At 35.5% G+C, this 71,926-nt stretch overlaps 5 protein-coding genes and 1 long non-coding RNA gene across 9 annotated transcripts; 4 read left to right on the top strand and 2 right to left on the bottom strand.

Moving 5' to 3' along the window:
- Positions 1-10,376: 10,376 nt before the first annotated feature.
- On the top strand, positions 10,377-11,013 carry LOC130467663 (uncharacterized). The gene is made up of 3 exons (XM_056836242.1): positions 10,377-10,502; positions 10,660-10,777; positions 10,871-11,013. Exons 1-3 carry the CDS (start codon positions 10,377-10,379, stop codon positions 11,011-11,013), a joined length of 387 nt encoding a protein of 128 aa, XP_056692220.1.
- A 7,551-nt stretch (positions 11,014-18,564) lies between these two features.
- On the top strand, positions 18,565-28,840 carry LOC110803660 (BEL1-like homeodomain protein 9). Its single transcript, XM_022009190.2, has 5 exons — positions 18,565-18,915; positions 19,519-20,554; positions 25,690-26,087; positions 26,177-26,237; positions 27,864-28,840. The coding sequence occupies exons 2-5, from the start codon at positions 19,529-19,531 to the stop codon at positions 28,386-28,388; spliced, it is 2,010 nt and encodes a 669-aa protein (XP_021864882.2). The 5' UTR covers positions 18,565-18,915; positions 19,519-19,528; the 3' UTR covers positions 28,389-28,840.
- A 4,695-nt stretch (positions 28,841-33,535) lies between these two features.
- LOC110803657 (P-loop NTPase domain-containing protein LPA1 homolog 2) lies at positions 33,536-40,759 on the top strand. The gene is made up of 8 exons (XM_022009185.2): positions 33,536-33,959; positions 34,224-34,385; positions 35,712-36,040; positions 37,690-37,771; positions 38,262-38,684; positions 38,772-39,518; positions 39,653-39,760; positions 40,048-40,759. Exons 2-8 carry the CDS (start codon positions 34,227-34,229, stop codon positions 40,420-40,422), a joined length of 2,223 nt encoding a protein of 740 aa, XP_021864877.1. The 5' UTR covers positions 33,536-33,959; positions 34,224-34,226; the 3' UTR covers positions 40,423-40,759.
- A 364-nt stretch (positions 40,760-41,123) lies between these two features.
- Positions 41,124-43,894, bottom strand: LOC110803665 (pentatricopeptide repeat-containing protein At2g28050). 4 transcript variants are annotated; one of them, XR_008928339.1, is made up of 3 exons: positions 43,296-43,894; positions 41,733-43,208; positions 41,124-41,533 (listed from the first exon to the last, which is right to left on the bottom strand). XR_008928339.1 is itself a non-coding variant. In XM_022009195.2 (2 exons), exons 1-2 carry the CDS (start codon positions 43,697-43,699, stop codon positions 42,254-42,256), a joined length of 1,359 nt encoding a protein of 452 aa, XP_021864887.1. In that variant the 5' UTR covers positions 43,700-43,894; the 3' UTR covers positions 41,124-42,253. The 4 variants fall into 4 exon arrangements, 1 of the variants encoding a protein (XP_021864887.1); XR_002537526.2 differs by having other exon boundaries at positions 41,801-43,208; XR_008928340.1 differs by having other exon boundaries at positions 41,871-43,208.
- Positions 43,895-48,064: 4,170 nt separating this feature from the next.
- Positions 48,065-55,502, bottom strand: LOC110803658 (SNF1-related protein kinase regulatory subunit beta-3). The gene is made up of 5 exons (XM_022009186.2): positions 55,494-55,502; positions 55,215-55,240; positions 54,927-54,993; positions 48,921-49,010; positions 48,065-48,836 (listed from the first exon to the last, which is right to left on the bottom strand). The coding sequence occupies exons 1-5, from the start codon at positions 55,500-55,502 to the stop codon at positions 48,513-48,515; spliced, it is 516 nt and encodes a 171-aa protein (XP_021864878.2). The 3' UTR covers positions 48,065-48,512.
- Positions 55,503-59,441: 3,939 nt separating this feature from the next.
- On the top strand, positions 59,442-62,008 carry LOC130467124 (uncharacterized). Its single transcript, XR_008927285.1, has 4 exons — positions 59,442-59,771; positions 59,867-59,993; positions 60,650-60,714; positions 61,726-62,008. It is a non-coding gene; the product is annotated as an uncharacterized lncRNA (long non-coding RNA).
- The last annotated feature ends 9,918 nt before the right edge of the window (positions 62,009-71,926 follow it).

Below are 71,926 nucleotides of genomic sequence, written 5' to 3'. Positions count from 1 at the left end.
CTAGCATTTGTACTCATTGGTCCACATACATCTGTATGGATTAAACCCAATAGTTCATTTGCTCTTTCTCCAACTTTAGAGAAAGGTTGCTTTGTCATTTTGCCAAGTAAACATGATTCGCATTTACCATAATCCTCTAAGTCAAATGGTTCTAGAATTCCTTCCTTTTGAAGTCTTTCTAAGCGTTTCAAGTTTATATGGCCTAATCGACAATGCCACAGATAGGTTAGATCTGAATCATCCTTTTTGGCTTTTTTGGTATTTATGTTATATACTTGTTTGTCGTGATCTAATAAATAAAGTCCATTGACTAATCTAGCAGATCCATAAAACATCTCTTTAAAATAAAACGAACAACTATTGTCTTTTATTAAAAAGGAAAATCCCTTAGCATCTAAGCAAGAAACTGAAATGATGTTTTTAGTAAGACTTGGAACATGGAAACACTCTTCCAGTTCCAAAACTAGCCCGGAGGGCAACGACAAATAATAAGTTCCTACAGCTAATGCAGCAATCCGTGCTCCATTTCCCACTCGTAGGTCGACTTCACCCTTGCTTATCTTTCTACTTCTTCTTAGTCCCTGTGGATTGGAACATAAGTGTGAGCCACAACCTGTATCTAATACCCAAGAAGTTGAATTAGCAAGTATACAGTCTATAACGAAAATACCTGAAGATGGAACGACTGTTCCATTCTTCTGATCTTCCTTTAGCTTCAAGCAATCTCTCTTCCAATGCCCCTTCTTCTTGCAGTAGAAGCATTCGGATTCAGAAGTGGGTTGACTGACCTTCCTCTTTACAGATTTGGCACCAGTTTGCTTAGTTGGGCTGGCCTTGTTGCCACCTTTCTTAGCATTCCTCTTCTTTCCAGATTTCTTGAACTTGCCCCCACGCACCATAAGCACATCCTGCTTATCACTTTTGAGCGTCTTTTCAGCGGTCTTCAGCATACCGTGAAGCTCAGTGAGCGTTTTGTCCAGACTATTCATACTGTAGTTCAGTTTGAACTGATCATACCCGCTATGAAGAGAATGGAGGATGGTGTCTATAGCCATTTCCTGAGAAAATTGCTGATCCAGCCGACTCATATTCTCAATGAGTCCAATCATTTTGAGAACATGTGGACTTACGGGCTCGCCTTTCTTAAGCTTGGTCTCAAGAATTTGCCTATGAGTCTCGAATCTTTCGACTCGAGCCAGATCTTGGAACATGTTCTTCAACTCACTGATGATTGTGAAAGCATCTGAGTTGATGAACGTTTTCTGCAGATCTGCACTCATGGTGGCGAGCATTAGACATTTCACATCCTTGTTGGCATCAATCCAACGATTGAGGGCTGCCTGAGTGACCCCGTCGCCTGCGGCTTCGGGCATCGCCTCTTCTAGGACATACTCCTTTTCTTCCTGCATAAGAACTATTTGCAAGTTCCTTTGCCAGTCAAGGAAGTTTTTCCCGTTCAACTTCTCCTTTTCGAGAATTGATCGAATGTTGAATGAATTGTTGTTTGCCATATTTAAAACTACAATTGAAAAGAATAAACAAATAAATAACCATTCACAGTTTCTCTTAATAAACTTAAATTCTAGCATACATGCATAATTCAATGTTTATTAAGCATTTTATTCAAGTTATGTGTTCCGGCAGGTGTGAATAAAATGATTCCAAGATCCTAAAATCATTGAAGAACTAAGCACAGTTTGTCGACTTAATCCTAAAACATCTTAGGTAAGCAAAAGCCTTTTGCTAATAGTCTAGAAACTATTCTTGGTTGATAGGTACGTCTAGGAACTTATTAGGTAAACCTATCGATTTTGCCACGACATAAAAGGACTCCTTACTTATATCGTTGAGTTTCACCAAAACTAACATGTACTCACAATTATTTGTGTACCTTGCCCCTTTAGGACCAATAAGTAACACCTCGCTGAGCGAAAACTATTACTAGATTGATGTAAAGGATATCCAAGCAAGTGTATATTTTGGCATGACACCTTTTAACTCAATTTTTAAGTTTGGAACTTAAGGCTCTTACTATGTTGGTTAGATTTTAAGTGAACTAAAATCCTTAATCATGCAACATAATCAAGCTTTTGATCTCATGCATTTTAAGACATATTTAAAAGCAATAAATAACTTAAAACATGCACAAGATAAATGTGATCTAGTATGGCCCGACTTCATCTTGAAGCTTTAACTTCAAAGTCCGTCTTGAAAATCTCCGTGGGAGGCACCATTTTCTTCAAATAGGATAAGCTATAATTAAAACTAATTACAACTATTTGATGGTACGCAGACCATATTTGAATTGAAAAACAACTTTGGTACTTTAGACCAATTACATTCAAATTAATGGTACGCAGACCATATTTTCTATCTTATTTTGGGCCATACTAGTCACTTCATAACCTGCAAAACAGTACATATACAATATATACCATTCACCCATTCATTATCATGAATGGCCCACATAGCTGGTTAGTAAAACACATTATGCATCACGTAAACATTTGCAGCAATTAATCAAGGGCACCAATAATCTACCAATTATTCAGTCCTTATTAATTCTAATCAAGTTGTTTTAACCTTAAGGATTTGTAGACCTAATCAAGAGTTTATGACTAAAAGGGCTCCCACTTAAACCAATAAATTCATATGCTTTACTAATTTTAAACATAAAAATGTATTTCTAGTCTAACCGGAAACATACAAATTTAATTAAAATTTAAAGCTCATATAAATTTATAATTGAATCCAAAAAGTTTAATTTAATTTCAGTCGTATTTAAATTAATTCATGATTTTAATTTTAGTAAAATAATTAGAATAAATAAAATTTATTATAATTACAATATTCAAAATTAAAATCCAAGAAAATAATTTAAATTAGGAAAATTTGGTAATATTAATCCAACCTTTGGCCGGTTTTCTTTTATTAATCCCACCTACGACATATTTTTTAATAATCCCACCTTTACTACCCAACGACTTTTATTGGGCTTAAGTGACCGATAACTGGTGAAAAAATCATCGAGATGGTGATGAATTGATGATGATGACTGAATACATCTAGAGAGAGTACTTCCACGTAGGGATATATTACCGGCGACAATAGGTTTATGACGTGTTGGGCCCAATAAAAGACGTTGGGTGGTAAAGGTGGGATTATTAAAAAATATGTCGTAGGTGGGCTTAATAAAAGAAAATCGGCAAAAGGTTGGATTAATATTACCAAATTTTCCTTTAAATTATTAATTTTAAAATTAATTAAAATTACGTAAACTGAAAATTTCAAATTAAAATTTCAAAACGATCCAATCGCAATGCAACAACCCCACGCAACGCACGCCCATGGGCCACACGCACACAGCCATCGCTGGCCATGTGCGCGCAGCCCATGCGCTGCGTCGCATCGCTGCTGCTGCTCTCCTTCGCAAGGCATCACGCGAGCTGGTGCTCGCTGCGCGCGCCAGCACTCGATGCACGCGAGCCATCGCTCGCTTCATGCGAGCCAGCGCTCGCTTTATGCGGGCCATTGCTCGCTGCGCGCGCTTGCCAGCGCTCGATCCTGCGAGCCTCGCTCGCTGCGCGAGGCATCGACGCTGGGCGTAGCACTCGTGGCACGCGAGCTTGCGCTCGCTGCGCGCGAGGCTCTGCACGCTTGCGCGAGGCAGTGCGCGCTGTGGCGCAGCTCGCTTGCTGCCCACAGGCGACTGCTGTGCCTTGCTTTCGCCCTCGCCCATTCGTCCATTGCTCACAGCCCACGACACAAGGCAGGGCTGCTGCCTTGCGCTCGTGCACCATGGCCTTGCTCATTGCATTCGTGCCGCATGGGCGACGAGATCCCTTGCTCGTCGTCACATGCCCGCACTATACAACACCCCTTAAGGGTAACACGTAGCGTCCATTGCTTTGTGCGTGCAAGTTATATGAGCGAATCGCATAAAATTTAAAAAATTTATATTTAAAATTAATGACAAATTAATAAATAATATTAATTTCATAATTTTAGGGCGAAAAATCGAAAATTTATTATTCAATTGATTTCCGATTAACATGGATTCAAGTCTAGGTCATAAAAATTTAAAATTTAACATAAATTTACAATTTTTATGGTGGTTTTTAATCATAGGTATCTAATTAAATTATAATTAATTATGAAAATCAAATTAATTCTAAATTATTCTAATTTTCAACAAATTAATCATAATTACAAATTAGATTGCATAATTAACAAGGCTAGGCATTCAAACTTGTTAAACATATACAGTAGATCAATCAAAAATTCAAGATTTATCAACAAAAATCGCAAATATTTAATTTAACATCTTAAATTTACGAAATTTTGCATTCGAAAAACTAAAACCTCCGAAAAGTCATAGTTAGGCTTCGAATTTGAGAATTATGGGTTCGGCAGAAAAATACTTTTTTTGTCAAAATTTTAGAATGCCTTTTACATGCGGAATTGACACAAAAATCACTCGATTTGGATGAGTAACGAAGAAACTGCCGAAAAATTGCGTACGTATAATTAAATAAACGCAATTTGCAATTAATTAACAATTACGAAAATTAATCACCCCTTTTAATTCTTGCAAATTTGTAATATTTAACCATGTTCATGCAATTTTAGATTATGAAAATAATAAGAGGCTCGTGATCCCACTGTTAGGGTATGATACATATGACAATTCATAAATCATGCGGAAAAACCATAAAGCCAGGAAAACATATTATTTACACATAATCATTTAGCATAGTTTAGATGCATACTCTTTGTTGCGTGCCCTCCCTAGCTGCGCCCGAACCGAACAAGAACAAGTCTTTAGGACTCCAAGTGTCGTCCCTCCGTAGATAGTCCACAGCACGTCCGGATCCGCCTTAAGATTGACCAACTAGAATCGCCCTTAAGGTACTTAGAATTTTCGGCATTTTATAGGCAATTGTATGACTAAATTTTGCTCTCAAAAACTCACTTTGAATACTTGAATGCTCGATGTAAATATGTGACCCTAGGCACCTATTTATAGAGTTATGGAAAAGGATTTGGAATCCTATTAGGATACTAATTTATTTAATTATAATCCTACTAGGACTCTAATTAAATAAACTAAATCTTTTAGGATTAGATTTAATCATATGACAAATCCCGGTAGCTTTAGGATTCGAGTAGCACACAAACACACACGCACGCACAGCAGCCCACGAGGGGCGCCATGCGCGCGCGCGCAGCCCGCGAGCTCGCAGCCCACTGCCGCAAGCCCACACGCTGCCGTAGCCTTGGCGCGCGCTGGGCCTGCCTTGCGGTGGGCCTGGCGGAGCCTTGGCTGGTGCGTTTGTGGCGCGCTGGCTTGCTGGGCGATGGCCCGGCTTCGTGATGGGCCTTCGTCTGGCAGGCCTCGTCCGATGCTAATTCGTACGATACGCTTCCGATTAATTTCCCGATTCCGGAATTCATTTCCGATACGAACAATATTCAATATTTCCGATTCCGGAATCAATTTCCGTTTCGAACAAATATTTAATATTTCCGTTTCCGGAATTATTTTCCGATTCCGATAATATTTCCGATTCTGACAATATTTCCGTTTCCGGCAATATTTCCGATTCCGGCAATATTTCCATTTCCGATAATATTTTTCGATACGTACCATGTTTCCGTTTCCGGCAACATCTACGACTTGGATAATATTTATATTTTCGATACGATCCATATTTCCGTTTCCGGCAATATCATCGTTTCCGGAGTATTCATTTCTTGCCTGTGACGATCTCAGCTCCCACTGAAACCAAGATCCGTCGATTCCGAATATCCATAGATGGAGTATTTAATGCCATTAAATACTTGATCCGTTTACGTACTATTTGTGTGACCCTACGGGTTCAGTCAAGAGTAAGCTGTGGATTAATATCATTAATTCCACTTGAACTGAAGCGGCCTCTAGCTAGGCATTCAGCTCACTTGATCTCACTGAATTATTAACTTGTTAATTAATACTGAACCGCATTTATTAGACTTAATATTGAATGCATACTTGGACCAAGGGCATTATTTCCTTCATATACAGTTACAAATTATTATTATTATTATTATTATTATTATTATTATTATTATTATTATTATTATTATTATTATTATTATTATTATTATTATTATTATTATTATTATTATTATTATTATTATTATTATTATTATTATTATTATTATTATTATTATTATTATTATTATTATTGCTATTATTATTGTAAATCAAATGCTAACAAAGTCAAATATTTTACAAATAGTTAGTGGGAAGCCGAGATACAATCAAATGCTGTTATTATTATTTATTAAATTAATACTACGTGAAGTGTCCTCGCTAGTTATTTTCACTAATAGGGGACATTCCTGGCTCACTCGCCATTGCTCGACTAGCTTGTTTCGTGTTCGTGGCACATGTATTGTGTAGCTAACTTTTTTTGGCATGTTCACAATTGAGAGATTAAGGGTCGTTCTTTTCACTTTAGAAGATAAGATTTAGGTACAATAATTCATTCTAATCAGCTAGACAGTTAGTCCCAATCGGATTTAATAAATTTACTCTTACAATTTTACTTTCTTGTAATCAAGTCTATTGAGGTCCAATAAATTTTATTTAGGTCAATCGGATTTATTTAGGTCCAATGAATTCAGATATCTATTAAGAAAAATTCAGATTCCATTAGACGAAAGGAAAGGAAGGAGAAGGAAAGGAGGGAGATCGGCGTGTTCGTAGGTGTCATGGTGTGGAAGATAGCACCAAAATGAAAAAGAACGTTGTGGAAAAGAACCCAACGTTACTCAAAACAATTATGTTCTGAAGTCGACTTTAGGGAAAAAAAAAACAAATCTTGCAGGGTTGCGTTTCTGGTTTTCAAATCGAAAACGACATGAGACCTTTTTGGATCTCACTTCATCTATATATGGTGTGATTTCCAGTGGAAGAACTTTACATTACTATTGTTCTTCCCATAAGAATTTGATTAGAATCCGAGTTCTCGATCCCTCAGAGGAGATGGATCGTAGTGAAACTCGAGAGTTTAATACACCGATGGAGATTAGTCACCCCCCTATTGAAGGGCAAGATAGGTGTGAAACAACTCCACAGATGGCGCAAGAAGACAGAGCCACAAGTATAGCAGCTCTAGCACCATCATATGAAGCTAAGCCGAAGATCCTTCTAAATGCGTCAGTCCTTTCCCCGTTCAAGTCTATTGTTCGTCCGGCCGCGTATTCCTCCAAAGAAATGACTTCTCGTCGCTTCATGTTTAGAAGAGCAGATGATACTCGTAAAAGTCGAAATCCCTCGGTTTTCACTAACTCTTGGTTTTGCAGGATGAATTTGGCTCCAAAAGAAGTGCATCTGACCTTGCGGGAGATACGTGGTATCCTTCCCATAAGCCTTTGTATGGGCCCTCTCCCCGTGTGTTAATGTGTGATTTATTTCCTGATTAATATATGTTATAATTTGCCAGTGTCAAAAAAAAAAAAAAAAAAAAAAAAAAAAAAAAAAAAAAAAAACCCACCATAAGAGCAAAAATATTTTAAGATTTTCCTTATGTGCAAGCAAGTCCATATGTTCTGAACAATATTTGTGTAGCTATTGCAAAATTTACTCCTCCGTCGCGATTCATCTGTCTTAATTCTCTCAGCGTTTACCCTATTCAATATCGTTAAGGTGCGTTTTTTTCACCTGCAATTTTCTAAACTTATCTAAATATATGGAGATTATTGTAACTTATTTCATATGACCGGACTTTATTAGATGTTATTTATAAGATCTGGTTGAACCTTGTTAATCAGAACTTACTAGACATGATAAAAGTACGACTTTTAAGTACTTTGGTTAAAAAGGGTCAACTTTTTGTTTATGAATAACATAACATTTTGGACCTGTCTTTTAATGAGCTCCCCTCTACAATGAGTTGCTACAATGAGTAATAAATTACAATATTTTTTAATCTTGTTAATTTTATAAAGAAAGGGTGTTTAATTTTTCCGGTGGGCTTTCATATTACCTATTGTAGCAAGTCTTGTTGGGGAGCCTTTTAAAAAACAAAAACAGGTCTAAAAGTTTGTATTATTCTTAGTTAAACGAAAAAGCAGCCCTTTATAAGCAGACCCTTAAAAATTATATTTTTAAAATAATTTTTCTTTGCACTTAAATTTTTTAAACATTAGAATTTGTACAAGTGAGAAATATTAAAACCATTTTACTCTGTATATTTTACACAAGTAATCAATAATAATACGATCAAAATTATCAGATTAATAATACGGTATAACAATGAAATTGAGGTGATAGAGTAGTAGTGGTATCACTTTCCACCTCATATAGATATCAAATCTCATGAGACTCATTTAACTCATATTCCTGTAATCCATGCTAGTGTATGTACGTATTTTGAAACAAAGTAAGCTTATTCGGATAAAATTTGAATTTAGTTTGGATCTAAAAGTCTACGACATCTTCCCAATAGAGACAATGGATTAGAGATTTTGGAGTAGCAAACTGAAGCTAGTGATGTTGAATGGCAAAGTTGAATTACTATTAAGATAACTATTTGGAATTTTGGAGGAAGAGCCTATTCTAATGTGACAGAGAATCAGAGAGTAGGCTATTATCAAGTTAATTCAAGTGACGTTATTTCATGACGTCCTTACTTCTCACTTCTGCGGCTATGGTTATTCTATAACGAATCATTCTTACATTTAGGCATTGTTCAACTTACACCTTATTTTCAGATTTTATAAATTCAAATAACTTAAATAAGGTCTTACTTCATATAAGTTTAAATAAGTTTTAATAAGGTTTTATAAGTTTCAACAGCCCGTTTCTTGTGTGACCGGTCACACCATCAACTTGATGGTGTGACACATTCACATTAAAGATTTGCTAATTACATATCAGTAGGTGTAAGTTTCTTCTCCAGGATCAACTTGGCATCACTCACATCTTTAAACTCCATATTATTGGTGTTGATGTGTTGACGCAATAATTCCAACACTTGATCATCTGAATGATGACGATCTTGTTCTGTTTTTAATTTCTTGAGGATGGAACGTCTGATGTACGGATTATAAAAAGAAGTAATTGAAATTATAAAAAGAAGTAATCACTTAGTAACTCTACTAATATTTCTAAAGCTATTAAAGTAATTACTACTAATATCACTATAAAAAAGTAACAGATCTAAACTATAGAAATAACATACCTAAATTAAAAAAGTAACATGTCTAAACTATAGAATTAACATACCTAAACTAAAAAAGTACCTCTTCTAAAATTATAAAAAAAGTAACATGTCTAAACTATAGAAATAACATACCTAAACTAAAAAGTACCTTCCCTAAACTAAAATTACTCCGTATAAAAAAAAGTAACATGTCTAAACTATAGAAGTAACATACCTAAACTAAAAAAAAGTAACATGTCTAAACTATAGAATTAACATACCTAAACTAAAAAAGTACCTCTTCTAAAATTATATAAAAAAAAAGTAACATGTCTAAACTATAGAAATAACAGACCTAAACTTAAAAGTACCTTCCCTAAAAAAGTACCGCAAGGTGGATGCTTGCGGTGGTGGCTGATCGGGAGTTAGGAGGGGTAAAACGAAGGGAAGAACGAAGACCATAGAGGAAGAAAAGGAGGAGAGGAAGGGGAGGAGTTACCGGCTGCGTGGCTAACCGTCACTGCGTGGCTGGAGGTACGGCGGCGACGAACGTGGTGGTGTTGGCTGCGTGCGAAACCGAAACAAAAGGGATTAACGGTTAGGGCAAGACGAAAAGAGAAGAGGGACGAAAGAGAAAGAGGACGACGGAGAAGGGGACAAAACTTATTGGCGGCGAGGAGGTGGTTGACCGACGGCTGGGCGGCAGGAAGGACAGCAGCATCGAAGAGAAGGAGAGATGAGTTTTGAGGGTTTGAGTTCACGTGAGTTGCAAGGGAGCAAGAGGAGGGTTTTGCTTTTACGTGAAATAGAATAAGGGAGGGTGTGAGTTTTGGGTTTTTATTGATTGGGCTTTGCCATGTGGGTTAATTTTAGGATTTAGTTTTAGGATTTAAATCCAAAACCGAATAAGATCGTTTTCTAAATTCAATCAGTTTTCGTAATTTGATTTCTTTTCAACTTAAAGTTCTAAAATTATTTTGATTTCATAAATCGTTAAAAATATTCAAAATATAATAAAATAAATATACGTTAATTATATATTTATTTCTAAAATTCGTAAATTCTAATTTAAATATAATTAACTATACGTTAAAATATATAAATAATGTTTCTAAATTTACGGGGGATTACAATTAGCCCGGATTTTCGTATGGATTGGATACATCTAGACGAGAGTCAAAAACCATGCATTCAACCCAACGCCGTTTGAACCCCATTATGCAAGATGTTGTTAAAGCTGAAGTTGTGAAATTTCTTGATGCGGGTATTGTCTATGCTATAGCGGACTCTAAGAGGGTGAGTCCAGTTCAGGTAGTTCCAAAGAAGGGAGGGGACAACTGTTGTGAGGAATGAAAAAAATGAGTTGATCCCAACTCGGGTAGTTACAGAATGGCGTATATGCATTTATTATAGGCGTCTGAATGTTTCTACTAAGAAAGATCACTTCCCCATCCCCTACAATAATCAGATGTTAGAGGGATTGGCCTGTCATAAGTACTTTTGCTATTTGGATGGTTATTCTGGGTTTTTTCAAATTTCCATACATCCAGATGATCAGGAAAAGACCACATTTATATGTCCATATGGTACTTTTGCATATCGTAGGATGCCCTTTGGTTTATGTAATGCACCTGCTATTTTTCAATGTTGCATGATGATCATTTTTTCTGAATTAATAGAGTCAATCATGGAAGTTTTCGTGGATGATTTGAGTGTGTATGGTACTTCTTTTGATACACGCTTAATCAATTTGACTAAAGTTCTAAAGAGTTGTGAAGAATGTAACTTGGTGTTGCATTGGGAAAGTGTCATTTCATGGTAACTGAAGGGGTGTTTATGGGATACTTAATTTCTGAACGGACTAAGGTCCAAGTGATTGAAAAATTACCCCCTCAAGTTAATGCTAAAGGTGTTAGGAGTTTCCTTGGTCATGCGGGGTTTTATCGCCGCTTTATCAAGGATGTGCTTCATTAAACATAAGACAAACTTGTTTAATTTGTTTGGGATAGCAATTGAAATTGGACTAGGCTAGAACGTTTTAAAATTCGTTTTACTTTTCTAAAACCCAACTTAAATTCCCCAATTAAAATAAAATCATTTTAATCTCCAATTAAAAATAATAAATATTTTTAATTAATAAAATACATTTAAATAAATATTTAAATGCAAGTTTAATTTATAAAATCTATAAATGTTTTATAAATATAATTAAATATATTTATAATTACTTAAAAAAAATGTGGGGTATTAGAGTGCCACGTAGGAAATCTAATGGTTTCAGTCAATGAAAAAACAAGATTTTAAATTTATTTTTTAATTAAAAAACCCAAGTTCCACATAGATCAATAATTAGGTGCCACATAGATGTTTTAATTAATTAATTATTGTATATACAAATCTAATATTATATAATTAAAGCGGACACATTTGATGAGCTATTAGAGCATCACGTAGGAAATCTAATGGTTTCGGCAAATGAAAATAATATTTCTAATTTTTTTTTGAATTAAAAAGTCGAGTGCCATGTAGATAAATAATTAGGTGTCATATATATTTTTTAATTAATTAATTAATAATAAATATACAACTTCATCCAAAATCAAATACTCTTATATTATATCAATCTAACTATCTATATAGGAGATGAACTTTTGAATTGCATTAAGAGCGCCACCTAGGAAATTTCTTTTCTTATTTTATTTTAAATAATAAGATAAATATACGATATTAAGGAAGGAAACGCTACTACAATTCTTATTTAATAGAAAATAATAATATATAGATTCATATTACTATATGACCCTTTTTTACTTCCTTTATAAATCATGTCGTCATAAACTCACCAGTCTCCAAAGTCTAAATAATGAGATTTTTTTTAGCGTGGAGTGCAAAAATAAGTTCTGGAAACCTTTAACAGAGTTTTATTTCTTCCTTTTTCAAATAGTATATGAATATTTAGTTTTAATTCCTTCATCATCACTTCCATTAGTGATTCGTGCCCACAACACCATCATTTAATGCTTCAAACAATGAGATTAATGTTTTGTTATTGTGAATTTATTAGAGTAGTTTTTATTGTTTTCTTACTTAATAAGTTTTGTGTGTTATTACTTAATAAGAATAACTCGTGTTATTGGTTCCCGTAGTATTATTTATATCACATGTTATTTTTACTGTCATGTCTTCCAAGCAATTTGATTGTTATGTCATATGAGTTATTTTAACTTAACAATTTAGAGCATGTTTATCAAACACCTTGATTTTGGTCTTCAACCTAATAAAATATAATATTTTATCTTTTCTCTATCCCCAATACCAAACCCAACACCAACAACATTTAACAAAATTTATCAAACTCCAAAAATATAATCTACCTCCTACATTATCCATACCCCCATCTACATTTATATCTTATGATATTATTATGGGATAAGTATATAATCAAAGTATTAGTGGCATAATTAATCGTTATTAATTAAGTTAGAAAATGAATTGAGGATTATTATTTCTCATAGAAAATGAATTATCCATTGTTTAAATTTTTGTTAACAAACAAAAATTAAACAGGAGAGGAAAATAATTATTTTTTCGTTTGATATAAAGTGGATCAATATTGGTGTCCATTTATAGAGCATTAAAAAAATAAAGACATTTATATTTTAATTTTTTGAGTTATAATATTAATTTTATAAGCATTGTAAATTTGCAATGTTTACGTATATTTAATACAAACAAATCTGGGTCATTAAAATCACATTGCAATTTTTTTTAAATAATCAATAATTTTCGTCCTCATATGACACATGTCAAGCTCTCCACACAAGAGTTTGATATTCCATTTGGTGTTCATGAACACCAATTTTTCTTAGGTCACATTCTCTGTCTCTTTCTTTCTCACTCATCTCTCTATCTCTTTTATTATTATTTTTATTCACTTATCTCTCTTGAACACCAAACCAAGATGTTTGATAAACATACTTTTTAATAGCATTTGTGCATCGACGGACTAAAATCTAGTTTTAATAAAGTACTCCCTCCGTTTCGAAATAATGAGACAATTTGTCTTTTCACGCTTGTCAATGTAAATATTTGGACATTAATATCTCTAATTTGTATTCGTAAAAAATTGATATTCCAAAAAATGCATATCGAGACTAATCAAACAAGATCTCACACGACTATGTTTTTTTACCCATAAATCATAAATGATAGTCAAATTGAAACTTGTAAATAGTATCAAAACTCAAAATGTACCTATTTTTACGAAACAGAGGTAGTAATTTTTTTTTTTTTTGAAAGGATAGTACTCCTTAATCTAATATATATATATAAAGGAGGCATATTTGCTGAAATATTAGAGCGCCACCTAGGATTACTAATGGTTTCGACCAATGAAAAATAAGATTTCTAATTTATTTTTGAATTAAAAAAATCGATTGCCACGTAGATAATTAATTAGGTGCCACGTAGATATTTTAATTAAATAATTATTAATATATACAACTCCATCTAAAATCAAACACTAATCTAAAATAAAATAAATAAAATTCAATTTAAAAATAAAAAATTAATCCAATATTAGAGCGCCAAATTTATTTTTGAATTAAAAAAAATTGATTGCCACGTAGATAATTAATTAGGTGCCACATAGATATTTTAATTAATTAATTATTAACAATTAAAAAATACATCTAAAAATAAAATTCATCCAAAATCAAACACTAATCTAAAATAAAATAAATAAAATTCAATTTAAAATAAAAAATTAATCCAATATTAGAACGCCATGTAGGAAATCTAATGGTTTCTGTCAATGAAAAATAAGATTTCAAAATTAATTTTGAATTAAAAAAAGTGGAGTGCCATGCAGATAAATAATTAAATTCCACATAGATATTTTTATTAATTAATTATTAATATTTCGCATATACAATTTCATCAAAAAACAAACACGCTCATACTTAAAAAAACTAATCTAACATAATTTAATAGAATTCGTGCATCGCACGGGCTAAAATCTAGTATTTATTTATAGGGCAGTTTTTAAGATATGGAGGAAGTATAATCTGGGACAATTTGTTTAAAATGAAGTGGCATACAAACTGGACGTAGTTATTCTACAAAAAAAATGACCCCCCACGGCCCACCCATGTTAAAAATAAAAACAGTAGTACTCGAGAGGGTATAGTAACAGATACAGTAGATTTGCTGCAAAATCTGCAAAAATATCGTAAATTGCTAAAATAGTTACTGCAACTTACCAAAAGATACGATCCCAATCTGAATATTTTTACTTAATGCTTAGATTTATGGGCAAAGTGGCAGTCGTAATTTTAAGTGACGTTAACTTCCTGCTGTTTTTATTACTGAAACTCCTATCCCCTACTGTTACCTACACGCACTCTGCCTCTGCCCAACTTCCCATTTAATTCTTCCCTTATCCTTTTATTTATTTATTTATTTACTACTCCATATTTAATTATTTACTGCCTGTCCACTGTCTTCCTGATGTTTTTGGGTAATGGTGAAAGGGTTTTTGGGTAATACTACTGTACTCGTATTTTTGTTTAACTTAGGCTCCGTTTGATTAGGAGCGGTTAGCTGTTAGCGGATAGCTGGTTTGACTATCTGTTAGTTGATAGCTGGTTTGACTAGCTGGTTTGACTAACTGATTGAATTAACTGTTTTGTAAAAGTGTTTGGTAAATTAGCTGATAGTTGTTAGTTGTTTAATATGTAATATGACCATTAGGAACATTGACATACTTTATTTCTTATTAATATTTGACAAATAATTTATTGTGTTAAATTTTTTCTCTTAGTTTTTTTTTAATAAACATTGACTAAATAAAATAAAATTTATTTGTTTTTTTAAAAATTATTCTTAATTTAAAAATTTTAATAAATATATTATTCAAATAGAGAAATATTACTACTCCGTAATGTTATTTCATGCATGATCGCAATAGGTTTTAATTGCTTCAATGTACTAATATAAAATTTATTATAACAAAAACGAGTCTAGTAATTTTTTTAGGAGAAAATATAGGGTACCAAAGTTGATTGAGGTTGTAAGTATAGGCAATAGTAGGACAAAATAGTCATTTTCATCCATTTTCTCAAACCTCTAATTGCAAAAAACTCCTATATTTAGCTTTTTCAAAATTAATCTTTTCACCCCAAAACTCTCTTGCAAACCTCGATCTCCTAACCAAACACTTCCAATTAGCTTTTTCTAAGGTCAAACATCTAATTCACCCCCCAAAAGATCTTTTTCTCTCAAACCTCTCCTACCCAAACACCCCTTCAGTGTTACTCCCACCATAATTTTTTTTAGCTAGTGGATCTTCTTATACTAATGATGTAAATGGTGGATATATTAATTTTTTATTGTGAGAAAATATAATGTAAGGCCCTGTTTTTCTAAGGATTTTTTGTTAAATTGAAATGAATGAAACTGAATATATAGTAATACTTCGTAATAAGTAACAAGTAATAAATAAGAAATAATAAATTATTATGAAATATAATATGGATGCCCATTATACCCCCGTTAATATCTCCAGAATATTTTAGGGTTCTGTAAAACTCTAACTATTGTATATTATATATACCCGGTACTATATGGAATAATACACACAACACTATTCTCTCTCTTAATTATCTTTTCTGTTTATTCACAACACGTTATCAGCACCAAACCCTAGCCGACTGAGCGAACAAGAAACAAGATACTGCCGATATACCATCGTTAACATGAATACCCCTCAAGTTTAGTTAGCAATGAAATAATGAATGGGATTTATGCCTAGCAAACAGTGGAACTACTCATACCATACTGAAAAGCAAGAGATATTTCTCTCATTTGACAATGAAAGAAACTAGTGTGAGTACTATATCAGGTAGTACAAAGATAATTGAAGGCTCCGGAAGAGAAAATATATTATTGCCTATGGGAAAGAAATTTGAAATCATTGATGCATTATATTCTCCTAAGTCTCGAAGAAATTAATTGAGCTTTAAAGATATTCGACATAATGGATATCACTTTGAGAGTTTGAGACAATAAGTGAAGGAAATGTTGAATACCTTCACATCACGAATATTACCCAATGCACTAAGCATATTTTGGAGAAATTACCTGCATTCTCCACTGGTTTGTACTACACTGAAATCTATACAATTGAAACATATGCTACAGTAAACCAGAAATTTACAGATAATTTCACTGTTTGGCATGACCGGTTGGGCCATCCCGGTTCAATAATGATGCGAAAAATAATTGAAAATTCATGTGGACATTCATCGAAGAACCAGAAGATTCTTCCTAATGATTTCTCATGTGTTGCTTGCTCACAAGGCAAGTTGATAGTACGGCCTTCATCAACCAAAATAAATTATGAATCTATCAATTTTATGGAACGTATACAAGGAGATATTTGTGGGCCAATTCACCAATCATGTGGAACATTTAGATATTTTATGGTTTTAATTGACGCATCGAGTAGATGGTCACATGTATACTTGGTATCAACTCGCAACCTGGCGTTTGCGAGTCTACTTGCTCAGTTAACTAGATTACGAGCACATTTTTCAAATTTCCCTATGAAGGCAATTCGTCTTGATAATGCTGGTGAATTCACTTTTCAAGCCTTTGATGATTATTGCATGTCCGTAGGGCTAAGTGTTGAACATCCTGTAGCACATGTTCATACACAAAATGGTCTATCTGAATAATTAATCAAGCGTCTCTAGTTGATTGCTAGACCATTACTTATGAAGTCCAAACTCTCAATCTCTGCTTGGGGATATGCTATATTACATGCAGCAACATTAATTCGCATCAGGCCAACGAGTAATCAAAAGTTCTCCCCATCACAATTGGTTTTTGGTCAGGAACAAAAAAATTCCTATCTGAATATTTTTGGATGTGTTGTATATGTTCCAATTGCTCCACCACATCGTTCTAAGATGGGCCCTCAAAGGAGGTTATGAGTATATGTTGAATTTGAATCTCTATGCATCAATAATTAAATATCTAGACCCATCTACAGGGGATCTATTTAAGGCTCGATTTGCAAACTGTCATTTTAATATTTTATAAATTTTTATAATAATATAATTAAAGATATTAATAGTCAAAGTTGTGCATTAGCAATCTTGTCCAGTTAAAACGTTGCGAGTATTCTGGGATACAGGGAGTATAAAAGTACATTCCCTAAAACTATAGAACTACAAAAGTAGCTTGACTAAAACCATAAAAGTGCCTCCCCTAAACTATAAAAGTATCTTCCCGAAAACTATAAAAATATAGAAGTATCTTGACAAAAACAATAAAAGTACCTGACTTAAAACTATAAAAGTATCTGACCTGTACCTATAAAAGTAACTTCCCTAAAAAAACTGCTATTAACCTCCATCAATGAGCTTTAAATGCGTTGGGCTTATTTACAAGTGTGAACATGTCACACCAACAAGTTGATGGTGTGATTGGTCACATATAAGACTCTAGGTTCCTATTGTGTGAAAAACACGGGTATTTTGCAAGTGTACGTGTGTAAAAAAACAATCATTGTTATGTGCTTATGGCAAATGAGAGACAATAAAAGATTGTTTAATGAAAAAGTAAAAAAAAAAAGTGAATGTGGTGATGGTTAAATATTGGGTGGAAAAAAACAAATTAATTTGTGTAAGAAAAAAACAATAATGTTTAATTTTTTTTATTGCTTTATTGGCACAAATTTCTGGAAAAGTGTATGACTACAAATAGAAACAGGAAATGTTTTTAGCAACGTCCGAAATGGAAACATGAAACGTTTTGTGGAACGAAATGAGTAACAACTTTTGAACTTATATTTCGTAGGAGAATGGAAAAACTCACTTGCATAGACCCAATTATTACATAACCGGGAAGGTATATTTAATTAACAAGAATAAAATACTTAGAACTTCTAATAAATTCAGATAAATGAATAATTAAGGCCTGTTTTTTTTTTTATTTTTCCCTCCAAAATTTTAGTCCAGTTTAGATTTATTTTGTTCCAAAAAACACAGTCTTAATCTTCAATTCAACAACGAATCAATGAATCATAATGATGGCCTGGAAGGCTGGAAGCCTGATCCTCATAAATAGAAATTTTAATTGTGTAAACCCCTAAAAATTGAATAGGATTGTATGAATATCGTATTAAATAGTTTAATTGTTCTATTGACTCTTCTAATTAATTAAATCAGACATACGAAGTATTTTAAAAAAAATAAGAATTTGAAAATACTCAAGTTGTAGAAAAAGGGAAAAATAGGAAAAAAAAAAAAAAAAAAAAAAACGAAAGGTGTCGGCCTGAGCTTTAAATCGCAAAGTTAGCGTAAGAACATTTCCGTGCTGTCTCTCACTTTCACTTTCAGTCCCTCTGAAAATTCTCTCTCTTCTATCTCTTCCTTTTAATTTAATTTTCTCTCTCTCTTCTAGTCTTAATCCTCTGCCAAACTCTTTTCTGTTGAAGGAAACGTGTGGGTGACATTTCCATATTCTTGATTTTGATAGCTACGAACCCCAACTCCAACTCCAACTCCAACTCATTGAACATTTGAACTCCACTTCTTTCTTAATTAAATTACCATATTACCACTCTTATCTTTCCTTCTTCATCCTCTTCATTTCCATCATCAATATCGTCATCATCACCATCGCCGTGCTACTGTAGCTCTTTTCCCCTCTATTTATGGTACGCCATCTCTCTCTTCCCGCCTTTTTCGGCTTTATTTATTTATTCCGTCGTCACTAAGATCATCTCACGGTCTCACACTAGCATTAATAAGTTATTCCGGGTTTAAGCTTTTTTCTGGGTTTAAGCTTAACTTGCTGTAACCGTCATTATCTGGATTATATTTTAATCAGTCCCTGTTAGGCAGTTCGTAAGTTAAGATAACGTTGGATTTAAGTGGATCTATTTTTTATTTTGTTTTTGTTTCTGTTTGTTTTAGAATAAAGATTAAAGAGTATGAACATTTCTAGGGTTTTTGACGTGATGATGGGTTAGTTTGCTTTCACAGATATTGACTCTTTTTTTTTTCCTCTTTCTTTTGCACTGTTAAGCTTTTTTTATCATTTATTTTTCTATAATATTTTATTTAAAAATGTTTTCAGTATAATTTTGTGTGGTTGTTTTGAAAGCATTAGCTTGCCGACAGCAAAGCTGGTTGTACTATGTGGAGCATAGCACTTGATGAAATTGATATTTTCCCCCTTTTTCTTGTGGTTTTTCTCTCTCCATGCATTTTCCACATTTTTATTTTGAATTATTTTGCTTGTCACCATTTTAATGCAGGTTTGAAATAATGGAAATGAGAAACAATTTTATGCCGGAGTTACACGTGGCGCAACAACGGCGGCGAGATAAGCTCAGAGTTCAGCATTTTGAGGAATTACAACAGTCCAACAATTTCCACCACCACCAACACCAACACCACCAGCATCAGCAGCAGAATAGCAGCAGCACTTCTCCGATGCTACTTCCTCCACCGGAAATGTTGCATTTTATGGCGGCCTCTCATTCATCCAACCCCTTCCCTAACATTCACCCCACTCGCTTTGTGACACCCTCAACCTCGGATTCCTGTGACACCCACCAACAACAGCAGCAGCAGCAGCAGCCAATGCAGGGTTGCGAAAACTGGGTACAGAGGCATATGGTTGTACCGGAGTTTCTAGTTCATAATCAAACTCCTGAAATTGATTACCAGAATAATAACGTTCAAAGTTGGGGGAGTGGTGGTGGTGGTGGTGGTGGTGGTGGTGGGAATGAACTCCCTCTACTTCCTCCTAATTTTATCAGTCATCATCAGTCTAATGATGGCGGAGGACTTTCGCTATCATTGTCGTCGAATCAGATGTGTGAATACCAACATATAGGTGATCTTCGGGAATTAAAGCCGTTCGAGTCTGGCACCATATCGTCTGTTGTCAAACAATCAATGAACAGCGGTATCCCTAAGTTAGAATGTGGGAGTAATGATCAGGTGCAGGATGTTGCCGGTTGCTCGATTCAAGTGCATCGAAATGTCGGCCCTCTCGGGCCTTTTACCGGTTATGCTGCAATATTGAAGAGCTCTAAGTTCTTGAAGCCAGCTCAACATATATTGGATGAGTTCCTTAGTGCTGCTGGTTTGTGGAGAGGGAGTGAAGAGGATGAGAATGATCCGAGTTTAACGACTTCAAGGAGTCATAATATGGCTGATTGTTCGACTGCTATGGTCTCGAAAATGGATGGAGGAAATGATTTGAGTGGTAGGAGTCCCTCTTATGAGTCATACCGGCCGGATTGCCATGAAAGGAAAGCAAAACTTCTCTACATGCAAGAGGAGGTTTGCTTCTTTTTTCTTTGCTACCTTAAACAACTCTTTCTATTTATTCTTGTTACTTACTTCGTACAATTCAGCATTATATCATTTTCTCCATGTTTAGCTTGTGTGTATGTGTGTAAGATTGTAAGATAAGTATTTCATAAGGTCAATTTCAGTTGGTAAGCTTGTGACTCTTTTAAGTAGATGAGTTATCACATTTTGAGTTGTGGTTGAACCTTGTGAATTAGAGTACTATATACACATACTTCCTCCGTCTTTTAATACTCGCAAAAGTTTGGACTTTTGCTACTATTCATATAATCTACTTTGACTATTCTTAGTGTTTTTTATATAAGATAAAACATAGTTATGTGGGATCTTGTTAGATTCGTCTCAATGTGTATTTTCAAAATATCAACTTTTTATAATTTTTGAATAAAGAGAATTTAAGATATAAATGATCAAAGTTGTGCATTGGCATGCGTGAAACTAAGGAACGTTGCGAGTATTAAAAGACAGAGGAAGTATATAATAGACGGAGAGCTAAAATAACAATAAAAAGTACGAGTTTATAGTATGTAGTACAAATTATAACATAATTTTGCCAGCCTTACATACAGTGTTTGTAATATATTTATGAGTGTTATCTTCATATTTAAATTGATCTATATACGGAGTACACATTTTGACGAGTTTGTGACCAAATATTAGCAACCATTCAAACTAGATTTGACCTACATGCTTTGCTTGTTTGTAAACGATGACTGTAAACGTTTGATATTGGAGGAAGTGTTGAATTAAGTGCTGTTGGGTTACTTGATTTGACTGATTAGAGAAAATTAATCGTGTAACTTAGCTTTTGTCGAGCATCTAGAACGGTAGGAATAACATGTAAAGCAAAAACAAAATTAAGAGAAGAATTTCTTAACCAATAAAAGTTGGATGAATAACATAAATGACTGATTGTGACAATTCAACTAACAACTTCATTGAGGAATAAGGATACTATGTTACTCCCTACCAATTTTGTCTTCATTTTTAGGCTGATTACTGGTTTCACACCCACTTGTAAAGCTAGTACTGATGGTTGGCCATAGAGTAACTATTCGGATGCATTGAAGATATCTTCCTTTTATACTCCTTTTACTAATATTTTTGTAATCCACAACATGTTCTCTAACAAGGTTTCAATTTCTTTTGTTCGAAGAGAACAATATGTGATTCATATACTTTATGTGGTTATGGTTTCGTTTGCTTTAGGTTTGAGTAGATCGGATGGATACAAAAAATTTCATAACTAGAAAAGTTTTCAGCTTCATGAGCAAACCGCTTCCTTTTTTTCTTTGAAACAAACACATTATTATTCTTCCTTACAGAGAAACAACAAACAAGCTTTTTTCTAGACAGCTTTAGCTTCTTGTGAATGTGTTGTTTTGTACGGAGTAGAATGTAATTAAGGATCCAGTGTAAATGGATAAATAATTGTGTAAATGTGTTGTTTTGTACGTAGAATGTAAGACATAATAAACACGCATGATTGCGGCATGAATTATTTAATTTCTGATTATGTTTCGGATTTAAAAAGTGGTTTACCATTGTTGTTGAACAAGGTGCTCAAAGGGAAAAGGATAAACCACAAAGTATGTAAGACATATGATATGTGAACTATATATGATTTGGAGGTTTGTTTCCACATTTTCTCATCAATTCCTGTTGTACTTTGTTTTTTTGTGTGTTTAAGTCATGAATCACATACTAAGTTATATTCGGATGTTTTTCTAGAACCTACTACACATCGTTAAGGTTTGCAAAATTGCATTACCCCTTTCTTACTTTAATACCATTTCCAATATATTTGGCACTACTTGGTTTTAAGTTAATGGAAGTTTAGGTTGCTGATTGATGGAAAAGTTATATTCGGTGTGTGCATTCTTTTAACATGTTAATCTGGCCACACTGTATTAGGTATGCTTTTGATATAGCAATCGGTTCCTTGCAAATTTAAAACCAAGTGAATCAGGTTCCTTAATTAAAAAAGATTATGATTATCACTTAGAAGTTACACTTATCTATATATAAGAGCATTGAAAGTTTAATTTGAGATCAGATTAACCTTCTCTTCAACTTGAACAACGGTCAATTATTTATGTATTGTAGTATTAATCCCTCCGATTGAATTCATTCTAAAGTCTAAACACATAGGTAAATGATTTTATTTTTATTTTGTTTTTGTTTTTGATGGGAGAGAGTAAAATTTCTTAATTTTGTGCATCTTTACTAAATCTTGATTGCTTGTGTAAGCTTGTTACTTGTCCCGGACTTCCATTTGGTAGTGTGTTAATAAGATATGTGACTTCGAGTTGTCCAGAATTTGTAGTTACGTGTGATGTATTTGGCAATATACAAATATTTAAGTGAAAAATGCAATAAGAATATTTGAAAGGAGAACTTCAACCTTTTTAATTGTACTAGCTGTTGGAATATATTCAGCACTCAAAGAAATTGTACGATTCTGGTTTTAGAAAGTTTTATATTACCGCTGAATCTTCAATAAAACTGGTTTTAACTTTTTTGTTCTATTTTTATTGTTTAGGAGAATTTCTATTATGTTGTTTGAGGGAAGAGAGAGAATGAAAACTTGTGCAAAAAACTTGTGGTTTCCTGACATGTATTGTGAATTCGTGAAGATTTAGCTACTGGAATGCAATAATTATGATTTCCAATTAGTTTGATGCTTAGACGTGGGCGAAAAAATCTAACAAAAATGATTATTAACCATTGCTCGTGCACCAGGTAGCTAACTTGCTTAGGATAATAGGATGTATATAGGCGTCACAATTTTTTTCCCCTATTGTTTTGCAATAGTTTGAATTAAGCGGCAAGCTGTGTCACCTCGTTTGGGTTTTAGTCCAATGCTCTAAAACCTAGACTTGTAGACGTTTGGCTAAATAGGAGAAGTAATATAACTTAATTATAGCATTGAGGAACCAAGACCTGCATAAAGTTTTCCCATCAGACATATTGTAGAATTTCTTCTAATTTATGGTACAGTGCTACATGCCATCTCTAGGATTAAACCAATTTATCCTAAGAAATCTAGAAAAGTCTATTTTATTTTGTTGTCTGCTTTGTAACTCTTGGATGAACTTCTTTAAAATTTATGTGGCTTTTTAATGCTTGATTGATATGGAAATATGACATAAGCGCGCACGCTACATGTGTGTTTTTCATTGCTTTCTTCATGGTTTGGTTGGCGTGGGAGATTGAAGGGACGACAATCATAGAGGGTAGAGATGTTGGATGTTGTTTAGTATCATATATATAACTTTGTCATTTACTAATTCTGCTGTATCGGAGTACCTGTGTAAAGAAATAGGGTAATGTTGACCTGAGCATAATAAATAAACTATCAAGGAACAAAAAAGGTTAGAGTCCGTGGAGGTTTTCTATTTCATAGTGCTGCTTGGGATATTTGCTTTAGATTTATAGTTCATGCCTTTTCTAGAGTCTAGGGATGTTGAGTTAAGTGGATTACTTACTACTGACTACTAAGTTCCCCAAATGGTTTTTCTTTTGCATGCGTGATAGTGAAGAAACTACGAGGTCAGTCTTCTCAAGGGTTAAGGCTTGATGAGTTTTCAGAACTTGTACCTCTTTACTTGTTTTTCTTTTCTTAAGAAATTGGTCCCGTCCACCAAGACATTGGACTATTTAGATACGTGTATGTTGGCATTGTGTCAATTAGCTTTTACCCTAGACTCAAATTCGTTCTCAAAGTCTCAAGTCCATATGTAAGAAGAAAGCATTATGGAAAATTTTGTTGTTGGATTATGATGTACAACTCATGATTAATAAGTTGAAAATCCAACTCCTTCAATAAGAAAAATGTAGATTAAGGAAAATCATTTAAGGAGCATCTGGTGTATATGAAGCTGTTAACAGTCCCCCTTACATGGAAGTAAGTATGATGATTTTAGGCACCATAAGCTTGCGGATCATCTCTTCCTTGTAAGATTGTGGGGTTATATACTTATATTATTATGATGATGATCATCTACTATGCTCGCCATGTCGCCATGGCTTGCTTAACAGATGAAGTTTTCAAGCTAGAGTTGCTTGTACCAATGTTCTAATATAATCACAAGTAGAAGTTTGTTAGAACGCTTGAGCAAAATATAATGTAATTACAAATACGGTAGTATTCATGCTGTTATGTCCGCTAGGTAGTGAACTAGTGCTTGGCATATCTATGTGTAGTCTCTGTGTTTGTTTTAATTTTTGTTCAACTTTTGTTGAATTTGCAAAGTCTTAGTGATTTGAATGGTATGTGGCTTTTCTATAAGACTCCTAATTGGTTTAACAACAAATGATTTTCAATTCTATCATGGAAAAATCTCCTTTTAACATTGTTTGTTACGCATAGTAATAATAGTACACATCCAGCTATTCTTATAACTTTTGAACATGTTGCTTCATCCCTATTTAGGCAATAGTTTTACATGGAGGGCCATCATTGTAGCGAAAAGGTTTTATGTAATAGTGTTTGATTTACATGTTTCGAACTTTAAAGAATTCTGGAGGTAAATAATTGATAATATCATGTTGCAGCTTTTGACTTAAATATGCCAGTTGTGGGGTTTGCTGGCCCATAGAAGAGTACCTTTGTGTTGATCATGTCTCAGAACATCACTCTTTTCTCCTAATTTGGATATCTTTCTAGTCCACTAATTGAATATGGTTGATGGCGAATCTGTTTAACAGTATGAATCACTTCCGCAGATTTTTAGCTTACTCATGAATCATGACTTTTTTTTTTTTTACTATATTACATGTAATAAAGTAAGAAGAATTGAGCCGAGGATACATGCTTCTTTACGCTTTATTTTGGGGTTTTTTTTTTATTCCTAATGGAATTGTTTGCCACTTTGAATGACCATCATATAACTCCTGCTTAAGCTACTCTGGTGACAAGATGTACAACTTCGTTAGTGGAATAATTATGATTAGTCATTTCAAACATGTGAAGTTAAGTAATCATAGCTTTAATTTTCTTTCAATTTTAAACAAATAATCTATTATTAATGTTCTTTTGTCCGAGGGTGTCATCTAGGGATTTTACTTTACTGAACAATCTTTTATTCTTGCAATGTTTAAAGGTTTGCAAACGGCACAAGCAATATCACCAACAAATGCAGATGGTGATGTCAGCATTTGATTCGGTACCTGGGCTTAGCAATGCGACTCCCTATATTTCTCGCTCAATTAAGACTATCTCGAGGCATTTCAGGTGTCTGAAGAATGCGATTGCTGACCAACTCAAGCACATAAAGAGAGCTTTGGGTGAGGACTTATCATCTCCTACCAGCTTTCTCAGGGGTGATAGTAGTAGTAGTAGTTTGAGGTATGATCAGAATTTTGCGAAGGTCAGATCTGGTGCTATAGGTGGAACAGGTCATATGGGTCAGCAAAACCATGTCTGGAGACCACAGAGAGGCCTTCCAGAACGTGCAGTTTCTGTTCTAAGAGCATGGCTCTTTGACCATTTTCTTCATCCGTGAGTTTATGCTTCTTCTTTTTATCGTCCTTATAACTAGCATCTGTGAAGTGTCTGTACTTAGAGGACCTGAACATTCATGTTTGCAGGTATCCAACGGACAATGATAAACAAATGCTTGCTAACCAAACAGGCTTGACTCGAAATCAGGTGAGAGGATCACCTTCATTTGTTGTATTAGTTGAACAATGTTTTAGCAGTGTGATTTTATGTAACTTGCACGTAATAAAGATGCATGCTATTGGTCCAATATGACGTGTCAAGTTTCACACCCATGTTCGAGTAGAGGATACGACATGTTTTGAGGTGAGGAACTTTGGTGTAACTTGTGACTCCCTCATTCCAAAACTTAGTTTTTTTGGGTTGTCCTCTTTAATTCACCTCATAAAACTTTTTGTCAGCATTAAAAGTTATAAGTATATGATGACAAAATGTGAATAGAAAGTATAATTGTTTGATTGAAAATATAATTAACAGAACATAACTATTTGATCACAATGTGTAACTATTTGATTAATAAGTACAACTATTTGGTAAAAAGTTTTTCTTATACATAAGACCCCCTTTTTTATTTTTTTTTTTTTTTTTTCTGAGGGGAATATACATAAGACCGTCTTATATAGTTATATTTATATGTTCGCTAGTAATGCTGAATTACTTTGGATGATTGTGTGGTACATTATTCAGTTTTTACTATACAACCATTTATACATAAATTTGATTGACATTAGTACCTTCAAGTATGAACTATGAACTAGTCTTACATATGAACCACATTAAGGTGAGATGTGGAAGCTATTTAGGAACTATGAACTAGGTGAAGGCATTCCAGCCTCTCAAAAGGTCTACAATATTTGGATTTCACAACTCGGCAATTGTTTTGAATTACCCTCCAAATGTGATGCTTTGTCTAAAGTTTGATCACACCCCTTTCTTTCTACAGTTCAACTGAACATGACCACATGTATTCCTTAATATCGGAACTCCATGAGATTTCAATCTTATCCTTTTTATTTTGATCGACGTAGTTTTATTGTCTAAGTCATTGTTACCTTATTCGGTAGTATGATGTTGGGAACGGGTCCGCAATTCGCTACACAATTTGCTAATTAATTAGACCAAAACGTACCATTTTCATGTTATAATTTGCCTTTTCAGTTTGTAGTTCTAGGGGGGGGGGGGGGGGGTGATTAGGGAATTAGTTAGCACTGGTCTAAGTTCTTCATAATCTTACTTAGAAAGATCCGTAATGCGGAAATCCCAATTTTTTCACATTACTTTTCTGTCTTGAATAAACATTAACACCAATCCCTCAAATATGTCCATAAGTCTATCTCATTTGATTGGTTTTTTCTAGCTCTTTTTCTGAAAAGAGTATCACATACTTCTCCATCCATTTCTAAATATTTCAGTATCACATGTCATACATCTATACTCTTACCTTAATTGTGAAAAACAAAACGAGACTGAGGGAGTATCTATGTGAAGTAGTATATTTTTCTGGGATTCATGCACCTTGGCCATGTAGGCATGTAGCAGTTCACACAAGTATAGGTCAGTAGGTTAAGATGAGTCAATGAGAATGAAAGGATACGATGCAACTATGAAGATTGTAAGTATGGTTTAAGATATGATTTTTTTTCTTTGTATCTGAAGATTGTCGAATATTATTTTATGAGAGATAATGCTGCATACAATCTAATAATGTTCCTTGTGACCATGTGGCTTGCATTGGTTAGTAATAGTTCAGGTTTGATAATGTGAAAATGGATGCAGGTGTCAAATTGGTTCATTAATGCGCGAGTACGGCTGTGGAAGCCCATGGTGGAAGAAATACACATGCTGGAAACCAAAGGCTCGTCACACTCTGAACCGAATTCAAACAACAGCGTAATGTCAATCATTGAGAAAAATAGACAGGCAGCAGCAGCTGGTAATCAATCAGGCTGCAAACCGCCACCACCACCACAACCTTCGGATCCTGTGTGTGATAAGGAGTTGGAATGCTTAGTACCGTCAAGTTCCCTTGAACGGTCAAGAGGCGATCAGAATACAATAAACACGGAACAGCTGTTTCGAAAGTGTTCAAGGCTTGAAAGCCATCAAGTACCCAGCAGTATGGATAATTCATTCATGGGGTTCTTGCCTTACCAAAGGCGGGGGATCGAGCTAGGAGGGATAGGTGCTGTGTCTCTTACTTTAGGTCTGCGGCATGGTTCAGAGACTACTCAGCAGCAATTGCAGCATCAGTTTCTACCACAAGGGATGCCTTTCGGAGGTATTCATGATTTTTCTACCTAAGCCAACCATTTCGAGTTACCATGTTGTGCATAAAAGTAGGATCTGATTCTGTAAAACTGACGCGCTAGTACAGCGATTCAGAGGTAGTTGCACACTTGCACCAGTTAGTTTCCGAGCCACGCCGTGAACTTCTGTTTTTAAAAACTGGAAGGTATGAATGAAGTGGAATGTTAATTGTACACAAAGTTTCTTAAGGTAAAAAAAAGGTTGTTGCTCAAATTTTGTTGTAGTCAGCAGATGAGTAATTGTATCATTTGGAAATGGAATGTTACACTCGGTTTCTTTGAACATCAGAAGCTTATTTGAAGGTTACACTTTCATTTCTCAGTCTCTGAGGCGGAGAGACGGTGAGTGCATGATATCACTACTCCACCTCAATCTCTAATTACAAGAATTTGTAAGGTGTAAATAACATGTGTGTTGTTATAAAACTGTACTCCCTCCGTCCCAAATTATTCTTTATACTTACTTTTACACAAAGTCTTAAGTGATAAATGGTTGTTTGGTTATCAATTGTTATTTTATTGAAAATGTACGTGTGATAAGAGTTAGTAGAAGTATTTCTTTTTTAATTGAATGAGAGAGAGTGGGGATAAAAAAAAGTATTTAGTAAGAAAAAAGAGACTATAATAATTTTAGGTTATTCTTGATTTAGAAGTGTAACAAGTAATCTGGAACAGACGAAAAAAAGGAAGTGTAACAAGTAATTTGGGACGGAGGGAGTATAATTTAAAATTATAAGTCAAGTTTGTAAATACACTCGTAGTTATAAATGGGATCCACTAATTGAAGAAATTTCTTTTTGTTTCAAATTTTTTAGGTAGGTGTTAAATTTAAAAGTGGGTATTTGTATCATGTAAAAGAGTTTTATTTTGATTTGGTGAGGAGTGTTGAAATAAACACACGTGAGTATCTTATATTGATAAAAGATGATAGGGGTCAATCAATTTATAAGCCTATAAAACTACATTTTCATTGGCATATGATTTTAAGGTGGAACGTCGTGAAGTTCGTATAAAGATGTTATATAGAGTGGCAAAGGGCCAGAACATCAACTCCACGACGCCACAAGCAATCTCTAACGGGGAAGGCATTGTGTACAATCTTTCACACAAAAATCTTCCATTTTCATTTATGGGTTAATTGTAAGTTTGCAACACTTCTCTTTTCATTCGTCTACACTCCAATTTTGAGAAGGGACTACTAGTAGTACGTGTTACTTCGTATATTGCTCCATGCAGTGGCGGTGCCAGAATTCTTTGCTTAAGGGTTCGAAATTCTTAGAGACACAATAAAATCAAACATCGTAATTTTTTTTGTTACAAATTAACGTTTACATGCCACGTGGCGCTCTCTATCCCTCAATCTATGAGATGTGGTTTGCCTAAGATTTAAACGTGTGACCTCATATTTCAACAATCAACACTAGATTATTATCCAATTAAACTATGACCTTTTACATGTTTTCTTTGTAAAATTAATGTTAATATATTACAAAAAAAGTATTTTGTAAAAAGATCCAAACATGATTTCATTAAGAAATATAATTAATTGCCATTCACATTATAATCTGGGGTATCATTTGGGGAAAAATACTAATTACAACTAATAATTCGATGATACGCAATACACAATTTCTATTATAATAAGAACTATAAAAATACAATTGATAATTTTTCATGTTTTGAAAATGTTGTATTACTATTACGTGCATCATTCTCGACTAGAAAAGAATATATCTTTGAGAGAAGTACAAAAATTGATGCCTGATGGACTGACATCTTTTGTAATTTTTTTTTTAATTATAAATGAAGCAAATCTATAAAAGAGAGAAAGGAAAGGGAGAAGAAACTGTTTAAAAGAGGAGGAAAGGGAAAAGAATAAATGAAAGAAACCGTTTAAAAGAGGAAGGAAAGGGAAAAAGAATAAATGAGTAATTGATGGGAATCGAACCCAGGTCCGCTAGCGTAGCGAGTTAAAGCACAAACATTGAGGCACTCAGATTATTGGTGTTACATTGCTGCGTTTGTTTTTATTTAATATTTTTGTCCGGTCCAGTAAGGGTTCAGTTGAACCCACTGAACCCTTACTGGTGCCGCCACTGGCTCCATGCCTCCACTAACATCAATTGAATATTACTACGAGTATATATACCACACTCCTTTTTCTTTCGTATGGAATACGATATAAAATTGTTCCACCAGTAAAAGTTTTAAACTCACTTCACATTATATACTTTCTCTGTTCCGGAAATATCGCACCATGGTTGACTTTTACTCCTCTAAGTATTACTTTGACTCTTAATATCTCACATCGTGTAAAATTATAAAAAATTAATATTTGTAAAATATATATCAATACGAATCTAACATGACCCCACATGACTAAAATTTTCTTACGTACGAATCACAAAAAATGGCCAAAGTCATAGTGTGAATAATGTAAAAAACAAATGGTGCGATATTTCCAGAACGGATGAAGTATATGTATTACTCTCTACCCAATTACCTACATAATCTACTGTGTTTTTCTTAAACTATCTTGTGTGACCGGTGACCCTATACTTCTGAAGGATTAGTTTCAGCAAGTTTAAGTCCAATCACATTGTATTGCTTTTTTTTTATGTAGGAAAAAGTAATAAATAGGTCCCATTGTGACTGTATTTCTAAAATCGGTTCTACTTAGTCGATTAACCCAAAATGGGCAGAACAACTTATCCCATTTTATGTGTTTGTTCCTCCATAGTGACCAACCTATTGTTGTGGGTTAAAATCAGCGAGACAAGTTTTTTTCCTTAGAATTTATTTTTCTTCCCTTCCTTCTATTTCACCAAATGTCCTGTAAGAACAACCCAACCCCACCACAGAACAACGACTATGAAACTAAACCCCCACCCCACCACAAAAGTACCACCATGACCCAAAAGAAATTGTTTTGGGTAACAACAAATTGTTAAAAAAATCACCAACTCATCATTGTGAACTCTCGCTCATCAAATGTACGCTACACAACCTCCAATCTTTATTTGATCTTCATCTTCGAGATAAGGAGTGATATATATCCTATTTTATTTTCTCTCTCCTCTTTAACAAGGTTTAGTCATGTGCTAAATTCATGTCCCATCTCCATTGTTCATCTTTCAAATAATAAATTAAACCTTTTATTTTTTATAGATTTATTTTTTGTCTTTTCACTTCATTTGACTTCATTTTGTTTTTTTTTTGGCCAAAAAGGACCTTTTAAAGTCCAAAAATTTGTGACAAATGATCTTACAAAAAAATTGTTGTGAGATAGGACCTAAAATTGATTTTTTTTTGTTGTGAGATGGGACATTTACCCATTTTTGTTGGTTCCGGCGTTGACTCACGCATGTCGGTCACGTGCTTATTAAAAAATGATATTTTTTTTATTTTCCATAAGTTTCCCTCCAATTCCCTCCCCCGTTTAACTAACCTATAAACCTAAAAAAAACCTCTGCTTTCCCCTTCCTCGAAATTCTGTTCCCTCTGCTCTCCATCTTCTTCGACCATGTCTTCAATTCGTGCACGATAACTTAAAAAATTTTTGTTGGTTCCCATAACAATTCGACATTATTCAAACAAGGTAAGAACAAATGCCCCAATTTTTGTCGCATCAATTCGTCCAATTTGAGTTTTGTGGAAGTTAGGGTATATCAGAAATTATTTTTTAACAATCACGTGATAGGAGCGCGTGAGTCAACGTCAAAAAATTAGAGTCAACCATCGAAAAATGGGCAAATGTCTCATCTCACAACAAAAAATTTAATTTTAGGTCTTATCTCACAACTTTTTTTTAATAAGGTCCCTTGTCACAATTTTTGGACTTTAAAAGGTCATTTCTGACAAAAAATCCTTTTGTTTTTCATTTCTTAAATTAAAGATAAAAATCCCATCTTTAAAGCACTAATTTGTATCAATCTTCGATTTTTTTGAAAAAGTGATAATTAATTCGACATGATGGCATCAACATTATATTGTGGAAAACATCACCCCCCTATAATGATGGGTTATCAGTTGCTGAGTAAAGGTATCTAGATTTTCACAGTAAGGAAAGGTATGAAATTTACTTACTTGTTAGAGGTATGTAGTCGCTTAAGCGATCACAAGTCACCATTCTATTCAAGATAGCTAATTGTAAACAAGCTCTTGTACATCCAAAGCTTTTTCAAAGTCCGAAAAAAATTCTCGGAGGTGAAAAGACACCGATGGAGGAAATCTACCAAAGCTAGGCAGATTGATAGACTCCTTTCATGCGAGTAGAAGAATAGCCGCATGCACACACCTTTAACAAGCAAGTAGCTAACTCACAAATGAATTTAGGTTTTGGTACAAATTAAGGGCTTAATTTCTTCTAGGTGCATTCCAATTGGTGTGCTTGTAATTTGCACATATTTTGGAGCCATTAGAGATAATTTTATGTACATATTAGATTAGGTTAGTTACAAATATACATGTTGCATATATAACATATCCTCTTTCTATGCCTTTTGTTTTGCTTGTTTTCTATGGAGAGCTCATCTCGCCCTATTTTCATATCAAGCTATAACAACACATTGGAAGTAGGACCCCGCTAGTCCAAAGAGAGAAGTACCACGAGCATGAAGAATAAGAGTAGCCATGAGGCCCTCTTGATTATCCCTTCATCCCCATTCATCACCACCAACATAGAAAGAAAATAGCCACGAGCATGTGAATGGTGGATTATAATATATTGTTGAAAGCAACCGATTGTTATAATATCTCCGAAATGGTGGAAAGGAGATAAAACGAAGGTGGTTAATGAGGAGAAAAGGAAGGGAGCTAATGAAGAAGTGAATTGGTTGTTGAGAGTGGTAAATTTAGAGGACTATATGCTCTGAATAAGAATAAGTCTCATGGCCGCCTGGCCATTGAATTATCAAACTCATTCCATTTCTATATATCGGGATGAATCCGAAGACACCTCGTAATCTACCAACTTGGCTAACATGTATCATTAATTTAAAAGATTACACAATGATGCATGTTGTATACTCCGTATTAAATTAGTGGTACATAGCAATACTCGTCCGCATTCCTAATGCACAAAAGGAAATAAGTTACTGTAGCCATACTATGCCTTCATTCGTGAATCATGTTATTCAAACGTCAACAAAATCGAGTTTTAAGTCGAGTCGATTTTGACAAGTCTCCCTTTTCAGACCACGGTCCAACTTCACGGGCCCTGTAGGGAATCTTGGCGTTTGACATAGGTGGACAAAGAGACCCAACACAAAAAAAAAAAAACAAAGGAGCACAACAAGGTTGAAGATTGATTGTGAAGGCGGGCGGGCGCGAAGGAGGAGAGAGAAAGAGGAGACTCGTGTTGGCTTTGAGGCTGCGATGCGTGGCTTCTGCTGACAACAAAAATGGCGACAACAACAACACTCGTCTTCTTCGGATTCTCAATTCCTCGAAAATGGACAACAATCAGTTTATTACATACATATAATCAAATTCAACAATCAATTTTTTGAACCCTCTCATAAAACCCTAATCTCATACCCTCAATCCAAAATCAAACATTGTTGAGGTATGATCTTCAATCTTTGTTATTTTTCTTGTTTTATTTATTGCATTTCGTATCCACATTGTTGAGTTTTCTCCGTTTTTTCTGCTTTTCTTTATGAGTTTGATTTCAATGTTGGTTTGATTTCGTTATTTATATGGTATTGGATTATAATATATGATTTGTGCATGAGAGTGTGTTTCTTACCATTGATTATTCGAGTTTTAGAGATTAAATTTGATTTGAGAAAATTTTCATGATTTTTATTATATGTTTGTTCTGGTGTAGGAAATGGCGGAAGTGAATAAAGTTCTGTATATTGTGGTTATGGACGGAGATAACAATAAAAATGAGAAAGGGAAGATGGGGAAGGAGTCGTTTCGATATACTCGTTCCGTTTTGCAAAGTACTTTGCAACTCATGGGTTGCAAAGCTCGCCATGCTTTCAAGGTAGTTATTCTTCAATCGTTAGAAAGGGGAAGATGATGTGCATTATGCTCCGGGTTAATGTTATATGTTTTCTTATTAATTATATGTTTTTGAAGTCTTGGAAGCATGATATGCATTAAGCTCATCGGTGTTAGATCTAGTTTTTGGGTTCTCTTGCTATAAGTTAAGTCAAAATTTTCTTCTTGGTAATATACTTTTAATATTGTCAAGCGAAGAATTAAGAAGTGAAGTTTGTTTCAACTTTGATTGTAATTGGTGTTTTCTTTTAGAAGTGTATGATTTCCTGTTTGAGAGTTCGGTGTATTTAGCCTTTTCAGTCATTTCGTATAAAGAAAGCAACTTGAAGTCTGACATTCGAGTATATGATTCTGTTGTAGATATGTAGATCTGTACTGCGATTAGAAAATTACAAGAGGGTGGCAAAGAAAGAAAGCATGAGAAGGATTCAAACTTTTGGCTTGAGATTCTAAATTGAAGTTGCTTTTTCTCTTTTATTTGTTGGAAAACAAAGTTCTTTCATATTAGTTGCTTTACTTTCTGCTTGCATTTGTAGCTGGGGCACCTTTTTTTTTGTTTTTTTTTTTTGTTTATGATGGTGTTTCAACTTGGCAAATTGCGAGTACTTAAAGTACCTTAAAAATTGGCTGGCATTATTTTAATTTCATGTTATTAATTTTGAACAATTAATCTGAAGCATAATTTCTTTTCTCTTCTTGTGATTGAGAAGACTTCTAGTTATAAATCATGGTCAGTTGATGGTGGAGCTCCTTGACAATGATGAAGATAAATAATCATATGTGGGTGATTGCTAGTGTGATTGAAGTATCTCTTTCATATTGCTGTAATTTGTGTCTACAATATGGATTGCTATTGTCTGCTCACAGTTTCTTTACATGTCAACTTAACTTGTGAAGTTGTTATATTTTCATTCCGGTATGAAGGAGTATATATCTCTGCGAACCGTCAAAGGTAGTGGCGTTAGCAGTGCAGTACTAATATGCTCTGTTACCCGAACTCTTCATTTTACCTCAAATACCCATGTCGGATCCTCGACACTTGTACATGGATATGGACACTTGGACACTTTATTTTGGACCAAAATCGTGCATTTTTTCACAAAATAGCCGTGTCAGACACTTGGACACGTACCCGTGCCCGATATGGGTATCCGAGTCCGGATAACATAGCTAATATGACCATGTTTAACCCAGGTTGAATAGTCTGTTTGCCATTACTACTTTAATCTATTCTAATGTTTTACAGTTCTCTGTTTATTCACTTGGTGAGACGCCACTTAAAGTGCTAAGTTTGTCACCTATTTTTTAGATTAGCAGAAGGGTTTTCGACATGGTGAAAAGTCAAAGCTCAAGTGACACAGCAACTAGCATGGGTCTATATGGAGCCGATTTATCTTATGTAGGACCAAAGGTTCAAGAACTCCCATCTATTGGTAGTCGTCTGGTTAAAGCTCAGGTGAACAATAATTTTGTTATAGAGAAGGATGGTGCAACTAAAAGTTTGTCATCAGAGTTGTACAAAAAGCGCACAACAGTGTTCATTAGGAGAGACAAATTCTTGGATATTGTATGTGATGGTCTATCCGACTATAAATACATGGGCCCCAATCAAAGGGAAGATTTGATCTTGGCTTGCAGGTAAGCATACATTGTGTTTTTTAATTTTTATATATCTACTTCATTTCTCAAAGTTTTGTTCTCAGAAATCCTGTATTATCTTCGTTACAGCTGGATTATGTGTCAGTTTGGTGAGCGCCAAGCTTTTTCCTTTACTAGGAAAGACACTGTAATGTCTTTCTGCAAATAGAGCTTAGCTGTTTGTAACGGTTTTGTTTTCCTGTGCTGGCCCGTCTCTGATTGAGCAGGATGTTAGTTTTATACTTTGATCTGTCTTCTGTGAACTCTGTAACGGAGCTGGCTGTCATGTTTGATTTAGCTGTTGTGGCTGCTTCCTATAATTTTCTTTGATGGATCATATTTATTTAATTAGATCCCTCTATAAAGTGGTTAGGAGGGGTCTCTAGGAGGGAGAGTGGGAGACTAAGGGGCAAAATTCCTCACCAGACTATAGTTTGTGTCTCACATGAATACTTGGGAAAATGGACTTGCCAATGACCTAGTTTTTTTCTATTAAAGCTTTAAAAAGAATTATGTTAACATGTAAGTTGAAGATTGTTTTGTTTTTATGTTCATGAAATCAATTGGAAACCAATGCACCTGATTGGTATATAGGTCACTTTGTATTTGGTTTTAAAACACTAATAATCATGTATCATTTTGTATGAAGTTATTCGCATCCGATGATGGTGTGCAGTGTGCTTTATTCTGTGTTGTCTTATACTTCCATGAAATATTGTTCTTCTTCCAAGAAGTTGATAGTATAGCTATTTTGAGTTTGATTTGAGGATAATATGATGAACTGTCAAGAGTGTCAATGATCTTTATGTAAAGTCTCACAATTTTTAACTTCTAAAGTCTCACAATTTTGTTTAATAATACATTTTCAAATTATTGCCGATGTTAGCCACCAAAAGGAGACTGAGGTTGAGGCAGTCAATGTTCGGGGTTTTACGTTAATCACTGTACAAAAAGAAAACTCCTATGTATGGTGTATGCTATTTCAAGGCTTTTCATGTCCGGAAACTGTTAGAAACTCAAACTTCAAAGTCTTTCATCCCTGAAGAGCATTTGACTATCTGAGTATAGAGAAAGTTCTTTAAAATGAAATCTTTTCTGCAATATTGTTTTGTTTGACAAAATTGTTTCAGTCTCATACTTGTTCATGAATGTTACTCTGTGGACTGAGTTGCTAAGAGCTTAAGAGTGTTGGTTTAGATGTCTTCAAATGAAGTTACACCAGCCTTTTTCATTTTATTTACTAATTGTAGCTGCAGTTCCCCAGCAAATATAATTTATTTTCATCAGTTAACATGTGCTGTTCTGTACTGTTGTGGGCATATTCTGTCATAGTTATCGAGTCCAAAGTATTTATTCACTAGATACTAAAAGGTAGTAAGATCTATTTATGCTAACCATATATCTTGTACATAGTCTTATACAAATCCCGTGGTCAATTTAAACAAGACTTTTCAGTTCTGGTTCACTTGAATGATTCTGAAATATTAGTGTATGCAATTCTTGAGATGCATCTTTTACTTCCCATAGTTTGACAAAGATATGTGGAATATAGTGAAGCACTTCGTGTTGTTTGTTTCTGTTCCTTGAGGTGCGAGTCACATTGTTTTTGCTAGGTTGCCTTTTGTAACTGATTTTCCTATTTTATTCAGAATCCGTGAGAGGAAGGAATCTGTGACTATTCTGTTGTGTGGCACTAGTGGCTGTGGAAAATCTACATTGTCGTCCTTGCTGGTAATAGCACGTTTTTATGTAATATCGACTGCATTAGTAGAATATTCTGTTGCTGGGAAGGTTGCAATTGTTTGATTTCTTTTTATATCTTGTGCTGCAATCATATTCCTTGTTATAGTTTGGTGAGATCATTCAATTTGGAAGATGTCTCATAACTTATTAATTTGTTGGGTTCACTTATGTAATTTTTAAGAACTTTAGCAATCATGTAAAGATACTCATGGCATTTGAGCACCTACAATGTCACCTCTTTCTGCATGCTCTTTCCCCATGCTGTCCTGTTGCCTGTACCTGAATACACGGCATCCTACAAAATAAAAATATGAAAGGAGTAGATTATTCATGCTTCATGAAAACTTCTTATGCGCTTGTTATGTTATCTTTTTGGCTGTTTGAACATGATATCGTTTCACCAGTTTGTGCTGGGTTCCTTCAGGCGGGATTGATACCTGTCAAAATTAACTGCAAATTTGTTTTGCATGTTTTATAGGGAAGCAGACTGGGAATCACTACTGTTATATCAACAGATTCCATACGACACATGATGAGGAGTTTTGTGGATGAAAAAGAAAACCCATTGCTGTGGGCTTCAACCTATCATGCAGGGGAATGCTTGGATCCTGTTGCTGTTGCAGAAGCAAAGGCTAAAAGGAAGGCCAAGAAGAAGGCTGGGAGTACACCATTTCCAAAGGATGTACTGTCTGATAATGTTCCTAACGGAAAAACTGATCATCAAATTCCAGAGGTGGGCTCAACCAATTCTGATCTGATCAGTCCAAAACAAATGGCAGTCGAGGGGTTTAAGGCTCAGAGTGAAATGGTCATAGAGAGTCTTGATCGTCTGGTTACTGCTTGGGAAGAAAGGAAAGAGTCAGTTATTGTTGAAGGGGTGCACTTGAGTCTTAACTTCGTGGTGAGAGGAACTAATTTTAGTCCCAAATTAAATGTTTTCCCTATTCAAGTTTTATTCTCTCTGATATTGTCTTACCTTGTTTGGCAGATGGGGCTTATGAAGAAACATCCTTCAATTATACCGTTCATGATATACATTACTAACGAAGATAAACACTTGGAAAGGTTTGCAGTGCGTGCAAAGTACATGACCTTGGATCCTACAAAAAATAAATATGTTAAGTACATTAGAAACATTAGAACAATACAAGAATACTTATGCAATAGAGCTGACAAACATCTTGTCCCGAAGATCAACAATACTAACGTAGACAAAAGTGTAGCAGCAATCCATGCCACAGTGTTCAGCTGTTTACGAAGGCGTGAAGCTGGAGAGCAGCTGTATGACCCTACCACTAATACAGTAAATGCTGTTTTTGAGGAATTCAGGAATCAATGTGCAGCAGATTCTCTGAGCTCCAAAGGAATGTTTCAACTAATTCAAAGGCAGGGGTCATCAAGACATTTGATGGCTCTTCTTAACGATGACGGCTCTGTTGCAAAGGCTTGGCCGGTTAAATCTGTTGGTAGTAATGGCCATCCTGCTTTGGGGCGTGTAGCTGACACTGAGATAGGAACACCAATGTATGGCCCGCTGAAAATTGGTAAGGCAGAACCTGTAAATCTTCAGTTCGGCCATTTTGGTTTAAGTGCTTGGCCCAATGATACTGAGGGCACAAGCCATGCTGGCAGTGTTGATGAGTTTAAAGCTGAGTGCAATGGTACTGAAACTGGCAGTAAATATTATTCTTCCTGCTGCAGCTCACCCCGTATGTCTGACGGACCAGCTAAGGAGGTAATTCTATGTGAACATTTACAGTTCTAATGGGAAGCATAAATAATCCTTGATTTCATTAGTATGTTGTCTTTGACTGCACTGCGAAACCAAATTTTTGGCATCGATTTTTGTTGAGATTCTGTTATTTTCAGTTGAAGGAAGAGCTCTCGGTATCTGGCAGTGATGAAGAGGTTGATGACCCGCCTGAGGTGGATAGCGATGAGGACTTGAGTGATGGTGACAAACATACTCAAGAAGAGGTACTAATTGTTTGAATATGTTTAATGTTATCCAGTAATAAATGAATGTCGTTTTCCTTATATAGTAGTCATAATGTTACAGCAGTATATATCTATTATCTTGTAAAGTTGTGCTGATGTCTCCACTCCAAGCTCTAAAAAACTTAGGCAAATGGTGATTACCTTATGGAAAAATGGCTTTCTTACAGTTTGGGCTATTGGATACCCTTTTTATAGTTTTACAGCATTGCTTTCTGCCTTATGCTCGAAGCATTGCAAACCTGACCTTGAAATATGTTACATTTTAGGTTGAAGGTTCAGTTGATGAGGAATCCACCAAGTCAGATGAAGAGTATGATGATCTAGCTATGCAGGACGATCAAGAATATGGCTACTGTTCGGACAATGATGACGATGACTTGAAAGAAAATCCACTCCTTGGCTCGGGTAATCTGTCAACTGTGGTGAATAATAACAAGAGAGACAACTACAAGTACCCACCAACTCTTGACATGTTTTTGAGGACTAAAAGTGAACCTTTATCTGAGACATTCTGCCCCTATTCTCCTGTGGTTGCTAAGAGTGATAAGAAGACTCCTCCAGGCAGTAGTAGGATGAAGAAGCGCTCCCTCAGCATTCCAGTTACTGGAAAGCGCGGGAACGCAGCTGATGCCACCATTTAACCCTGCAATTTTCAATTGGTTATCCTTTTTTAGATCAGAAGATTCGTTTCTTTTTCTCGTTGAATGGTTTTTTGGTTCCTTAAATGACAGGATTTCTTACCCTTTCTCCTGTTGGGGACATGTAGAATTGTATTTGTATCTCTTGATCGTGCCCTTGATTGTATAGTGGATGGTGGTTGTACGTTGTAGGCTGTGATATTTTGTTTTGCCCTTGTTTTTGGTTGTTCATAATTGTAGTTATGTAGGTGTGAAATTGTGTTAGATGGTTGGTTTTCTGAAATTGCTGTATCTGAATAATGAAATTTCATTCCACTGCAGCACTTGTTTTCTTTCTTTACGTTTACCTTTAAATGTTTCTGTCTTGCTATGAATTGTGACAGGATTTGAACGCATTTATTCTTTTGATGGGACTGAATCAAATTAAACAGAATTTGAATGAAAAAAAAATCGAGTACAGGGTACGTTCTCCTTCAAACAGAATCTCTCGTTCAGTCGTATGCTAAAAACTTCGTATTAGTGTAAGCCCGAGCAATGGACGATCTGGGAGCCACATTTGAAGCCTGTGTGCACCTTGCAATTCAACACTCGCGAGCTATCTAGGAGCTTGCTTCTGCAATACACTACAACCTTTATCATCAGTTGTAGTGCTGATTGAAAAGGGAAAAATCATTTTCTATGAAAATGTTCGACATCAAAGCAAATTGAACCTTAATGGTGCTCCTATCTCATTAGTTCCAAGATTACAGATAGTAGATATAAACGGAAACAGAGGTTATCTTGGAGGGAAAATATTGGTGGCTAAACTAAAAGGGTAATAGCGATGATATGTTCTTCATAAGTCCGGTGAGCTCTGACAGAAGTTCAATGCATTTCAGTGTTATACAACTTGTACCCCTTTTGAGCAAAACCCTTATTTTAGCACGCGTAGCGTAAACACCCTTTGACCCTCAAATGGTCTCACCTCAAATGGTCTCACTTAGGTAGTTCTTTCTTGAGCCTTACATAAGGAGTCCAACAGTTTTGTACTTGTAACACCGGAATTGATTATCTATATTGTTGCTGCCAACAAACAATACCCTCATCGCAGCACCACTGGAGAATATCAGCAAACCTAGAAAGAAAAACATTTGAATATAAAACTCATCAGAAGCATCAAATATTTGGTATAAATGTATAATGGTATGTAGTGCTCTGTGTATTCTTTGCGCACAGGACCTAAACCACATGAACTTTGAGCTACGCGCATTGTTTTATTACTACAGTCAGGCATCATTATTTACTACAAGGGGACGTAATTGGTTACAACTTACAACACACAGAGATTCCCCAGTAACTGCAACATAAATCAAGCGTCTAGAATTAGCAGTGATCGACATACATGGTGTTCTAGGTCCATTGGAACTGACTGGGATGCTCAATCATACACATTGGCGGCTATCTATGCATACCTCTCTGGAAAAGCTGCTGCCCAAGTTCTAATCGTTACAAATTTGTCGATTCATTAGAGAAACAACCCACTTTGTTGTTAGCCAAAGGTCATCTGGCTTTCCTACTTCCTGAAATGCCCAGTTCAACATTGACCTGGGACAACCCCATTCAAAAACTCAGCAAGATCAAAAGAGCTACAAGTATTGACTTTTTCTGGATGTTATCGTAGTCTGATCAATTATCCCTTTCGAGATCTCATAATCAGTTCAGAGCTAGAGTGCAAGACCATCCCTCTAATACCTTCACTAATGTTAATCATGTTTCGAGTAGATAATCTGCATCCATCTTTCCCTTGTTTCCCCTTCATTTCCAGCTCTTCGCATGACAGACCTTTTACCAAACATCAATATACTCCGTATTGACTAAGCTTTGGGATCAGGATCAATGGAGTTCTGACAAGATTCTTGGGTGAACTCATTTTCACCAAACACTTTAATTCATCAAGTTCATCCATTATTCCAGTTTTTTGATATCCATTTACTAACTCATTAAGCATACAATCGTTCACCTCACCTCCCTTTTTTAGAAACTCATTTACCAATTCTTTCACCTGACCCATATCCCCAACCTTACACATGCCACTGATCAAACACCAATAAGTACCATCACAAGGGGAAATGTCCTTCTCTTGCATTGTTTTAAGTAATGAAAAACCACTGCTTGTATTTCCCAATCTACAATACCCTCTAATGATGCTATAATACAGATACGTCTCCACGTCGAAATCTTTGTCCTGCATCTCCAAAAGCAACCTCTTTGCTTCATCAACCTTACCAGAACCCGAATACCCCTCAATCAACAGCTTATACGTCATGTCGTTAAACGGGACTCCTTCTCTTCCCATCAAACACAACACCAAATCCAACTCTGTGAAATCCCATCTTCTTGAACATGCATCCACTAATGTATTGAATGTTATAACATTAGGTCTTACCCCCATCCCAACCATCTCTTCCACCAATTCTCTACCCATCTTCAACTCCCCAATCCCACACAACCCACTCACAACAATTGTCAATGAGAACACAGAAACCTCCATGCCCGAATCTACCATTCGACGAAGAAACTCAAAACCCAAATCAACCTTATTAGCCTTAACCAAAGCATGTAAATGAACAGAACAAGTTTTCTCATCCCTCTCAATTTCTCTGTCCACCATATACTCAAACGCAGTAACAGCCATATCAAACATTTGATGATCAGAATACAGTTTAAGCAACATATTCAACAACTTAGTAATAATTCTCGATTCCTTACAGTAATTCTCAACCCAATTTGTAAAATCACAAAAAGGGTACCTGTAATTTGCACCAAGAACAAACATTTGAGTATCAGAATACAACTAATTTAAAGCAACCCAATTGGTAAAATCAGGAAAAGGGTACCTGTAATTTGCACCAAGAATGAATTTCTGCAACAAAACTTCAGCATCCGAATACAACCTGGATTTGATAAGCCTGCAAATTAGGGTGAAATGGGCATGAATATCAGGCTTAAAGGAAAGGTCTGATTGATAGTGGAGAACAATGTTGAAGATTCTCAAACAATCATAGGTTTTGACAGATGGGTCAGAGAGAAAAGAGTGGAGTTGATGGGAGGAGAGAGAAGAAAGGAAAGATGAAATGGTGGAATGGGAAGATGGGGTTTTTGAGGGAGAGGAAATGGTGTTGAAAGATGAATTGATGAGGGTTTTAATGGGGGTTAATTCATGGTTTAGGGATTGAGAAATGGCTGATGGGAATGCTCTTTTTGCTGTTTTCAGGGTTTTTAGGAAATCCTGGGTTGTCATTAGGGTTTACGAAGATTCAGATGGTCTGGGGATGGAAATGTGAAAGTGCGAGTTCATAGAATCATAAACTCTTAGTAATGGAGGACGAATGGTTATTGACTTACTGGTTTATCTGGTCGCAACTCGCAAACACTCAAAGATGGCCTGTCGATTTCGGTCAACCGATCCGATCCGATTCCATCCGAGTTAGATTTTTGGTTGATTTTTTTTTATTAAGCTATTCATCTATTGGGGGAACGAAGGTATATACACTTCCGCCTTATTCGGTAAAATTAGCGATATTGGTTATTTTTTAGCGGTTGAATAGTGGCTAACTGCCAGTCTGTGAGGATAGTGGTAGCGGTGAATAGTAGCGGGTAAAATTTAACTAGTATGTGTGTTCGGTAAAGTAGTGGTTGCTATTGGGAAACGCAATAAAAGCTATTGTCCTGTTTGGGTAGGAGTTGTTAGATGGTTTGATTAGCTATTAGCGGTTAGTTGTTTGTATTAGTTCATTTGACTAGCTGGTTGAATTAGTTGCTTGTGTAAAAGTGTTTAGTAAATTAGTTGTCAGCGTTTTAATATGCAAAATAACCATTAAAGACATTGACATACTTTATTTCTTATTAATATTAGACAAATATTTTATTGTGTAAATTATTTTCGGGCTTTATTTTTTGAATAAACGAAACAAATTTATTTTAAAAAAATTATTCTTTATTTAAAAATTTTAAATAATAAGAAAAATTAACATAAATAATCCCACATTTCACTCATCTTCTCAAAATAATCTCAACTTTGGTTTATTTTAGAAGCATTCAAACTTTAGGGGTTACCTTCTCAAAATAATCCAAACTATCAATTTGCCTATGTACAATAGACCCAAAATGGATTAGTGATGATAAGAAAAAAAGACTTCGGATTATTTTGAGAAGGTAACCCCTAAAGTTTGGATTATTCTAAAATAATCCAAAGATGAGATTATTTTTAGAAGATGTGTGAAAGTTGGGATTATTTATGTAAATTTTTCCTAAATAATACTCCCTCCGTCCCGGAATACTCTACCCGGTTTGACCGGCACAGAGTTTAAAGGACTTGAATTGACTTATTTAATTTAATAGGTAGTAGTTGATAGTGGGGTATTATTTTAATGTAGTTAGTGGGTGGTGGGTCAAGAGGTGGGGTTGGGGGAGAGTAGGGGTTGAATTTTTAATTATTTTTTGTATGGAGTAGGGGGTAGGTGGGTTAATAGGGGTGGAGTGAGAAATAATATAATATTGTTAAAATATTTCCATTTTTAGAAACATGTCAAGTATTAAGGGACGACCCGATAAGGAAAACAGGTCGAGTATTCCGAGACAGAGGGAGTATATTATTTGCAAATATAGAAATATTATATTGATATTAAAAGCATGATTGCAATAGCTTTCAAGAGTTTTAAAGTACTAATATAAAACTTATTACTCACTCTGTTCTCGATTATTAGTCTCTTATGGAATCTTGTCACTGTTTACAATTGAAAAGAATCTTCTAATTTCTTTCCAATACGTATTTCAAAATATATTCATGTGATATCTTATTTTGTTCGTATCATTGTGTAGTTTAACAATATCAAATTTTTATATTTTTTTTAACGTACGTATTTAAAGATATTTATGTTTAAATATGGAGTTGAAACGGATGAGAAAGTCAAAAGGGGGCTAGTATTTAAGAACGGAGGGAGTACAAGAGCGGAGTGGTGACTGCCGGAATGTTGGAAGGTTGAAGGTGGGTTATAAGGTTGAAGGTAAGATGGTGAGTGAATGTAAGGTGACAGGTAAAAATATGAAGGGATAAATATTAAGAGGGGCAGTTAGGACATTTGATAGGGCGGGTGAGTAATAGTGGGGCGGGGTTTAATAAGCCCTTTTTTTAATGCACTTCATTCATTAGAGGGATACACCCACAGATGGATAGCCATTAGGGATATATGGCTTATATTGTGTTTGGCTTAATGGGCTTTTGGCTAGCAAGCCCAATTGGTATTCAATTAGACACTCAAACACTTAAAATAAGTTGGAGCAAACAATCGTTTAGAACTTTAGATGTGTATTTCTGGGATGTTTCTGATGGCCGTATATGAAGTATTACTGTATTAACATAGGATTGGATTCATATGTTCCTATTGTAATTAGGAAAGTTTTCTAATTAGTTTAGGAAATACTTGGCCGTGCGGTGCGGTGCGGTAATTACTAACTAGTACTCCTTCCGTCCCGGAATACTTGACCTGTTTTTCTTATCGGACCGTCCCTTAATATTTGACCTGTTTCTAAAAATGGAAATATTCTAACAATATTATATCATTTCTCACTCTACCCCTATTAACCCACCTACCTCCTACTCCATACAAAAAATAATTAAAAATTCAACCCCTACTCTCTCCCAACCCCACCTCTTAACCCACCTCCTACTAACCATATGGCCTTATCACATATGGCCTTCTTTTAGTGTTGATCAATGGTTGAAGGTTGAAGGTTGAAGTTGCTTTGAAACATATTATTGTTTCTGAATATGCAAACAAGAACAAGAATGTTAACAACACCTCTGCAGCCTCAAAGCAGTCTGAGATTCGCAATATCCCTCTTGGAGCAGCGAGCTGAGATCGATCACTCCATCACAGCATATATATATAATATATATACCATATCTAAACCTAACAGTAGTACAGATCGTCATATAGATTATAGGGTGTACAATGATGAATTCAGATGTTGTTCACTTGTTCTTAAGTTGATTAGTGTTTTGTTAATTACGTTTCTTTGTGCTCTAAGTTTAGGCATGAATTAATTAATACTTTCTTATTGACCTTTCTCTATAATTCTACAAGAGGTTACCTTCACTAATTATTAATTAATTGCTTATTATTGGCAACAGTTGTGTTACAATTTACAAAAGGGGAAATTATATGGTACTAGTACGTTCACTTGGTTTGAGGTCGCTTGAATTTGCGTCTTTTTTGAGTTAATTTTGACTAAATTTAATAAGCATATATAAATGTGTACTTCAATCGACTAACAAAAACGAACTGATAAGTAATAACCCTCATAATGTGTAAGATTAAACTAAAATGAATTAATTAAAATGAAACTAAAATGAAACAGAACCAAAATTTTGACACTATTTCAAACCTAAGATAACTAGTTTTACTTTGCTGTTAATTTTAACTATGTATCGAAGAACTAATGAAGGATGACAGATCCCTCAAAAAAAAAAAAAATGAAGGATGACAGATCGACAGTTCTTCTCTTGGAAAATATTGCTAATTTAGTAAAATTTCGGTATTTTATTTTAAATTCCAGGTGTGGAGAAAATAAATAAAATAAGTCAAAAAAGTAAATAAATGGGTAATTTTCTTGACGGGTTGTTTTCAGGTTGGGTTGGGTTTGATTGAGAATTTCAACCGTTTTAAGAAATCAAATTGAGTTCAATTGGAAAAATGACAATCCGTTTATAAATACATCAGTTCTTAAATGGACTTGGTCCACACTAAAGTTATTGTGGACCCTGCATTAAAATAAAGTCAACAACTTATTTCTAATTTATTTTGGCATTTTATTAAGATTATCATGGAAAAAAAAAATCAAATTAGTGTCGTCGATACATGTTATGCTTGAATAATGTGATTTGAAGTCATAATTCGTTTTAAAAAACATAGGGTTACTATGATTCAAAAAATGGTTACTATGTCTAATAATTTTGGTGTTTAATTTATTATAGTTACTATATGAACAATAAATGTCACTAAAAAAGGTGCTACAGAAAACTATTGATTTTTGGTCCACACTAATGTTATTGTGGATCAGGTCCACGCAAGAATAATTCTTATAAATAGGTCGACCTGATTTCAAACTAACCCGACCTATTTCCAGCTCTGTGTACTGGCAATGTGTTTCTTACGTGACTTATCCAAATTTCACTTGTTTTATTGTGTTTATCGAGTCGGTAACTTTTGTGTAAGACCGCCTTATCGGAAAGACCACTTTGGTTGCTTAACTAATTGGTTAATTTCTTAACTAATTGGTTACATTGCTTAATTAATTGATTCAATTGTTTAACTAATTAATTCCTTCGCTTAACTAATTGGTTTCAGTGCTTAACTAATTAGTTCAAGTGCTTAACTAATTGATTCATTTACTTTACTTATATGATATCAAGATGGTCTTTTGTGTAAGACCGCCTTATAGAAAAGTTTGTATTATCGAGTCAGTCCATGTCATGCTTTATTTTTTAGAACAAAGCTGCAGAAGCCAAGAAAATTACCCATTTATTTACTTCTTTTGACTCGAAAAAAAAGGGAGCTTAATAAACTCAAAAAAAAAAAGGAGCTTAATAAACTTGAAAAGCAAAAACAAACAATAGCGAATTAGTCCTATTTGATTTCCTGAAAATAAGAGTGATTTATCTGATGGACTGGTGAAGCCATTCCAGATCCCATCAGCCAAAGAAGAACGAAACACAATCTCAAATTCTCAATGTCAATCATGAAATGGTGTCATGACATCGGGAAACATATGAACAAGTGGGTCAGCTCCAACTAATAGTTACAACAACAACAAGCTGCCAATAAATTCTTCCTTGTACTAGGTCTAGAACATTGTATATCATGCTAACCATTAATCTTAGCCAATGCCGGGGCGGCGAGCGCGGTGGAGCAATCCTAAATTATGGAAATTTTGATTACCAGGCAATAAACCACAATGGTATTTTCCCTGAAAACATTTTCAGAATATTCCACATTAATTGAGGTAAAATGGGCAACACCTAATTGAATGACTACTTTCTGGCTGGCTATACATCAAGCATTGCTCCCCCTTCTCGGGACAGGCTTGTAAAGAACAACAGTGACAAACTTTGACCGGAAACGATGGGTAAAACCCAGCGCCACAACGGATCTTGGAGCTTCCCTATTTTCGATGTAAAGATGGTTTACTATCACATTTTGAGGCAGCGGAAGTGTAACAGAGGTTTCTCTACTAGCAGGGCAGCTTAACAATGTATGCTGCAAGTGTGAAGGGATACCAGGTGCTTCACGTGCCTCATCTTCATTTCCAGGGAATACATTGTTATAACTTGAACTAGGCGAATCAGGAGTTTCAAATCCTGCTACAGTACCATGTTCCTGCATCAGTCAATTTGTTTTTGTTACAATCTAGACTTCTAGGTAACCACATTTCTAATAAGGTAAACTTAGGCTCAAACTTACTTGCTCGTTATTGCATGGGGTGCTCATGTTGAGAAAGTAATCACTAAGAGAAGACGTCTCATAAACAGAAAGTGCTTTTGAGTAAAGAACCTGGAAAAAATACTCGAATTTCAGTTAAAAAGGGTTGAAAACAGAATGCAGTATAGTTCAAGCAAGAATGAAATGATGCACTCACAGTAAGCCTGACATAATTTTTGAAAAAAACATAGGTAGGATCAATATTTTGATCATTGAACTCCAATAATTCCCAGGACAACAGAACAAAGCAGTTTGGTGCTTAACATAACAAGCTAAATTTGACAGAGCCAAGTAGAAACCACCACAATAATACAATTATCATTTTCAGCATTGCGCTATCAGTGCAGGCTTTTCAGAAACTATAGCTCTTTTTCACCTGTTCATAGATGTGGTTGGGATTGCGTTGATCAGAATCCAATAAGAAAAGCTTTATCCTCCAGATTGCTTAATTACACTAGGGCATGGCCAAACCCATAATTGATAAGTTTTGCATTTTCTGAATATCAAATATTTTGTTATAAAACCCCATCAGGCGAAGGTTTTGGACACCTAACCCTCCCATGGTTTTTGAAACCCTTGATGTAGTCAGACTAGTCAGCAAAATGTGTTAAGCTATTGATAGGAAGAAACTGGCAAAATAAACACAACTGCACCTAACTCATTTTTGCACAGCTGCTACCTCCTTCCCTTGACCTGGATTTCCCTTTCCTCCACATCCAATATAAATCGGTGACAGAATCTACCCACCACCAACCCTCTAAATTGTGCTACAATGAAGATCTATACCATCTCAATCTGATCTGCCACAATGCAGATGTGACGGATCTGATGGTAAGGACAGCAGACATGTCAATGATCGTGTTGGTAAAAGAAAAAGAAGCACTTACAGGGAGGTAACGATAGAAACAAAGGGTGGTGGAATGGTAATGGATGAAAATAACAAGGTAGTAATGGATATCTACTAGTGTACGAGTGAGTTGATGAGACAGAGAGAGAGGACAACAGGGGAGGCAATTGAGTGAGAACTGAAAAAATTCACACTCATCAGCCCCTTGGACCTCCATCGCTACTAACCATCACCATTCACCACTATTAATTCCAAATCTTTGTCAGATCCTCGATACTTAGACATGGGTATGAACATCGAACACTTCGTTTTGGACCAAAATCATGGAACTTTTTCACAAAATAACCGAGGACACTAACACGTACCCGTGTCCGATATGGGTACCCAAGTCCGAATAACATAGTTCCAAATCCCCTATCTAATACCACCACCTTACATGGCGTTGGATATCACTAGATGGCTAGAGGAACAAATCAAAATCATACAGGCAAAGACCTTACAAGTTTTAGTAACGAGAATTAAGAGCCTCCAGACACTTGTAAAACGATATATATCATCTGATAACTTCAAAACGGATTAGATGACTACGAGCTTCCAGAACTTTCAAGGGACACCCTACATCATCTAAATGTTACAAAAGCAACTTATGTAATTATAGAAGATATATATCATACCATGTCAATCATTATCCTGACTCCTGAGTGCCTGACACCTAATACATTAAATAAGGCTCCTGCCTATGGTGGTGTGACGAGGGGTCACTTATATGCTATCTTACACCTAAATTTCTAAGATGCTCTCTCACAGTTATGCCTACATTGCAAAGGCAACTTAGTATCCTATGAAGGCACTTGATTTAATCTAACATGATCCTAAGTCAAACTCAAAATTCGACCTATTTGATGCTCTTTCATCTTTGTTGAAGATAGAAAGATCTAGAAATCATATGCTAAATGTCCGATCCTAAATCTAAACAAATAGGTGGACCATCCGGACCTTCATTCCTACCCCAAGTGAAATTCCTTCAAGAAGTTTCTTTGTTAACAGACTCAAGGAAATCCTTATGAACTGGATTTCAGTTCCAGCCTGTAGTACAAGCCAGAGATAAGTTAGGAATTTGATGGGAAAATGAAGCAACAGCTGTCTAAGTAGGGAAGATAAGTCATTTCCATACGGGTCAAAGAGCACCCTTCCAAAACAAACCCATATAATTCGGACGCTCTGTGGTAATGCTTTATAAAGAGGTATTATTGCTTATATACAATGTCATTGTCACGCAACAAACTAAGGAAGTTATTCATGCTCATGCTATAGCCATTAGCTTAGTGAGAAGATAAAGTAGTCAAAGAGAATTGAAAGAGGGAATAAATTAAGTAAAGGAATAAAAGGAAAACTTGGTTTGCTATAATTATCGCTAGAATGCTTCAAATATGAACCCGTTTCCATCATTTTATTATTAATGCTCATCGGTCAACAAACCTTTATTGCATGCAATAAAGTAACTATCGTTATTGTTTGCTATTGGTAAAAAACACAACTGCAACTGTACCAATCACCACCGGGCCAGGTGCCCCAATAATAGGAAGATATCGTAATAAAGAGCCTACATGGACAAGAAAGGTCCATCCTCTGCCTACTCCTTACAACCCCCAACAAAACCCATGCAAAGGCAACACAGGAAAACATCCTTGCCTTAAGATTAAGGAATCTACTTTCCACGAGGCAGGACAACTGGTCAGAGATACCAGAAGGCTAAAGGTTACTAAAACTTACGTTGCCCCCAGTGCATTACCCAGAGTCACAGACTCTACACGTCATCCCTTGAAAAAACTGGGGAGATTTAAAGAGATCATCCTAAAAAAGGTGAAAATGTAGCACCAGGCAGTCCACAAGTTGAGACTCGATCTGATTTACTGTTCTCTTATTTTGTTTCACTATAGCTGTTGTTTTTTTCCCCTTTTAGGTTGTTAAAGAAAGGAAATCGCAGAAGTAATGTCTTGCAAATGTGGCCCCAGTGCCGGTACCTGATATACTGATATCATACAAAAAAACCTAATTCTCCAAAGTGCTAGTAAAACGGAATTTCAAATGAAGATCTTAAAGTGAAATCATCCTTCACATCCAAGTGGTTTGAAACAAATCATTTTTGGCAGAAAATCTCCGATATTAAGTTAAATTGCAATAGGGAAATAGAATGATTGATACAGAAAAGTGAGCATGCAGCTGCTGGCAACCCAGATGACAAAAACTCTAGCTGGTGCAAATTTGCAAGTTTTTTCTTTTCTTTTCTCTGATTCTGCTTCTATTTCTTTACTTGTTTTTCGCTCTTTTCTTTGGTTGTTAGGGAGTAATGTAGAATAGAAAACCAAGCACAGGAAAAACATCATAGATGCTGAAATCAAGCAATTCACAAAATTAGTAATAAAGTGAAAAGGTTCATAAACCAAGATCGTTAAAAGAAAAAAAGATGTTAAAGATTTAGTTTGGTAAACTAGGACTTACAGTAATTGTTATGGAAACAGAATAATGTTTTAAGACTTTAAAAGATATTTTTCTTCTTGGTGCAGAGCACACTATCATCAGGAAACTTCTTCATGGTAAAAAGGAGGATCAAACAACTTGCACCAATTCATTCTCGTTTCATTTTATTGCAATTACAGTTGACACCTTTGATGGCAACAAAGACCATGACAATAGAAGCTTGGAAGATTTCACAAACCATCTTAGGGAAAATAGTTGAATTTTGAAATTTTGAATTACTCCCTCTCTTTGAAAACAACAGACATACTTATCACTTCAGGATGTTAATGACACTTTGCTAAAAAAAGGACTCCCTGGTTAATAACAGCATTTTCCAAACTGCTCCTGGTTAAATTTACTGAATAAAGTGGAGTCTAACAACTATTTCTTAATACTCCGTAAGCGATAAAAGAAGCTATGGTGTGAGTGGCAGTTGAGCGCGACTGATCTATAGCTGTCAGTATGCTTTTACTGATGAAAAGATTCCATCATTTGTGTAATACTAATTCCATCATTTGTGTAATACTAATCCCTGCAACCAAAATTACATGTAAACAGGACCCTAATTTTACCATCACTCATTTTCTCATTGAGACTCAGTTAAAGTTTAGACCTAATGAGTTGCACAATCATCCTACTATATTCAAGGTAGAATAAAAAAAAATTCAACCAAAGATATCAAATCCTTAAGTTTAAGATGTCCGGAAAATGAGACTGTTATCTGCAGCTGGAGCATAGATAAAAAATGCGGTATCGATCACGGTCGCGGGATAGGTCGCGTAGTCTCGGTAACGAAAATGATGCGTTAGTCGCGGACCGTGTCGCGGTTGTCCCGTAGGAATTTGAATTTGAAAAAGAAGCCCCACCTCAGCCCCACTCACTACGTACCCTAGTCCCCCTCCCCTAAACCGTACACGTGACACAATTAAATGATTACCTTTGTCTACCTTCTCTCTCCTCTCTTGTTTTAGATCTGAAAATGGAGTTCTCTACTCTATTTCAGTAGAGTTTCTCCATTTCTTTACTTTTTCCCTTTCTTTTTCTCGAAAACATGGGGAATTCGGCTGAAAACCGAGTAGATGTGAGGCTAATAACATTTAATGCGGACAAAATTTATTTGGATCGGTTGAACCGGCCGAGATATCGTCGTTTTTAAAAATACCTTTACAACTCGGGATATCTCGTATCGCCAGCCTCCAAAACCTAGTTAACTTGGGCGAGTTTTTACACCATGAGCTGGGGAGAATGCAATCTGGAAAATTCAACTAAAACCTATTCATCTAACTCTAACGAGCTGTTCAACTTCAACAAAAACTTCCTGATGCGCCATTATTCTGGGTAAATGTTGCATATAACTAACCCCCCTCAAACTGTCACAGACAAAAGCCTCTTTATAAAGGTATAAAGATCATATAAATATTGATGTTGATGAAATGATGACCATAAATTCTAGTGGCATAGACATGCATACAGCATAGATACCTAACAAAACTATCCTAAGAACCTCTTTACCCCACATGTCAGTTGGCTTACCGATCTATGGAATCACCTTTGTTTTCTTTCCCTCTAACAATAGAGGAGGATAGATCAACCAAACAGGGGAAAATGGACATAATCCAGACTAGGAGCTGCACCAAGAGCATTTATAGGTCAAACATAGAAAATTGGAGAAACACATTTTCCTTACCCCTCCCAACCTCTAGGCTAATGCATTATAAAGGAGTCAATGAGATAAGTTAAATAACTCCAAATATCTTCTGATCCTCCAAACATTATCTTGGACTTCACCCGGAACTTCAGTACCAAGAAAGTCGCTAAACTGAAGGGCTAAGGCCAATTAGTGAATTTAAGAACTGCAAATTTAACAAAGAGAACGAACCAAATCCCAAGTATAAAGAACTTCAAGATGTCCACCCTCTGATTTAGGACATGAATCAAAACCGAGAGATATTAATCTATTCTCAGAAATATGTTATGGTAATCTTGGCTATATAATTGACACCTGAGTTTCTCAAGGTACTAGCTCTATGCGCGGACACTTAGTTTATTTGACGACATCAGACAACGTTAGAAGCAAAACTGAGTACAGCCCCACCAATACATTATTTTGCCATTCGCAATAGCAATATAGCACCCAAATTCATTAATACCATTTGTTTTCAGATGCAGGTTCCTACAATATCGTCAAAAACCGACAATAACCAATATATTTAAATGTGTTTCCTGATGAATAAAAATTCAATTAATTAGCTTCTAAAAGTCACATCTCTGCAATACCCTAATATACAATTACCATGACAATGCACCTTAAAAGTAGCAATAATCGGATCATATTATTTCTACCCAAAAATTAAGTCGAAATTTCGAATTTCTAACAGAATTACATTCCTGTAAAATCATTGCATGCTTACCAAAACACCCAAAATAAAATCTCACCATCCAAAAAAACTAATTGCAACACATTGCACAAATTAAGCAGGAAAAAAAAAACTTTTGGCTAAATTCCCCAAAATCGAAACCCTTTTGAAATCTAAATTAACCCATATAATCAACGAAAATCAAAAATACAAATTCAAACAAAATAAATAAATAAAAGAGTAAAAAAGAAATTCAGGGCATACCGAAATGTAAAAATCGGGGATGATTAAAGACCAAGTAGCTGTAATTCTAAGCTTTTTTCCAGTGATGCTTTAATGGCGGAGTTCTGGAAACTGAAGTTCTTCACACTCAAATTATAATTTTTAATTTTTAACTTTTTGTCCCAATTCTTTTTATTATTATTGTATGATTTGATTCGTTTTAAATAGGTAAAGTTGAGTTTTTATTGGTATGTCAATATTGGTAAAGTATGGGGCCAATAAGAAGTAGCCCACTCGATGTTTATGTGTACTTGGGCTTTCTTCTCTTACCTACCCACCTCAATCAACTCATCTACCTAACACAACACAAGTCAAGCTCTGAAAAACAAACCCACATGTTTGAAGGACATGTACCCTCGTCCCTCGGTTTTCACCACGATTTAGGCATTGCTTGGTTAACATAAGAAAACATGAAAAAATGAAAAGTGGGATTTAATGAGAAGTGCAAAATAAATTAATTGTGAGTTATTTGGTTGACAAATTTTTGAATTAAATACAAAACGTGGAATTTTTTAGGAATTTTCACTCCCTATAAAGACGAGTAATTACTTCTCCCATTATTAACCAAACAATTTTAGAAAGTTTTCATGAATTTGACAAGGAATATATTTCCCATGAATTTCAGATTTCATTGAAACTTCTACTTCATATGTGAACCAAATGACCCATTAATTTTTTGGAGTTAGGACATTTTCATGAGCGGTATCTCGATTTCTATTTAGTAAAGTATTTTTTTTCTGGTGAGAAAAAGTTGATATGACACTCAATTGCATGATATCGGAGGTATTCGTTAAAGTCACTAGGAATCATCATGTCGATTGCTTTAGTTGAAGAAATCATTAGCGTGGTGAACGAAGTGCTTCCTCGGAAAAAAAATCATTTTGGATTCGTGGGATGTGACGTTTAGCTCAAAGAAAACTCATGCAATGCCTTCAACTTCAACAGGCCGGGAGAGGAAGAAAGAGTTGTTCCAGAACCCGCTTGCATAATTTTTTTGGATGAAAGGAACTTTTCTATATCTGCTTGCATTAGCTCCCTATCCACTTCTAGTTGCAGTAAGACCTAGAAAATAAGTCGTTTGGATCGGATTCGGATCGGATCTATTCGGGTCGGGTCATTTCGTGTTATTTTTCTTTTGGGTCGGTTTCGGGTATGGCTCGGTTCCACTCGGGTAACTTTCGTTTTTTTATAATTGGGTCGGGTCTGGTTCGGGTCAGGATTTTGGGTCAATATCGGATCGGGTTTTTCGGGTTATATCGGGTTTTCGGGTTAGATCGAGTTTTAAGGTTGGATAACAATTTTCAGGTTTCGAGATTTGATTAGGGTATTTCTCATTAGATATGGTGGTCACTATCATAATATTATCAAAACTTTTTCCTATAACACAAAAGAGTATAAATTAATTAAAAATAATAACAACAACAACAACAACAACAATAATAATAATATGAAAAGCTAAAAAAAATTGTATTTAAAACTAATTGGTAAATTCGAGTTGCTCTTCGGTTTGTATCGGTTTGGGTAGATTTAAATGTTATTTTCGGTACGTGTAAGTTCGGTTTCAGGTGATGATCAGTTCGGGTACTTCGGTTCTTCATTAGGGTATTAGGTCATTTTAGGTCAAATCATTTTCGGGCTGATTCTATTTGGTTTTTTATCGGGTTAATTTTGGGTCATCGTTTCAGATCAATTTCGGGTTACATATCGGATCAATGGGGTCGATTTTTTGGGTCTAGGCCAGTTTGACCTCCAGAATGAGCCTCTAAGTAAGAAGCTCTAAAAATGCATCAACAACATTGGTACGAAATAGTCTGAACGTTTCTTAAAGAACTTCCTAATTAGTCCAACAACAAAATTCTAGTAAATAAGGGTGTGTTCGGGATAGCTTTTGTTTCCTGTTTTCCGTTTTGTTTTTTGGAAAATGAAAACAAAACGCGTTCGGTAAAAGTGTTGAAAAAAACCATTTCCTTGCATTTTTAAGGAAACGGAAGCGGAAATGTTCAAACCACTAAAAGTGGTTTATATTGTTTTTCGTTTTAAAAATCAGATGTCTTGCATATTTCTCTCCTCTTCATACGGAGTAGTTTCCAAAAATGCTGATGTCAAACTCTACCCCATCACCGCCTTCGTTTAATCGACACTAATGTCGGCGTTTATATCCTTCATCGCCGGTTATTGTCCTCATCTCCGTCACTAATTGAATCATTGTTGGCCGATGTTACCATCTCCATCATCATTTTGATCGATCTTAAGAATCCCTAAATCCACTCTATCCAAAAATTAATATTACCCAATTCCAATTGAATTAATCAAGAAAATTTTCTTATCCCCAATCGATTTTGTGGTAGAAGCTTTAGCTTGACATGCAAATGAGGAGAGAGAAACAATTTTGGAGTGAAAGAGGGAAGTTTTTATTTATCATATACGGACGAGAGAGAAACAATTAAAAGAGGGGAAGCTTATGTTTATGCTGCTTATAGTATTTACTTCAACAATTAAAGAGTGATGGATAGCCAGATGTCCAGCATGCATGTACTTCATAGATAAGAGTAGAATAGCGCAATTTAGAAGGTGGACCATGGTGAATGTCGTGTAATACGTATTAGGGAGTTTGAGAAACCACCATACTTCAAGGGGCAATCAGACCCTACCTTCTTAGAAAATTGGATTAGGGAGTTTGAGAAACTGTTTGAGGCTGTGAGTTGCCCTAGGAGTATGAGAGTAGGTCAAGCTGTCCTTTACCTAAAAGATGAAGCCGATCTGTGGTGGAGAGAGAATGAAACTAGGCTAAGTACTACCGAGGGATTTAATTAGGACTCATTTGTTGTTGCATTGAGGGGAAAGTTTTATCCTCCTTTTATAACAAAACGAAAAGCACAGGAATTCATAAACCTTGGGATGGGGAGTATGACCATCGCTGAATATTATAGCAAATTTATAGCACTGTCGAAGTTTGCACCTGAGGTTGTAGCCACAGAGGAGATAAAGGCTCAGATGTTTGAGCAAGGGTTGACCAATGAGATCCAGCTGGGATTAGGTGGAGAAACCTTTACACCTTTAGAGAATGTGTATGAGAGAACCGCCCATATTCATGGCTTACAGTCTAGAAGGGACAAGAAAAATGTTGTTGGGGAGAAAAGAAAAGAGTTTGATGTTGGGAAAAACCGAGGAATTTCAAGAAGAATAGAAACGTGAATAGGAATGAGAGTGGAAATGGAAATTTTCAAGGAAGAAACAATCAGGGGCACCACAAGAACTCGAACCAATCTAAGAGAGTGCATCATTGCAAGATGTGCAGTAGCAATCACCCTGGTAAGAACTGCAACGGAGAATTAGTGACCTGCAACTATTGTCAGAAAAGGGGACATAGGGAGTATGAGTGCTTCATTAAGCACAGAAAGGAACAAAATAGTAATGGAGGTGGAAACCAAGTGAGGTTTAACCAGTCTGGAGGTCAAAATTCAAAGCCTAGAGGGGCACAAAACAATCAAGAGAACTATAATAAGCCTGCAAATGATAACAACAACCCGAATAAGGCTCCAGGAAAGTTATACATGATGAATCAGAATGAGGATGAACGATCTGCCGATATAGATTCTGGTACTTTTTCTATTAACTCTGCACAAGTTAAGCATTATTTAATTCGTGGTAACTTGTTCTTTTGTTTCATCATCTGTTGTGAAAAGTCTAAAGTGAGTAGTTTTAGTGAAATAGGAATTTTGAGGATAGAATTCGTCGAAAGAGAATTTTGGTTAGCTATTCCCTGAGGTGAGTTACGAGGGCGTAACTCGTTTTCCTTAAGGGGGGTAGAATGCGATAGAAATTCGCGCTTTTTACCTATTTTATGGAATTTTTATGCATTTTATTGCTTATTTAAGCAAATTTTACAAGTTGATGCAAAGCAAATAGATTCTCCGCATAAGAAAAGGTGTTCATGAGTAACACAAACAACTTTGAGTTGGCAAAAGAGTGCATATAGGTGGCACAAGTACTTCTCTAGTAAGAATAAGTTAAAAGCTTTTGGGGAAAATGTGGGAAATTTCGTGTCAAGGTTCGGGACGAAACTTCTTTTAAGAGGGGTAGATTGTAATCCCCCGTAAATTTATAAATTTTATTAATATATTTTAACGTATATTATTTATATTTAAATAGAATTTATGAGTTTTATATAATAAATATATAGTTAAAGTATATTTATTTTATTTTAAGTACGTTCTAAATATTTAACGATTTTTGAAATTTATTATATATTTAATGTATATTTAATTTTATTTAAATATATTCTAAATATGTTAACGGTTTGTGCAATCAAGAATAATTTTAGAATTTTATGTTGAAAAGAATTCGAATTACGAAAACCGTTCAATTGAATTTGGAAAAACAATCCTAATCGGTTTTGGATTCAAACATTAAAGCTCAATTCTAACCTTAGCCCAACTTGGTAAAACCCAAAGTAAATAAGCCCATAATATTCCTACCCTTGTTTCAACATTCACGTGAAAAAAATCAAAGCTTCCAAACCCTCCTTATTCTTTCTTCTTCACGTGAATTAGAAAAACCTCCAAACCCTGCTTCCTTCACCTTTGCTTGCTGCTTAACCATCGTCCACCAGCGCATCAACCACCTCGCAGCCGCCGCACCACCGCAGTCGCTGCATCGTCAAGGAATCCACGCTGCGCCGCCCATCAATCCTCCCTTCCTCTTCGTTTCTTCCTCTCTCGTCACCAGCAACAACCCCCACCGTTCGACCACCGAACGCGACCACCTTCTCTGTGCCCAGCCGCCATCGTGGCCATCCACGACCACCCTTCCTCCTCCACGCCGCCGGTAACCTCTCTCTCCTTCTCCTTCTTTCTTTCTCTTTCGTTCTCCTTTTGCGTGACTCTCTTTCTCACTCGTTCTTTTGTTGCTCGAGCCAACAGCCACGTCGCTGACCACCAGCTCTCACGACCACCTTGCTTGCGCAACCCCGGCGTCGCCGCCCAGCCTGCGCCGCCGCTGCCGTGCCCCTGCTCGCCGGCAGTCTCTCCCCTCCTCTCTTTATTCTTGGTTATTTCTTAAACCCTAAGTAACTAATTATTTTAATTAAAGTTTGTTAATTTAAATGATGTTCTTAAATCAAATTTATAATTTTTATTGTTGAATATGATTTTCAGATTTGGGTGTTGTTATTATAAACCAATTAATTTCAGTTTTGGTTAATTAAATAATTAAGTTAGGGCTTATTCATGATTTATTAATTTGAATTATGTTTTCTTGGATTAAAGTTATGGGTTTTGTGATTTAAATTATAAATTTCAGATTATGCAAATTATATAATAAAGTTATTAATTTTCAGATTATCAAATTATTTTGAAATATTAATTTTGATTGTTTAAAGTATGAAATTCAAGGTTTTTATGATTATAAATCATGGTAGGTTGAGTATGGATTATTGAATTTGTTGTTTTGAGATACTAGGAACGTAGATTGACCTTGGTGAAGCTTTTAAATGAATTTATATTGCTGAAAATTTAAAGTACGATGTTTGCAAAAAGTTTTCAACGAATTTCAATCACTAGTTCAATAATTATGATGCTAGGAAATCAAATGTTTAAGTTTTGATATTGGGGAAGGTTCTAGATATGCTTAGGATGCATTTAGAATGCTTTATTATGGTTGTCAATGATTAGAAATTGATTGGGATTATTTGTTGGTTGTTTTAGGCGGAGAATTCTCTTTAGGCGACTTTTGAAAGTGTTAAAGTGACCTATCAGTTTGTTTACACAAGGTACGTACATACCTGTGTGCTTGTAATGTGTGCTAATTGTTGAAACCATGTTGAATTTGTTGGTGAACTTGGTTGTGTTGAGATTGTTGTTGAACTTGGTTATGTTGATATTATTGACGAACTTGGTTGTGTTGAAATTACATGTTTAATACTGTTGGACGAACATATTGAACTTATATGGCATTATGAGAACTGTAACATGTTAGTATGGATGATTGATACAAACATGTTGGTTGGGAACGCTAGATTATTCTATATATGTTGGTTGTTGTTCCCTTTTTAGCTTTTCACTACTTTATGAGGGCGGTGGACCTTGTTTAGTAAGTTGAAACTTTATACCCATATACAGGGGTTGATCATGGTTAAAGGAAAGGTTGGATAAATTGGAATGAGTCTTGATTGATGCCTTTGTGATCACTTACTTAATTCCAAGATAAAAACAGTTGTGAACAAATGTGGATTGCATGCCTTATGTGATTGTTGAGTCATAACGGAGTCTCAATTTGTAAATCATGTAAAGTGAAACTGAGTAGCAATAGCTTTAGACCGTGCACGTCTAAAGTGATGGACAAACCGGAGTTGGGGTTCATGGTGGTAGCCCATGGCCTTTTCTGAGACCGGATTGATCACCGTGTTCTATTTTTATTCAAATGTTCCTCGATATCGCAGGTCTCTGAGGTTACGGAGTCGCGCCCGTACCTCGTCTTCCTTAGTGAAGACTGCTGGACGGACAACTCGGTCCATTGTCTATTTCAACTAAAATAATATTATTGCAAAAAGTTTAGCCTAGTCTAGTCTGGTCAAGTATGGTCGTCAAACTATCATGTTTTGTCTGCCCTTGTTTGTGTTCATTAGTATCATGTTAGGGTTGTTCGTTTAATAGAATCATGTTAGGATTATTATTGATTTAGTATGTAGTACTCAGCTTTGATGATTACGTGCTTTTGCTTGTGCATGTTGATCATGGCTATGCCTTATTGATCCTGTGATGACCCAATCTTTGGTGAGCAGTCTCTATGGATCAATAAGCATTGTCCATCTGCAGGTTTGAAGATGTTGCATCATTGGGATCGGGAATAGAGAGCTTGAATTTAGTTTTGATTGGCTAAGTTGACTTGGGTTTGTTTAATTGGACTTTAAACTTGTCGTACTATTTATATTTCCTTATTTTCGTTGGTTGATTTTTGGGACAAAACCTGTAATCGATTATTTATAAACCTAAAGTTGGTTTTATGTTTTCCGCTGCAAAATTCTGAATAAGCCGTTACGTTTTCACACGGGCGATAATGCCTTGATAATTCTCTACGTTTTATATTAAAATATTATTTTAGAAAAGAAAGAATTGTCGGGGTGTTACAAAGTGGTATCTAGAAGCTAAGGTTTTACTTTAATAAATTTTTAGGCGCCTAACTATCTAGTTATTTAAAATAAATTTCTTAAAAATCGAGCTTCTACGTATTATAGTGTTCAAAAATTGGTACTTTTTTTTGGGGGGGCCGATTTCCTTTTATCTTGTTTGAAAGTATATAATATTTCTTATTTAAGTTCGAAATCAAATTATTTATTCGAATTAAAGTGACTTTCGAAATTTTTATTCTTTTTCTTATTATTTATTATTCAAAAAAAAAAATGAGTACAATTTTTTAGAAGTTCAAATTTTTTAAAAAAAAGTTGTTCCAAGAGTTAGAATTCGTTATTTAGGAAATATAAATCTTTTTCGAATTAAAAACTTTATTTTCGAATTTATTCGCTACGCATTTCCTTAATTTATTTTACTTTATTTATTTCATATTTATATTTATGTTATTATTTTATGTTATAATTTTCTTATATTATCGTTCTTTTACTTCGTCATTTAAATTATTTCAATGATTTAGTTTATGAGAGATGGGTAGTATAAGAAGGGCATATAAGATAGAATTATATGTGCATTAGTAGCTAGTCAATGCTAGCATAAGAAATTGATTGTTATGTACGTGCGTGTGCTAATTGTTTAATGTTACATTTAAATGTGCATAAAGAATTGTTTGATTCCACCAAACTTATTGCATTATTGAACTTTGTTTATGATTTGGTTGGAAAATCGTTAGTGAGACATGGAATTGTTTATATCAGGAATAAAATGTTTCTTTCCAAGTATACCAACATAGGATCCTTCGAGAAACTTGATATAGAAACCCCTGACATTTACGTGAAGAAAATTGTGTTTGGATGTGAATATCATGCTAAAGTTCAAGGGCAACCTATCTTAATGAGAAAGGATACCATAGCAGCCACTATCATTAATTGCTTACCTAACAAATTTCCATACCTAGAACTCAAGGAAAAGTTTAAAGACATGCATTCTGATAATGGAACTCCAAACTTGGCTAAGTATGGGACTTGGGGTGGTAGATGGAAATATGATTCAGAAATTCTGACCACCATTATTGAGGCGGCAGAAAGTGGGTTTAGAGACGGTAAAATCGTAGGGAGTCATGTTGGAGATGCAGTTACAGAAGAACCTATGGGAGTAAGTGTAAATAATGACCTAGAGGAAAATGATGTAGCTGTGGAGAATGAGAATGTAGATGTTGAGGCAGAGAATCCTAACCCAGCGGCCCATGAGCCAACAATTGAGATTTCTAGTGATTCAGATGAAGAGCTCTGTGAGGGGGTCGAAAAAGCGCGAGGCTAATGCGTGACCTTGTCCCTCGTGGGTGTGACAATTCTTTTTATTCAATCAAGTGTAATTGGATTTCCTGTGAGTATACACCCAATAGACTAGTAATATAGGAGTCGCCATTCAGTTTTTAACAACAATGAGAAAAACTGACAAAACCCGGTTATCGTGACATAAAGGGAGTGCAATTATGTTTGACCACGACGGCCGTAGGTTCCCTTGTGATCCCTGGTGTGGGGATCTCTCAATATACACCCGCAAGGTAGAGATTGAGGGTTCGGGGGACTGTAACTACCGAGAGGAGTAATTCGCTCGTCGATAACTCCAGAGGCAGGATATCCTTACTAGCTCAGCATAAATAATTGAAGGGACATGCGTTAACTATTAAAATAATCTGAGTTGATTTTAGCAATATGCAAAATATAATACTAATTCGATCGTGATTATTTGGTTTAAATAGCATGAAGGGACCTAGCATGATAATCCGATTTCCCAAAAATATCATATTTGTTAGGCGTGATAGAACAATCAGATTAGGTTAGTTTAACAGTTCATAAAAAGGGCGAGGAAAGCAGTTAAATCATCGAAAAGGGACACATTACGACGCACCCTTGAGAGGTGCGTCACGGTTCTCAGAAAACTAACCACTTTGACTTTGCTATTTCTCCTTTTTATTTAACGAATCTTAATTATGGGACAGGATACGTTCTGTTGGATTTATGGATCGATTGCGACAGAACGCGTGAACAATTTCGCAGCGAGAGGCTTAGGCTAAGGGTTGGAGTCAATACTCAGAATATATTATGTGTTGTTGTGTGTTCTTTCACGTCGAAACTAGGGGCCTATTTATAGGGAAGAGTTCGTGGAAAGATAGAATTTGCAGAGTTCTAATCCGCAAAGAGTTAGGAAAAAACACGTACCCAGGTATTTTCAGCGCCCAGGCCTGGGCGCCGAAGATTTCGGCGCCAAGAGCCAGGCGTTGAAAATAGGGTCTGGGCAGTTTTGTTTAGTCAGATTCGGATTCCTAAAATCCGTAGAGTTTGAGATTAATTCGAGTCTTTTAGCGCGTAACAATTTTGTGACGGAATGCGTCTGGGCCCGTTACGAACTCTAGGCTCGTTAGGATTTTAATTAATACGTAACTCTTATTTCCGAATCCTATTAGGAATAGGATTCTCGCAGTTTTCTATCTCATTTAGGATTTATGTTGGAATGCAACACCTAATTCTGACAGGTTTCTATCTTTTATGATTTGCCACTTTTAGACGCTACTTTTTACGGCAGTTACTATTTTTAGCAGGTTTCCATAAATAGCAGGTTTCGGGTGAAATGAAATGGGGAATCGAGATTCGTTTATTTTATAGGAGATGCGTTGTCAATTGGAGTTTTTATGCTTTCATCATCGAACCTTTCCCTTGCGGGAATGGGGGCAAAAGTAGGTGTCTACAGTTAGCCCCCACTTTGACTGAGTCTTGGAGTAAGACGATGGTCAAAGTATTAGACGGAGTGCGTCACACAAGCCATGGTGTATGTGACCTGTTTTGCGAGGGTCTCACGAGCCCCCGAGTGATAACATTTGACTTAAGGGTCATCACTTGAAGTGTCGACATATCCCTCACGTGTCATTGGGATTTGTCAACTGATAGTATAGAAACTTCCTGACTTTGTCATTGGAAGGATCTAAAGATGCGTAGAAACTCCCTCACTTTGTCATTGGGAGTAACTACAGATGTTTTCGAAATTAAAGCTGTAAAGTGTAATTGGGCCTGGCCAAGCCCAATCACGAGGTAAAACGTTTTTAAAGATTCTCATTTTCAGGGCTAGCTAAACGAGAAAACCCCCTTGTTTTTATAGGACGTAAAACGAAGGAAAATCCAACACATCGCTCTTTTTTGGAAAAACGAAAAACCAATCCTTTAATTTTTGGAAAAAGGGAAAACCAATCCTTTAATTTTCGGAAAAAGGGAACACCGATCCTTTAATTTTTGGAAAAAGGGAAAACCGATCCTTTAATTTTCGGAAAAAGGGAAAACCGATCCTTTAATTTTCGGAAAAAGGGAAAACCGATCCTTTAATTTTCGGAAAAAGGGAAAACCGATCCTTTAATTTTCGGAAAAAGGGAAAACCGATCCTTTAATTTTCGGAAAAAGGGAAAATCGATCCTTTAATTTTCGGAAAAAGGGAAAACCGATAAAAGTTATCGCTGCAGCGACTAAGGACCTGGGCTGTTAGTGACGCAGACCCCGCCCGCTGAAGGTGGGCGAGCCTGTCCGCTGAGGGTGGACCCCCTGTCCGATAGAAGTGGACGAATCTGTTTTGATGTTTTTGAAAATAAGGACCTACGCGGTTTGTGACGTAGACCCCGCCGGCTGAAGATGGCGAACCTGTCCGCTAAGGGTGGACACCCCGTCCGATAGAAGTGGACGAATCTATTTTGAAATTTATTTTGCTTTTTTTTGAAAATAAGGACCTACGCGGTTTGTGACGTAGACCCCGCCGGCTGAAGACGGCGAGCCTATTTTAAATTTGAAGACTTTATTTTTCGAAAACTGAGGACCTGCGCGGCTTAGAGACGCAGACCCCACCCGCTGAGGGTGGGCGAGCCCATTTTGAATTTCTTATTTTGTCTATGTAGAAGGGCTTTTGTGATTACAACCTGTTGGTGGGTCGTAATATTTTTAGATGTGTCCTATAAGTGAGTCCACACTGTGTATATTTTTGTTTAACAATATATTTTTTGAGATATCCAAACATGACATGGTGCATGGCGTAGTCCGGGAATGTGATTTTGATCGCGCGCTCCTCGTTGGAGTCTATTTTTTTCGCGAGCCCCCAAGCACTGGGGCTCGTTGGTTGTTTTTCGCATCTTGTAATCATGTTTGGGGTCATGCTCGTATGTGCGAGCGACCATTGTAGTGGTGTGTTGTTAGGTTATGATACATATGACAATTCATAAATCATGCGGAAACAACCATTAAGCCAGGAATACATATTATTTACACATAATCATATAGCATAGTTTAGAAGCATACTCTTTGTTGCGTGCCTTCCCTAGCTGCGCCCGAATCGAACAAGAACAAGTCTTTAGGACTCCAAGTGTCGTCCCTCCGTAGATAGTCCACAACACGTCCGGATCCGCCTTAAGATTGACCAACTAGAATCGCCCTTAAGGTACTAATAATTTTCGGCACTTTTAGGCAAGATATGTGACTGAATTTTTTTTCTCAAAAACTCACTTTTAATACTTGAAAACTCGTTATAAATTGTGAACCCAGGCCACATATTTATAGGGGTATGGAAAGAGAATTGGAATCCTACTAGGATACGAATTAATTAAATTAGAATCCTAGTGAAACTCTTATTTAATTAATTTATCTTTTAGGATTAGGAATTTAATCATTAAACGAATCCTGTACGTTTTAGGTTTCGTATGTGAACACAAACACACACGCACGCACAGCAGCCCACGAGGGGCGCCATGCGCGCGCGCGCACAGCCCGAGCAACGCAGCCCACGACTGCCGCAGCCTTGGGCGCGCGCTGGGCCTGCCTTGCGGTGGGCCTGGCACAGCCTTGGGCTGGCGTGTTGTGGCGCGCGTTTCCCTTGCTGGACGTGGGCCTGGCTTCGTGCTAGGCCTTCGTCTAGCAAGCTCGTCCGATGCTAATTCGTACGACGCGCTTTCGATTAATTTTCCGATTCCGGAATTCATTTCCGATACGAACAATATTTAACATTTCCGATTCCGGAATCAATTTCCGTTTTGAACAAATATTTAATATTTCCGTTTCCGGAATTATTTTTCGATTCCGATAATATTTCCGATTCAGACAATATTTTCGTTTCCGGCAATATTTCCGATTCCGGCAATATTTCTATTTCCGATAATATTTCCCGATACGTACCATGTTTCCGTTTCTGGCAACATCTACGACTTGGATAATATTTATATTTCCGATACGATCCATATTTCCGTTTCCGGCAATATCATCGTTTCCGGAGTATTCATTTCTTGCCTGTGACGATCTCAGCTCCCACTGAAACCAAGATCTGTCGATTTCGAATATCCATAGTTGGAGTATTTAATGCTATTAAATACTTGATCCGTTTACGTACTATTTGTGTGACCCTACGGGTTCAGTCAAGAGTAAGCTGTGGATTAATATCATTAATTCCACTTGAACTGAAGCGGCCTCTAGCTAGGCATTCAGCTCACTTGATCTCACTGAATTATTAACTTGTTAATTAATACTGAACCGCATTTATTAGACTTAACATTGAATGCATACTTGGACCAAGGGCATTATTTCCTTCAGTCTCCCACCTGTCCTTAGGGACAAGTGTGCATTTCCTAATTCCTTTGTCGCTCGATGCTTGCTCTTGAACATAAGGTAAGAGTTGTCATCCTTATTATTTCCAGAGGTGTTTCTCGGTTTCAGAGTTCAACTGATCAAATAAACAGATAATCACAGCCTATGATTCATCCGAGCACGGCCATGCATTTCACAGTTTCTAGCTCTCCGAGTGGCCTTGTACAACTTTTAAGCATCTCATCCCGATTTATGGGAGGACAATCCCAATCTTGCGATCTTGAGATTAGACTTCGTTTGATAGGTGATTACCTGAGCGTTGCCTTTATAGCCTCCTTTTACGGTGCGACGGTTGGTCAACGTCAAAGCAACCAGTTCTCAAACAAGTAATCTCAAATCACTCAGGTATTGAGGATTTAGTGTCTAATAATTTTAATGAAATTTACTTATGACAGATTTTCATCTCTTACAGTAAAGTTTCATAGGTCTTGTCCGATACTAGTCTTCCCAAAGTAAGTATCTATGCAAATGATTATGACATTGCCATGTCCACATAGTTCAAGAAACAGAACTACTAGTCATCTTGCATTCTAGTCGTCTAACGTTTTCTATTCGTCCAATTTTATAGAAAACTCCGAATAGGGACCATTTTCAACTTTTGACATTCAAGTTCACTTGATAGACATTTCTTAGTCACATGACTGGTCCTGACAGTCTATCTTGAATATTTCGTCAAATTGAAGGGACTCATCATTTAATACTAAACCAAGATTAAATGGAATATGAAAATGCATTTCATATATGATAAATGTTCAACCCCAATGTTTTACAACCATGGGCCTCAAACCCATCTTCTAAAATAGTTCATAGAATTTCAAAGCTATGCTTGATTTCCAGTGCTACAATGTAAGTGTTGCTTCTCACTTGTTGCATAGGTTTAGTTATCATGCTTTGCCAATCTTAATATCCTTTTCATCGAATGTTCTTCGAGATAGATGATAAGATCTTTTGAGTATGTTTATTTTGTGATCTAGTCTTTCTCGCTACAATGGTGGTTCTACGCATTTCTCAATGAAGAACCATCAAGTTAGCAGACCTTTTTCTTGCTTCAAGAGTGGTTCTACGCATTTTTCAATGAAGAACCATCAAGCCAGCAGATAGGTGATCTTCCCAAGTTCAGTGAAGAACTCTTTAACATAAACAACCCTGTTTTATTGCTTCTTAGGCAATAAGTACTTTTACTTCAACTGTTTAGGTTGCTAGTGATGCTTTGTTTGGATTTGCTTATCCAAGTAGTTCACAGATATGTGGAAGACTTTCCAGCTGTATCTTAGAACATAGAAATTAATATTTTAATTTCCCACGCAACAACGCATGGTCTCCAATCCATGTTGCCATTTCGAAACACGATGCTCTTTAGCTCGTCCTTGTCAATGGTTAACTCCAAAGGGTCTTGCTTGATCCTTTGCCAGTGTCTATGCGTGTAGCATCAATATTTAGCATATCTTTATTTCCTTGAATCAAGAACTATTCCTATGTACCTTTTCAAGTACCATAAGTGTTCTTGATCTCAATCTAGTTGATCTTCACTTAGATCAATAGAGATTGGTATATGTTCGTCATGCCTAAAGTCATACGATACATTTTTGGCGATCCTCATATTATATCATACATGATAAATTCTTTTGCAGAATAATTCCCAATTGAATTCTATTCATGTAACTTTAGCTCATTCAATTTCAGTAGATACTGAATCCAGCTAAATTCTTTGATGTTAAGAATCTCATTTAGACTCTTTGATGTTTAACTTAGTAAATGCTTATACATAGTTCAAACATCCTTTACTTAGATTTATTCACATGGGTCGAATATCTCCAATGGAGACTTTCGTGTTTGATTTAGTAAATGCCATTACTTAATCTAAAACAATATTATAAGATCTTTGTAAATAGATCTTAATACCCAATATGTACTAAGTTTCGCCATGGTCCACCATTGATGAATAATTTCAAATCTAAGTCATTAGCATTTGAATGTTATTTCACAATAGAGAGATATGTGTGTAATACACATAGGACCAATTAAGTTTTAAGTACTCCCACTAAACTTCTTATATATCTATAAGAATCATGTATATTTTATGAAACTAAAATACTTATTAGCTTCATTAAAATATAATTCCAATTCCCAATTGCTTGCTTAAATCTGTACTTAGATTTTATAAGCTAGCTTTCCTTTTCAAGCATTATTTGGATCCACAAATCCTATGACATGCCATGTACATAGTTTATTCCAACATTTGATTGAGGAATACGTTTTGTCATCCAATTTCCATATGTACCAATATGCAATCATTGCTTGAATTATAGACTTGAGCATTACGATTATGCATGAGGTTTTAACACAATCCACGTCGTGAATTTGCTTGTAACCTTTAGCAACTAATCTAGCTTTGTGTAGCTTTGTGTGTGAACACAATTCCATGTTTGACGGTTTTTATCCTTAAAACAAACTTGCAACCAATAGGTGTGAAACTATTCTTGCAAATCAACAAAATTTCAATTTTGTCATCAAAACATTGAGTATGTTTTATGGCCTCTAACCATTTAAAACATTTGAGTCTATATATGGCCTCTAACCATTTTAGGGAATCTGGGTTTCGTCATAGCTTTCTTACAAGTCACAAACTCATTAATCTACATGATAATAGTTTGACTGCAAGTTGTAGGTTTCTTCACTATCTAATAGAAGAATTGCATAGTTTCAGTGACCTGAACTCCATGTTTCTTCACTATCTAATAGAAGAATCTCATAGTTTCAGTGACTTGAACTCTATGCCTACTTGGGTATAGAACATCAAACAATAGAATATCAACAGGCACTTTGAGAGTCCTTTGAATATTCTATTCTCTTTGAAGCACTTGTACAGTCTTCTAAGAGATGTCTATTCTTTAAAGCCACTTCTAAAGTCCTTAAAGAATAAGTTCGATTTTTCTGAAGCACTTCGAAAAGCCTCCGGAATGTCCGTTTATGTTTGTTGTTCGCCTCGAAGACTTTCGAGGTCTATTTTCTCCCACTTGTCATTTTGGAAACGAATTTCCAAAAAGGACATCATTTCGAGCAAACAAACATTATGTTCTCAAAAATTCGTGGTAGAAACAATACCCTTGTGTCTCATTTGAATAAATCACAATGAAACATATATCTATACTTGGGCCTTAGTTTGTTGAATAACAAACACTAAGCTCCCACTGAGTTTAGCAACTCTCTAGATATATATTATCGAAAAGATATTCTGAAATTTCTTTTCTATAGCTTTGACGAATTTAGTTTAGTTTGGTGGTAGTTGAGCATTTTGTTTTAGAAATTAAAGGAAAAGTCTTTATGATCCATCATTGATCGAATCAAGTACTAATCGACTTCGATCATTTCAACTTAGATATGCCATATCTTTTGGAGCTAGATTGTGAATTTTACTACACAATCATTGATGATCATTCTTGATTTAAGTAATCATAAACATGATCTAACCTAGATCTTTATGATTTCTTACCAAGTGGATTTTATACTTCTGAATCTTTGAACTAGCCAAACAGATTCAACTTATATCACATTTGAGTAAATAAACCTATATTCACTCAAATCCATGTGAAATAATAAAGTCATAAAACCTTTCTTTAGCTTTGAACTCTATCGTCTAGGCGTTCTAACAATAGTTCATATTCTTTGTTACTTTCAACAAGTAAGACTAGCTTGTCTTAAGTTGATCTAGAAATCAACCAACTTTCAAAAGTCCATTAAAATAGAGCTTGTGAATGTTAACTTGTTGATATGGTCTAAGCAACAATGCCAAAGATTAATGGAACTCAAATCAAGGGTTTGATTTGAACCTAGTAAAGTTCTTTAAAGAGTTGTTTGTTTTAATCAAGCATATTGACTCAACTTGTAATTGACCATTTCATTCAAATAAACAAACAAACATTGTTTTTGTTTTTCTTGAATGTGAGTCTTTCTGTGTTTGAAAACAGAAATTTAGGTATGTTGATTATGGAACAAAATAGCCATTAAGTTCCAGCCTTTGAAAGGACTTAAAACAAACTAGATGACCCTACAACTAATGTAGCATTGCCATGCTTCATTTCCCACTTGTAGGCCATTAGTGTAGCCTAGCTTCCATTATTTGAGTTATTACCGAAGTAAGAACCTCAAGCGGTATATGATACCAAGGAAGTTTGATTCCTAG

The sequence above is a fragment of the Spinacia oleracea genome, chromosome 2 (genome assembly GCF_020520425.1).
Source record: "Spinacia oleracea cultivar Varoflay chromosome 2, BTI_SOV_V1, whole genome shotgun sequence".
NCBI classification, from domain to species: Eukaryota; Viridiplantae; Streptophyta; class Magnoliopsida; order Caryophyllales; family Amaranthaceae; genus Spinacia; species Spinacia oleracea.
This window is presented reverse-complemented; position numbering and strand designations above follow the sequence as displayed.

Coding starts and splice junctions, on each gene's coding strand:
- LOC110803658 (XM_022009186.2), bottom strand. Junction 54,994..55,214: donor GAGTTGATTGAGGTGGGTAG/GTAAGAGAAGAA, acceptor CCGCCATTAAAG/CATCACTGGAAAAAAGCTTA. Junction 49,011..54,926: donor TCCCCGATTTTTACATTTCG/GTATGCCCTGAA, acceptor TATTTTTTCCAG/GTTCTTTACTCAAAAGCACT.
- LOC110803657 (XM_022009185.2), top strand. CDS start 34,227: ATGGCGGAAGTGAATAAAGTTCTGTATATTGTGGTTATGGACGGAGAT. Junction 34,386..35,711: donor AAGCTCGCCATGCTTTCAAG/GTAGTTATTCTT, acceptor CCTATTTTTTAG/ATTAGCAGAAGGGTTTTCGA. Junction 38,685..38,771: donor ACTTGAGTCTTAACTTCGTG/GTGAGAGGAACT, acceptor CTTGTTTGGCAG/ATGGGGCTTATGAAGAAACA.
- LOC110803665 (XM_022009195.2), bottom strand. CDS start 43,699: ATGACAACCCAGGATTTCCTAAAAACCCTGAAAACAGCAAAAAGAGCA. Junction 43,209..43,295: donor ATTCTTGGTGCAAATTACAG/GTACCCTTTTCC, acceptor TGCAAATTACAG/GTACCCTTTTTGTGATTTTA.
- LOC130467663 (XM_056836242.1), top strand. CDS start 10,377: ATGCATTCAACCCAACGCCGTTTGAACCCCATTATGCAAGATGTTGTT. Junction 10,503..10,659: donor AGAGGGTGAGTCCAGTTCAG/GTAGTTCCAAAG, acceptor TACAATAATCAG/ATGTTAGAGGGATTGGCCTG. Junction 10,778..10,870: donor CACATTTATATGTCCATATG/GTACTTTTGCAT, acceptor CTGAATTAATAG/AGTCAATCATGGAAGTTTTC.
- LOC110803660 (XM_022009190.2), top strand. CDS start 19,529: ATGGAAATGAGAAACAATTTTATGCCGGAGTTACACGTGGCGCAACAA. Junction 20,555..25,689: donor TTCTCTACATGCAAGAGGAG/GTTTGCTTCTTT, acceptor CAATGTTTAAAG/GTTTGCAAACGGCACAAGCA. Junction 26,238..27,863: donor CAGGCTTGACTCGAAATCAG/GTGAGAGGATCA, acceptor AAATGGATGCAG/GTGTCAAATTGGTTCATTAA.